This window comes from Candoia aspera, chromosome 4, assembly GCF_035149785.1.
Source record: "Candoia aspera isolate rCanAsp1 chromosome 4, rCanAsp1.hap2, whole genome shotgun sequence".
NCBI classification, from domain to species: Eukaryota; Metazoa; Chordata; class Lepidosauria; order Squamata; family Boidae; genus Candoia; species Candoia aspera.
The window spans coordinates 101,241,457-101,302,404 of NC_086156.1; the positions used below are offsets into that span (position 1 = coordinate 101,241,457).

Genomic DNA, 60,948 nt, shown 5'->3' on the forward strand with positions numbered 1-60,948 from the left:
GCTTCAGGCCAGAGCTATCTGAGAGCTTGTCACCACGCTGATGGCAATGCTGGGATGGGTCTCCACAGGGGGCTCTCTGGCGTATCTCAAAGGCACAGCTTTCATTGTGGCTCCTCTGATGGGCTGCAAAGTCAGAACTCTGGCTGAAGATCCCAGAACACTCAGCACATGGGTACCTTTCCTCTTCCATCCCACCCACCCAATCACTGGTCTGCCCAGAGACTTCTGAGACCGCGCGAGATGTCTCTTCAACTGGCCGAGTGCTCTGATCTGCAGCCAGAAGTGGAAGAACAGGGTGCTCTTCGGCAGCAAGATTTTTCCCATTGCCGCTCCCATGAGAATGATGATCGTGGACGTGCTTGGCCAGGTCAGAACTGACCCCGAAACAGCGGCCACACTCCCTGCAGAGATAGGGTTTTTCACCAGTGTGAGTTCGTCTGTGAGTGACAAGGGTGGACTTGCGCCCAAAGCACTTTCCACAGTCAGGACAGATGTGCGGACGTTCGCCTGAGTGCGTACGCAAGTGGTGGGCCAGGGTGGAGCTCTGTGAGAAGCGTGCTCCGCACTGATGGCACCGAAAGGGCTTCTCCCCTGTGTGCACCCGCTGGTGCTCAGCCAGCGTGGAGCCACGGGCAAAACGCTTCCCGCACTCACCACACGCATGAGGGCGGCACCCCCCATGAGCCTTGAGGTGCTCTGCCAATGAGGAGCTCCAGCTGAAGCCCCGGCCACATTCTGGGCATCGGAAAGGGCGCTCTCCTGTGTGGATCCGCTGATGCTTCACCAGGTTTGAACTCTGTGCAAATCCCTTTCCACACTCTGGACAGTGGAATGGACGAGGGTCTGCCGTGGCAGATGCCTTGATAGCTTTTCCTTCTGAGATCACCTGGGGCCAAGCAAAACTCTCTGGGCAAGATTCCGTCCCTTTCTCCTCAGTGTCCTCCACCATCTCCTCCTCTTGATCTTCCTCGCTTGGAGTGTCAGAAGCTGGTGTGAAGAAGGAACTTTATTTTATCATGATGCCATCTGTTCAAGTGACTCTACAACTTACAATAAAAATGAAAGTGGTGATAAACATAAATCAATTAATAGGATAAAATTAAATAACCCATTTTTATCTGATTAAAACTTCTGAACCAAAAGCTTTCTGAAAAAGAAGTATCCTCACCAGTTTCCTAAAAATAAAAGGGAGGGGCCTGAACTGGCCTGAGTGGGCAAGCTGTCCCAGCCAGAGAGAGCTATCGCTGAGATAGTCGTTTTCCAAATCCCAACCCCTCTGAATTTTCACTGGGTGGCCACCCAAAGCATCCTTTCCCTATTCGAATGTGTGGGGCAGGCAGAATCCCATTAGCAGGGCCATCCTTAACAGTTGCTTCAGGTGGCAGACCAAGAGCAGCAACAAATTTATGCCAGTCCTAAACCCACTGGCTCTCTGACTGTCTTTCTAGCTACTATATCATCACAACTAATATAAAGCTGTTGAAAGATAAGCTGGCCTTCCTGTCTTGCTTAAGTGTTCCTTGGAGTGGGGCATCAGGGCATCCAACTATCCTGAAGAACCACCTCTGCTATAATATGTCATCCTGAGAAGTGAGGCACCAAGGCTAGCGTGCACTGAAGACTAGCAGGTGCTCAGTATAGTTTGGCTGGGAGTTGCAGTTCCATATATCTGGAGAGACTTGATGGAAGAATCCTGCTCTGCATCACACTGGCTCTCACCAGAAATAATAAATGGATCCTTACCTGCTTGGAGAATGGTCAGCTCTTGCCTGTCGCTTCTGTCTGGAAACTCCTCCTCTTGTTCCATCCAGAAGTGTGGTTCAGCCACTGAAAACCTAAATGAGAAGCCATGGACACAGAGGACATTATACAGCACCGTCATCACACGAATCTGTCATGCCCCTAGAACAAAAACAGAAGCAGAGAGGGCCGGATGGCCCAAAGGTCTAATAATGGCCCTTTCCACAAATATCTTTAGAGTCCACAATCATGCTTACTAGTCTTTAAATCAAATGAAAAATAAATCTCTATCATGGGTGACAATCTTTTAGTGAATGTCTTAACATCTGGTCAAGGAAAAGGATGCACGGCATGCCATGGGCACAGCAATAATGCCAAGTGAGTAGAGCTCTGCCACAACATATAAGGGAACCTGGGATTTTCCACTTTCTCCAGTTTTGGCAAGGGGTAAGGTCTTATGTTTTAGACTGTACTAAGCTTATTTTAGGATTTAGATTAGCATAGCCCTAAAAGAGGCTTTTAGGTGCTCCCTGACTCAGAATTATGGGAAACTACACCAATGATTTTGGGGAGATCATGACAAAAGAGGGCTTTTCAGGGATTATAGAATTGTATTTCAAAGGACCTGGAGAGTATCCTGTCGCCTACTCCTGAACTAGAATCTCCAAATAAGTTTCGAGAGACCTACCTCCACTTACATTGCATGGAGAACTTCAAGGATAACACGTTCTGCTTTAGAAGAAGCAGACTACAGTTGCAAATGCTTATGCCGCAGTAAAATTATCAGCCTTTGAGACGCCCCAAGACTAGTACATTTAGACCAGGGTTTTTCAAACTTGGCAACTTTAAGATGTGTGGACTTCAACTCCCAGAATTCTCCAGCCAGCAAACACTGATTTAGACTAGCCTTGCTACGATATACATTCTCAAGAAGTTCCCCCTGCTTTGCTCAGTAATCCTGCAACACTGTTCTCTGTTGGAGTAACAATGCCAGGAGGGTAAAATTTCTATCCTGCAAACACCTGTACTCTCTCTTGGCCATCATTTTGCTTTTTCAAGGTCCCATCACAATGCTGCCTCTACTTTGCCTTAATGATGTGATTTGCTCTCTCCTGCTCTAACTACAAAGCAGATAAAAGACATCTTAAATAAGATAAAAGGCATCTTAAACAAAAATGCCTCCATACATTTTTTCCCATTTTGCAAATTGACTTAAGACTCACTTCTTCTCCTCTGTCCACCTATGGCTTTCTCTGTTTTGGGCTTCAGCTGAGATAATGCTGTTCACTGCCATCAATACATTCAGTTCAGGAGAAATGGTGCATGCTACCTGCATTATCTTCCAAGCCAGGGCCGCAACTAGGGTCTGCGTCACTCGGGGCAAACATGGATTCCACACCCATTTTGGCGCCCCCCCAGCACTCATTTTGGTGCCCCCCCGCGTGGCGCCCAGGGCACATGCCCCACTTGACCCCCCACTAGTTGCGGCCCTGTTCCAAGCTCCTTCAGTATCATGCCATTTTATCTTATGCAGCTCTGCATAGATTGAAGACCTAACAGTTTTCATGGGATTCATTAATCAGGTTAAACCAGGGTTTCTCAACCAGGGTTCCGTGGATTCCTAGGGTTCCACGAGAGGTCACTAGGGGTTCCCTGGGAGATCATAATTTATTTAAAACATTATTTCAAATTCGGGCAACTTCACATTAAAGAGGTAAGTTTCATTCTTTATTTTTAGTTTAAGAATACACTTAATGCATCTATACAGGCCTACCCATGAAACGAATATAATAATTTTGTAACTTCTGGCCTATATTTGAGCCTGAATGTACAGGGGTTCCCCAAGGCCTGAAAAATATTTCAATGGTTCCTCCGGGGTCAAAAGGTAGAGAACAGTTGAGTAAGGCTGGGTTACAGCCTAACTTGATTATAAAGAGGAAGGGAGGGAGGGAGGGAAGGAAGGAAGGAAGGAGCATTTTACCTTGGCAGACTGGGATCTTGCTCCAAAGAGAAGGAACCATTGTTTTCAGCTTTTACAGGGAAGTCTAGGTAAGAGAAGGGTTCTACCTGCATGGGAGAAGATGAGAATCAATGTGTGAAGACAGAGTAGAATGACTGGGCTCAGACTGGGATAAAGAAAAATTGCCAGGCTTCTCCTGTGCAAGATATAGGTATTGGTCTATACAAGCAGGCTTCAGTTCTTTTCAACACAGTCCTGCCATACACACACACCTACCTGAGAGGAAACAGAATATGAGGAGGCATAGACCAGCCTTCCTCAGTCTGCTGTTCTCCAAATGGAAAACATATGTCTGATGTTCTCTGGAATTATCAACTTATGGAGCATTCTAGGACTTTACATCCAGCACACATGAAGGGAAGCAGATGAGCAAAGGGCTGCACAGACTCCAAAGAAGTAGACCCACATATCTAGGGGTCCTAAGGTGGAGAGAATGGCCTTCTAGGGAAGTGAACATTGGAACTTTTAAGAGCTTCCCCCAGTCTTAGGTTCTCCAAGTGTGAACTCTGCCACCATCCCTAGACCACACAAGCAGTACTTGGCTGCAGATGTTAGGGGCCAGCGACAGACCACCATCTCCCATGCACCAGATCAGGAAGACTTTGCCCATTTTAAAGGGAGCAGCCGTGTTAGAATCAGGGTGATACATCCCTCGCATGCCCTGACACAAAGACTCGATGGGAAAGAAAACAGAACTCCCGGCGGTCTGCAACGCCTCCTGTGTGCCCTACGGACACCCTCCACCACCACACACACAGTTCGGTTTAAGGCCCAAAGGGGAAACTCTTCTCCACCAAGGGGCCGTGCCTGTTTAAGAACATCTCGCTCGCCTTCCTTCAAATCCTCCTATTCCTTCTTGATCACACCTCAGCTCAAAACCGACCTTCCCTCCGAAGCCTCCTGCCAGGACTGCTTATCTCCCTCGACCTGGTTCTGCCTGGCAGGACAGTGCCCGCTCCAAACGCCACCGTCCCCAATCCCAGCCAGGGCGCAGCTTCTTCAAGCCGCCTCGAGGCGCGCCTTCTCGCCTCCCTGCTCCTTTTTGATCCTGGGCCGCCGCCTCCTCCCCACCCCTGGGCCGGGACCTCGGTTCCCCATCTCCCTGCCCCGCCCCCGGGGAGAGTATGGCCTGGTCATCTCCAGATTCCGCTGGGCTGCACAGGCAAGCCGTAGCGCTATGTGGGGTCAACCAGGTATGCCCTCCGATGCCTTTTCCAAGTTTCTCCCCTTTCCCCCCAGCTGGGATCCCCTTACCGTCTCCATAGCCCGCCCCGCTGGCTCTGCCCCTCGCGCTGCCCGCAGCAGGCGAGGGGTTAAGCCCCGTAGACAATATACCGCCAGGCCCAGCTCCGCCTTCACCACTTGCTGCCCGCCTGGCCCTGCTGCTCTGCTCCGCTCCCCCTCGCCGTGAGCCCCGGGCGGGCTGGGCGTCCGCGGAGTCCAGATTTCCAGCCTAGGCCACCGGCAGCTCCGTCCGTCCCCCTTCCGGTGAAACAGGAGCAAGAGTTTGAGGGGGAAGTCGGGGTTACGGGGGCGGGGGGAAAGATCACAGACACACAGCAAAATTGAAGAGGGTCCCTGGTTCTTATTAGAGCACCCGCACCCGCATAAATCTTCTTTTTTTAATAAGCACTTTATTCAATTTCAATATAAGTTGAAATACAATATAACAAATATAGAGAAACAAGAAAAGATAGCTAACAAAGAAGAGACTATAAAATTGAAAAAACAAAAGATGATTTCCACTTTCTCCAATACAGATATAAATACAATTTGAGATATAATCTCTTACCCGTAATTAAACCATATTAATCTTGTTTCTTTCAAAGCAAACCATTTAGTCACTAAACCCCATAATTATGGCGAAGTTAACAGCTCTAATAAGAGAGAATACTGTCTCCGGATTCAGCACCCACACAAGTCTTCTCAGCGTCGGAATGACCGTGGATAATTCGTTGTCTGCAACACCCAAGCGGAGTCAACTTGCAGTCCTTTTACAAGGATAGAAAAATCGGTTGACATGGTTAGAACTCCACTTGTGGTTGTGTGTGCGCCTTAGAAAGAAGATAGAAAACATTGTGTTGAAAGGGGGCGGGGAGCTCAATGGCCAAATCTGTTAAGTTTTTCGGATATAGGTATACGCATTGTAGCCTCCCCCAAGGAAATATATTTTTAGTGAGACTGAAGCAAAGTATTAAACTAGAGCTGCGTTTCTCAACCTTGACCACTTTCAGATGTGTGGACTTCAACTCCCAGAATTCCACAGCCAGCATGGGAATTCTGGGAGTTGAAGTCCACACATCTGAAAGTGGCCAAAGTTGAGAAAAACACCCCCTTAGATGGAAACCTGTACTGTTAAAAATCAGCCACTACATAATTATTCTGAATGATGGTGAACCAGAATCAAGAGAAGAGGCAGTAGGCCTTTTTCATTAGGCATAACCCTGCAGATACACAGATCTGATTTACTCATATGCCCCAGTCACTCCATGTTCCCAACCTCTTTTCCAACAAAAATTCTGGTTTGTCCTCCACTCCTTCAGAAGATGAAGTTGCCAAATGATTCCTGTGCATTTATCAGGTCCAGACACAAGCAGCTAAGAGAGGCTTTGCCAGGGATGAGGCTTAGGGAGTTTTTATGTTGAATTCCTGCCCTGCCCCTTTAAAGGCAGAGGAGCGCTGCCAGCGACGAGAAGGTGACAACCCAGCCTCTCCCGAAGCCTTGCTCAGGAAGGAAAGGGTTACGCAAGAGGAGCAAGGCAGCGGCGGGGATCACGCAGCGCCCGCTCTTTCCGCTTCCTGCTACGGCGTCGGGGAAGACGAGCTGCTGCGATCTCGCGGTGAGAACTTGGTGGGGAGGGCTCTGCGATGATAGTATCGATTAGGGGAGGAGGGACGGGCAGATGATATCCTTTGCGAATCATTGCCTAATTGCAAATGCTTATTTCGAATAATTCTGCGCTTAAAGCAGAACAGCGGGAAATTCTCCTTGCGAGAACACGCGAAGGACCGCGACTGAATTGCATCCAGTCCCGCTACTATCCTAGTCACCCGCAATGGCCAAACACCGGACATGAATAACCATAGCTTTCCATTTCCATCTAGAAGGTGATAGATCGGTGTTTCTCAAACTTGGCCACTTTAAGACATGTGGACTTCAATTCCCAGAATTCCCTAGCCAGCATGCTGGCTGGGGAATATTGGGAGTTGAAGTCCACTTGTCTTAAAGTGGCCAAGTTTGAGAAACATTGTGACAGATTGTTTCTAACTGGAGTGGGGGTTATTTAAATACAGCAGTAATTGGAGGGGGTCCACCCTGAGTTTGTCAAATCTTGCTTTGGAAGCCATGGAAGGGGATGCCTGTAGTATTATCTCTTTCTATAGCAAATTCCATTAAAAACCCTCCCCTAACTTAGGGTCTCCTCGCAGTACTGGGACTACTGATCCTAGTATCCTTATCCAGCACACTGACCAAGAGATTCAAGGAATTATGGGCCCTTCACCCCCAACTTGGACTGCTGGCATGCTTCATTTTAGATTGTACAAAGTCAGTTCTCCCTTATCTACTTGTGCGTTGTAAGTTTCTCATTGCTGTGTTTATCTTCTTTTATTCTAGTTTCCTCCTTGCCATAAACTCCCTATTTTTAGCCCTTTGGATATGTGAATGTGGGGGAAAAAATCTTGCCAGGAACATTGTTGTACTGGACTGGGAAGTTGAAAAGGGGTTCTGTTTAAATGGAACAGCCCTGCAACTGGAATGTGGCTACTCCGTGTGAGACTCAGGGCTGTGCTAGATTAGACCCAGGGTGTATCCCACAATCTGGTTCAATAGCAGTCACCCAGGTGCTAATACAGGGAGTCCTCACTTAGCAACTGCCTCATATAGCAACCATTTGCAGTTACGACAGTGATGAAAAAGTAACTTTGCAACCAATCCTCACATTTACGACCTTCGCTGGTCTGTAAAGCAAAGGAAAGCTGAAGTACTGAAGCACAATTATGGTTTCACTTAGTGACTGCTTTGCCTAACGACTGAGTTACGGGTCCCAATAGCGGTAGGTAAACGAGGACTGCCTGTGCCAAGCTTCTTCTTCCTTGTCAGATAGCCAAGAGATGCTTTGGGTTCCATGAATTCTTGGAGTTGAATGAGCAGCCACAATATTTAGTACTACTTTTTAAAAATGTTTAAATTCCAAAATGTAATTTTTCCTTGTGGTGGAATTGCGCCAGCTTTTGATAATCTGGCTTGCCCTTTTCTGCATTTTTTTCTGCTCATGGGCAAGCAAAGACTTGCTCTTAGGCATACTGAATCTCATTTTAGGAAACCCCAAGGTTACACTTTGTATGTTACCGTATGCTTGTGTGTGGTTGGAAGTAGCCAGGCTTGTCACATTCATGGTTACGTTTTTGTGCACAGGTGACTGATTTCCTAGGACAAGATGGAGCTGGAAATATCTGCATAATTACTGAAAGGCCTTTTGGACCTTTCTTCCTTCCCAGCATTCTTCTGCGTGCACCCTTCCATCTTGGCTGCTGCCCACGATGAAGAAAAATCTACGGAAAAACCAGGACGAACGTTACCGCCTGAAGTTCCAGCGTCTTGGCCGTGTGGCCAAGGTGCTCGTTTACGAGAATGCGGCCTTGTGCGACGAGATCGCCCGGCTGGAGGCCAAGTACCTGCGGGTACGGGAAGAGCGCCGCTTCCTGCTTACTCGCCTCTTGCAGGCCCAAGCCCTGGCCGAGGATGACTCCCCCGCGCCTGCTATGGTGGCCAGCCTGCAGCCTTCCCCGGATGAGCCGGCCACTCGCAAACCCCGCCGGGAGCGCAAAGGCAAAGAAAACGGCCGAGCCTCCAAGCGCAGGGCACCCCCAGAGCTGGGCATCCGCCGGCTGGTCCCCCCGCTTCCCCTGGATCCTTCCGGACGGCCAATTTTTCCTATCGTTTTGGGTCCACTGACCGTCTACAGCCTGGGCGAGATTGTCTCGGACCGCCCCAGTTTCCACACGGAGAACGCCATCTACCCTGTGGGGTACTGCAGTACCAGGGTCTTTGCCAGTACCCGCAGGCCCATTCACCGCTGCCTCTACACCTGCCAGATCAAGGACGGGGGCACCGGGCCGCTCTTTGAAATCGCCCCCGAAGATGAACTGGGGGGCGTGATCACCGGCTCCACCCCGGATGGCTGCCACGCTCAGCTGCTGGAGGCAGTGGGGGCTGCCCAGCTTCAGCCAGCAGGGGCCGAATTCTTTGGGCTGTCACATCCCGTGATCCAGCACCTCATCCAGAGCTGCCCGGGGGCACACAAGTGTGCTGGGTACCACTGGTGCCGCTTTGAAGTCTGTCGCCCAAACGACGGGCCCCCTCCGGAGGGGCTATCTCCAGAAAACCCTGGCACTGATTTTGAGGCGTTCCAGAGTCAAGGCTTGGCCGGGCCTATGAACCTGGACTTCCCAGCCACTTCTCCTTCTCCACCCAGCGGAAACGGCTACGCTGAACTTTTCCTGCCTTGTGCTCCTTCGGCTGGGTCCCCCCTCCCTCCAAGTCCCGAGACTGACCCTGATTGAGCGCAGCGGGGGTGGCAGCTTTCAGTGGGGTTCACACTTCCTTTCTAGCTCCTCTGCAGGGAGGGTGAGGGGAGAGCAGCGGTGCCTGATACCACTAGAATGGGCTTGGTTGAAACGTTCAGGGGGGCTTTTCTTCGTCTTTAGGCTTGCAGCGGGTCCAAGCACCTGCTTTATCTGTAGTTGTGGAGACTGTATGACCACGCATGTTCTGATCCTTGAAAGTGAATGTTCATTTTGATCCCAGAAGATCCCAAACAGCCAAAGGACTACTTGGGGACCACATATGAGATGGGAAGGAGCACATGTGGCTTACCAACCCCTGGAGTACAGCATTGCATGCCTGGGGGAAAAAAAAAAAAACTCTTGCCTTTAAGTGAACATCTACTCTCAGAGTTTTCCTGTAGCTGGGATAGCAATTGATGTCAAAATGTTCCCACTGTAGCCTAATTGAAAAAGTGGTGTTAGATCATGTGTTCAGTTTAGACATCAGTTAACATTAACAAGGGTGATTTTCTGCTTTCACCCAGAATCTTCAAAGGGGTTTATCGAAGAAAAGTCAGTTCATATACTGTATATATATTAAATTATGCTCATTAGGCAATGATACTGTCAACCACACGCTAGTATGCTGTTAAGATACCTTCTCATTGTAAATGATTGTGTAAACTTCCCTTCCTATGCCATTTTGTAATGTGTGAATGCTAATAGACTAGCAATTAAATTACAAATGTTACTACGCTTTCTCAATTTTATATTAAGGGAAAAAGTTATCTGGTGGTTTCTAACATTTGAGAACAAAGCAGGAGCAGGCCTATGCCAATACTGAGGAACAGTGTTGGATACAGAGGGTCCAAAGAGAGATTCACACACAGTATCAAGCATGCAATGACTGGCATGTTTTATCATGATTGATTTTTGTCCCATTATTGATTTTCTTGGTAGATTAAGAAGTTCGTCCATAAGCCTTGTCTTTGCAACCTGTTTCATAACAAAGATTTAAAATTTGTCTATGAAGAAAATTTGATGGTGCACAAGGAATTAGGAGAGAGAATATAAAAAACAAAAATAATGTCACTTATCTGATAAGAAATTTTCCTTTAGGAAGAACACTTTTTCCCCCAAACTCCGAAGTGATAACTCTGCAATGCATAGGCTCATAATCCTATCTGTGCTAATCAGTTGTGACATACACAGATGTTTGTTTACAGACACATTCATCAGCATTCATATATACCCATCTGAAACGTGCCAGCCACACAACTATAAACGTCCTTTTTCTCAGTTTGATACAACCATACACAATGGCCTATTTAAATGTATATGCGCATACCCTTATCAAGGTAAACAGACATTGTTTGCACACCACCTTTCTCTTATTTCTAATATTTCTGAACAAACCAAGCTAAGGGGAAAAACAAAGTGATAATGTGCCTAGAAACACAAGTGTTAATCTTGCTGAATGATTCTCAGGGACAATCCCTTTAGTATGATCAGCATGGCTATTTGGGTACATTCACTATCCATCACAGAGGATACATCTCAACAGAGCACGGTGTGTATCCAAACTGGGTCCGTCACACTTAAAATCTGCATTTTCCTTCAGCTGGGTTTGCGTATAAGAGCTTTTCGCAAGCTTGCACGCTTGAAGTAAGAACTACCGCCCAACAGCTCAGGGAACAGGGACCACGGAGGTCTCAAGTTATATCAAGGTTATTGAAATTTCAGTCAACATATCACTGTTGGCTTGAAAATGTCTTCAATTAGTTGGCTGTGCTGAGTTGTTACTGAGAGAGCATCACTGCACAGCTGCTGCTCCAATGGAAGCCTGTAACCAATCTCAGATATTTTTAGCAGAAGATGTCGGAGCTATGTTCTTGCTCACAAACTTTTCTAGCATCCACATTTTGTACATGCTGAGGGGCCGCCTTTGGAAAAGGAACTTGGAAGGGGGGGGGGCAAGAGGACACACCGGCATGTTAGAAACAGCAAACTTCATCTACCATGTCAACATTAATAGTCCGGGCTTGGATCACGGAGAAATAATACCAGACTTTAGCTTAAGGCTTCGGTAGCTCCTGGAGGTGGACTGGTAAAGCTACGCAATGTTGTTGTATACCCGAAGAACATCCATGTGGTCCTCAAGGGCCTCTATCAACTTCAAGGCCCCGTCCATCTCGGCATCTGATAGCTGGGCATGGACAAGCGGGATGAATTCAAGGCCAGCAGACAACGAACAAAGACCCAGGGACTCCAGTTTTTCACGTACTTGGTGCAAGGTGGACACCGCAGAAATAAACTAAGCAGTGGAGAAGACGACAAAAGAAGGAAAAGAGATATTTTTGTTAGCAACCTAAGACACCTGGCCAAATCTAAAAAGTCCAAACAGCAATACCGTGCATCGGGGGTTCTCAAACAGTGGTTTGTGACCCTTTGGGAGACTGTAAGAAAATCTGTGGGAGGTCAAAAAGTTGGGGGAGTTTGCTTATTTAGATCAAGGCTGCTGTTACACCTTGCTGTCACTCTGCCTAGACAGGCAGCACTCTACCTAGACAGGTAGTCTTGTTCGGACAGAGTGGGAGTGGATTCTGGCAGAGGTCCGGTATGCACTTGGCAGAGATCCAAGCTCAGCTACCTGTTGAGTGCACATCCTGAATCCCTGTCCAGGTGGGAGATTCCAGAGTGCAACCTTGCAGGGATCCAGTCCTGCACTCCTCTGGCATGCATGTTTGCTATCCAGATGGGATGGGGATGGGCAAGACCCACAATGTAGTCTTGCGTTGGGAACCTTATCTGAGCCAGAATGAGACTTTTATCATGCTGGCAACTGTACAAAAGCAACCTTAACGCCAACCAATAATTCAGGGCAAGGTGACCAGTGGCCTGCAGGTTGCATTGCCCCCCCGCACGCTCATTTTTGTAGCCCACTGTTTCCTCCAAATAGGGCCACTGCAACTCAGTGTCAAGCCAGTGATTTTGTTATAGATAAAGACTCCCCAATTTGAGCTCAACTCCTAGTGATTACAGACATTATAGGCAATTTTCTTGGAAATAATATGGTAATGATTTGCCCCCCTTTTTTTTCACTTAGAGTTTTTTCCTCCCCAGTCTACTCTACAGCCTTGGGATTTTCTGGTGATCTCCCATTCGAGTACTAACCCAGCCCAAGCCACATTAGCTTTTTGAGATCACTCAAAGTTGGCTAGTGGCTGGGTGCACATTTGGGGTGCATTGTCTTTTAATCTCTTTTTAAAAGGGTGAAAATAAGTGTGTTGCTTGCTTTGCTAAATTTAAACCCACCGTTCCAACTTACCTTGAGCACCACCTTCTCATCCTCCTCTTCCTCTTCCTGGACATCTTCAGCTCCGGCTTCAATTGCCAACTCGAGGGCCTGATCCAAGCTGAGAGCCCTGCCAGATTTGTCTTCCTTGCTCACAGTCACAATCCCCTTTTTTTCAAAATGATTGTGAATCCCATCAGCAATGCTCCCCCTGCAAGGAACCAAGTGGAGGCTTTTAGCCTAAGACTTAAGAAGTGGCCTACTGGAGCTTCTACAGCAGTGTTTCTCAACCTTGGCCACTTTAAGATGTGTGGACTTCAACTCCCAGAATTCCCCAGCCAGCAAGGATGAGAAACACTGTTCTACAGCCTGTGGTGTGAAAGGACTACAGGAAACGCCACTTCCTCCCAAGGCAAGGACAAAGCATCCATATCTTCTTCAGCAAATCCCTGTTAAACTTGCATGCCTGCCCACTCCTTACAAACCAGCCAGCCAATGCTTCTCAAGTTGCACTAACCCATTTTTGTTTAAAAGATATCGGATTTCATTGGAACATCTCTTCAGGTTGTCTGTCAGTATTTCAACATATAGAGAAGAGCCGCCTGGACCTCGGATGCCACAGAGGTGATAAATCGATTTCATTTTCTCCTGCCAAAGAAGTTAATACTGGTAACCACCAGTAAATCGCATCATCTGTCCCATCACTTCAGTTTCAAGCATCTATTTTTTTTTTAAAAAGCACATTATCCTCAGCTGCCCCTTTAAAGCAATTTAACAAAAGAGGGAACAAATGCATTTATTTATTTCTCCATTTATTTAAAAGATTTGTATGGTCACCCATCTTAAACACAACAATAAAACCAATAACTATAAAATCATAGACCGTAAAACCATAAAAAAAAACAACCCAGCACTTCAATCATCCCCTGGGGATGCTCCACAGCCAGCTCCAGATGTCCTCATTCTATCCCAGCACCTGAGTAAAAAGCCAGGTTTGATGGCCCTCCAAAAGGCTAAAAGGGTGGGGGCCTGCCAGATCACCAGGGGGGGGGAGGGTGTTCCATAAGGTTGGGGCAGCCACAAAAAAGGCACACTTCCATGATCCCACTAGATGGCAAGATTTCAGGGAAGGGACCTGGAGCGTGCCTACCCTATCTGACCTGATAGGATGGGCAGATACTCTCAGGGGGAGGCAGTCCTGCAAATAACCAGGCCCCGTGCCATGTAGGGCTTTAAAGGTGATAACCAGAACCTTGAATTGCACCCGGAAGGAAACTGGGAGCCAGTGCAGCTGCCATCTAGACCAGTTGTGGCTTCCAAGGTATCTTCAAGTGTTTGTCAATTTATTCCTTAAAGACATTTCTAAGTTGCTTTTCCTCTCTACAAGACCCACAAAGGAATGGATACTTTAAAACCGAACAGCAACAAAAATCACAACTGAATAAAAGCAGAGACCAAAACTGGCTGGTCCTAATAAACGTTTTGCCCCACAGTAGATGTAACTTTCGTTTTGCAAATATTTTTGGCCCACAAAGGAGTCAGCAGGGACATTCACAGGGAAAGGTGGGGGGGAGGCACATAATGATATATGTGGCATGATATCATGGAGCAAATAACACAAACAATGTCTTTGTATTGTGACCTAAGTATGTAATTCTTGTCTTGGCAATGATGTCATGTTGCTGATGCCATAAGTTGATGACACCACCATCGTTCTGGCATTATCCATAGCTATGGCCACCCCTCACACAGACCCCCAATCTTTCAGAAACCTACCGCACCAGAGATGGCTGTTTCAATGGAGGCTTTGGGCATATTCTTCCTTCGACACACCTCAATAAGATTGGCTAAATTACTGTTAAGATTTGGGTTGGGTCCTCCTTCTGAAAAATCAATGCAGAAAAGGATGGTAGATAATTATTATTTGTTTATGAAGCCCCACACTACAGTTTATAGAACAACCAGAAATAGAGAGGTTTTTGTTCGAGGCACTTACATTTAGTACAAGAAAAATAACAATGCAGATAGATGGAAGTAAAGCTATACAGAAAAATGTATGTGCCGAGTTCAGCTATATATAATTATGGATGTGCACCCCACAGTTTCTTCAAAAAGTCGTCATTAAGGAAAAAAGAGAACATTCAGTATACAGCCTAGTTTTAAATGCAGAAAATCTTGGCAAGGGTTCATTCAGTGTAAATAGGGAGCAACATGGATTAATGCTCTGCTTTAGTGCAATATCCTATTAATTTATGAAACTCACTGCCACAGAATGTGGGGGCAGTGGCAGCCACTGGCTTAAATACAGCAGATTGGGTAGATTCATGAAAGTTAAAATGAATGCAAGCATTCAAAGACAGTATATCTGAACACAGCTGCTGGGACAAAAAACTGTTGTGATGTCTGGCCCATAAATTGCCTGAAAAGAGGTTAACTTGTTAGAAGAACACTGTTGCTAAGGTGATAGACTGGCACCAAGAGACTAGGCCAACCTACATCACAAGTTTGTTGTGCAGAAAAATGGGAAGAAGATGTTATGCGCACTGTCTCAAGCTTCTGGAGAAAAGTCAGAATATAAATCTAATAATTAAACACAGATATGAAATGAGGCAAGCTCTTGGCTTCATCCCCTCTGGGCTTTCTTACATTCTTATGACATTGGGTACATGTTTCACAACTCCATCGTTCCATCATAACAATCTTGACAGGAAAAGATTGTTCTGCTCACCAGAAAACAGTGTGACATGCCACAACTGTGTCTTTTCTGCAAGTCCCTCACCACTCAGACAAGAACCAAGTTCGCACACTGAGCTGAGTTTGTCCAACAGCTATTGGTTGGAATAGCACTCAGTATGGTGTATCACATAACATAGTTACAAACCACACAGTGGCTGGGCTCACATAACACGCTGAGCTAAAACCAAACCAGCTACAATTACGGTTTCATGTCACATTATGGCTTAGCCACCGTAGTCAAACTCCTTCAGAGTCTCTACTTCCAGTATAAAAAAGCCAGTGAAACGTTGCGGCCATACCTTTTACAGCAAAGCGGATCATCATGGCAAGTTTTTGGAAGACCAAGGAACGTGCATTATCTTTAGGACCCTTAACATTTTTTACTTTGGACCACTTGTTATGTCCAGCAAGTGTGGCACTGGAAGCGTGGATGGCGCAACTGGGATGGTGGAAGAGCATCAAGCGGGGTGGCCGGAGGAGAAGATTCAGCCGTGCATAAATGCAGCCCAAGGACATGGCTTTGGACGGGATGGTTCTGACAAGATGCTTGACCTTAGAACAAAAGAGAACATGAAGGACAATTACGATTGAGACATTTCAAAGAAAATATAACCTATGTACAAACGCTGTGGTGGTGGTCCATTCAGTCAATCCTAATTCCTGGTGACCGCAGGAGCAAATCCATACAGTTTTCTTGATAACGTTTTCAGAAGCAGCTTGCCGCTACCTTTCTCCTAGGGCTGAGAGTGAATCTGGCCCAAAGTCACCCAACTGGCTTGGTAGCTTGGGCAGGACTAGAACGCGAGTCTCCCGGCTTCGAATCCAGCCCCTTTAACCCCTTTACCAAAAAGGTGTACAAAAAACAGACCCAAATCACAAAAATGGCTCAGTTGGTATGGGATAATTAAAACTCCCCTCCCCAAAAGGTGTACCTAGCTGTATAGTTTATCTGAACATTTCAGAAATGCTACTGTAAATTCTGGAGTTCCCCCCTCCCACGCCAAAGAGTAGAATAGCAAAACATAAAATAACCAAACCTAATAGTACATTTATTATGCCCAAAATTTTAGGAGCAGGACAGCTATCAAAAAAAACCCCACCAAGGCCTGGCTCTCCATTTTTCTTAAAATTGCATTACACTTCCAAGGATCCTCCTCCTGCTATTGACATATTATTTTGCTCTTTATTTCACACGTACAGGATAACTTCCAGAGAACAAGCCACGCTCCCTGTTTCGGCATGTATCCTTCTTATGGCATAAACCTGCCTGCCCTAACCTTGGTTTCAGAATGTCCGAAGGGTCCTTGGTCGGGGAAGACAGTTTGCACTGGCGATTCTAAATATATGCGGAAAGCCTTAAGTGTAAGAGCGGACGAGGGCAGAGAACGTCGGAATGCCGCCTTCCATCGTTTGCTGCAATTAACCCGTTACTCCCGCCCTCCCCCTCTCAAGCAGCTCCCCCTTACCTACCCACGAGTAACAAAATCCCAGAATTCTGCAGAATTTTTCCACTAAGAGTTCCGCCCCTTTGGGAGGAGGAGCCTGAAATTAACTCTTTCTTCTCGGCAAGTCAATTTTTCCAATACCAATTTTTCCCCCTTTTATTTTTTCAGTGAAAACTTACTCCCCGGCCCTTCGCTCAGAGAGGTTCCCTGAGCCGCTTTGCAATGACCAGTTCTTCCTGCCCTGAAGGTTAAGATACGAGACACAAGGAAAAGGATCGGGACGGAGGATGAAAACTTCGTTGGGTGAAGTCACTTCCGGACTTGTGCCGCGTGCGCAAGTGAAACGTCAGCGCATGCTCAGAGTCCTACACGGCATAAGTGTTTCACCGCTAGATAGTAGTGGAAATACCGGCAATGATGACGATCGGAGTTTGCTCAGTTGCGCCAATGAATACAAATATATATTCCTTGGAAAGAGAAGGCTAGTCCTGGACGGGAGAGTTTTTTATAATCGCGATCTTGTATATAGGATTGGCAATCAGCTGTCCTCGGAGGATTTTGACTACCATTCCCATAGCATCTGACTATCGGGAATGCTGGATGGGGATTATTGAAATAATAAAGTAATTGGTGGACACCAGGTTCTCTGTGTTACGTGTGCAGTTAATGATATAACATAAATGAGTAAATTTCCAGGTGGGGTTGCTCATGACAACGCTGGGCAGGATGGTGATGTACAAAGTGTAAGGCTAAGATTTTCTCCCCCTCCTTCCAGGGATACTGGCTGTTTTTGCCTCTGCTTTTTTTCCTCATTTAATAATACTTCTTTAAGTTAAAACTTTTGGCTTCCCAGGACATTTTTCATACTTTTTCTGCCTCAAAATGGCATGAAACGCCACACTACTAATTTGTGGAGAGGTTTTTAAGGGGCACAAAAAAGATGTTCAGAAGCCACAGAGGCTGTACAAGAATGCAGCCTTTAAAGGCAGGCTGAGCATCACTTTTTAGGATCACAAATGAAAGCATTAAAAACCACTCTTTGCTTACAAGATGCACTTGTGCTCACTCTCTTTGAAGTCTGCTTTAATTGAAATATGGTGAATCAATAAGATTGCAAGGATTTTCTTCAGTTTCCACCAAAGCATTGCGTGCAACCCTGTGGTATAATTTTCACTCCCCATTTTTTAAAAAAGAGGAATGGGGAAGCCCCTTAATTATTTCATAGATTATCTCTGATTATAGGCAATGGAAACTTGTTTGGGATGTGACTGATATTTATGCTGGTGACTTTTTTCCATTAAATTAATCATCTTGCAACAAATACTCAACTGGTATTTGTGTATAGCCACTGGTACGCTGGTATCTGTGCTTAGGAATTCTTTCATTCTTCATCTCTAACTTTCAGATCAGAGATGTCAGTGGCTTAATATATATTTTTCTTTGGGTTAGCTAATTCGCGGTACAGGTAGTCCTCACGTAATGACCATTTGTTTAGTGATGGTTCAGACTTAGGATGGTGCTGAAAAAAACCAACTTACAAACCAACTTACAACCAGTGCTCACAGTTATGACCATCACAGCATCCCCACGGTCATGTGATCACAATTTGGGCACTTGGCAACTGGTTTGCATTTATGACCATTGTACCATTCCGTGGTCACATTGTCCTGTGTCGACTGCCCAAGTTGTATTTTTTGAATTTTTTAACTTTTTACCTTCCCAAATTTCCCCCCTTGCAGAAGGGAAAGATTGCTTAAACAAGCGATCTCTTCCCAAGCTGCTCTTCAGCACAGCACTTCCCTAAAAGGTGCCAGCCACAGGTTAATTAGCACCCTTGGCCAGCTTGTGCTGCTATCTGAAATTGACAAAGACCCTAATCAGTTTCACCCCAAAGACTTTCTTAAGTGGCTCTGGCCTCACAGCCGCCAGCATGCTAAGCAAGCAGCTGGCGCCAAGGCATTCCTTTCAGTGGGTGTTCCCCTCATTGTATACTCTTTCTGAAAAAAGCCTGGGCCCATAACCTGATGAAGCCATTTAGTGGCCAGCTAGGACCACATAATGGAGCAGAGGTTAACATAGCAGAGGAAGCTGAGCACAAAGAATATTATCTTAAATAGCTTCCATGAGCATGACAGAGAAATACAGGTTATTGATCTTACACACTTAGCCCTTCCAAGCATAAAGAACCACATGTTTACAGTAGGTTCAAAGTAAAGTAAAAAAAGAGTTTTACTGACTTTATATATGGTCCAGTTACATTCATCTTTGGTGGAAAAATGATGTTCCTTGTTTCTTCTGCCCTTTAACTATACTTAGTGATCTCTTAGCCCTATAGCTGCTAAGAGCTGGATGTAGAATAGGGGCAGAAGTTTCTTTTCTTAGGCTGACCGCATGGCCCTAGATGGAGCGGGAGGCAAAGCATGCTGCATGCTTTGTTCCCGGTGGAAGGAGAAAGAGTGAGAGAGAGGAAGTGGGAGTGGCAACAAACAGCTTCCTCAATAGCACAGAGAATTTGCATCCTAGAGCAACCATCCATATGCTAATGAGGCATGCTGGATTTGCCAGGACATCCAACAAGTTTCACCCCAAAGACTTTCTTAAGTGGCTCTGGGCTTGCAGCTGCCAGCATGTTAAGCAAGCAGCCAGTGCCAAGGCATTCCTTTCAATGGGTGTTCCCCTCATTGTGTACTCAAAGGCATTCCCTTCAGTGTGTACTCTCCCATTGTGTACTTGCTACTTTCTTGTAATCTCTTCCTCTTCAATGAATTTAAATACAAACATTAATTTCCCCTTGCTAATTATCCCAGAACTGAGGTGAGGATTCCAAAGGTGGGGAAGTGGGGAAAAAGGGCTGTAATATTTACCCGTTTTTCCCAGCTTCCCTGTGAGTTGAGTTCTGGAACATGAACCTTCCCTGCCATTTGGGCTCACCCGGCTTTTTGGGGTCGTATCCTCCTGATGCTGTAAGTGTTTCGGTGCATGTCTTAATAAATCTTTATTAAGATCTGCCACCAACCTGGTGTCTCCTTTGGTATTCTCTTTCTTGGTATCTGACCTGCAAATTCTAAATTAAGTGTCAACATGCAGATTAACGGAGACACAAGTGATTGCCATTTTCAATCTTCCCGGCTGGCTTCTGGCAAGCAAAATAAATGGGGAAACTGCATGATTCGCTTAACAACCACGTGGTTCACTTAACAACCACAGTGATTTGCTTAATGACCACCACAAAAAAGGTCATAAAATTGGGTCAGATTCGTTAATGACTGCTTCATTTAGCAACTAAAATTCCAGTCTCAGTTGTGATTGTTAAGCAAAGACTACCTCTAGCTTTTCTGCAGTCTGGGCAATGTGTCCATTCAGTTCAAATTAATCAAATATCACTGAAAAAGCTAGCTAAGCAATTGTCCTAAGCAACATAGCTACTGAGAATCAGCTCGTAAGAACTATTAAGCAACACTGCTCTAGTCTAGGAATACTCCACTAAACAACACACAGTTGTAGAAATCACAGTAACTGTAAGCTTCATGTTCTACTTACAACTTGAGTTTTTTTCCTATGTGTAAAGCAATGGGGGTTTGTAGGAATACTTTGTAGTATTCCAGAAAGTGAGATTGCCTGGGAATGAAATTTCATGCAAAGTACACAGAAGTAAGTGTATTTGCAAAAATGATGGTGAACGAAAAAAGGATAACTGAATTTTACTTTGCCAGATTTGCAGCATGAATTGCAACAGGCTAATCCATGGCCCTAGAATATTAGAGTTATTAATATTAATCATATTAATATTAAATATTAATATGAATCTAGAAGATTAGAATATGGCTAATCCATAGCCCTAGAAGACTTAGGGCTGCCAACACATCAAGTTGGTACAGTTGCTACACACAAATCAGGAAGCCACTGTGCAAACACCGTATGGAGACACTGATGGGTTCAAGATAGAGAAAGGAGTACGAGAAGGTTGCATTCTTTCACCTTTCTTATTCAGCCTATGTGCCAAAGTGATCATGAGGAAGCTGGAACTTGAAGAATCAAAAATCGGAGTAAAGATTGGAGGAAGGAACATCAACAATTTTTGATATGCTGACAACACAACTCTCCCCTCAGGAACCAAAAAAGGCCTGAAACATCTGATCAAAAGGATTAAAGAAGAAGAAAGTGAGGAATTTGGCCTCTTCCTGAACATTAAAACAACTAAGCTCATGACCACTGCAAAGAATGGAAATGTCAAAACAACAACTGATGGTGAACAGATTGAATGCATGCAAGAATTCACTTTCCTAGGATCCCAGATTGATCAATGAAGTGAATGCAGTCCAGAAATAAACTGAGTCTCACAGCAATGATGAATATGAATTGAGTATGGAAAAGCAAGGACATAAGCCTGGCAACTAAATGCAGATTAGTCTGCACCACCATGTTTCCCATAGCTACCTGTGGTTGCGAAAGTTGGACCATGAAAAAACTAGGCAGGAGGAAAATCAACTCATTCAAGCTATGGTGTTGGAGAAGGCTCCTGTGCATTCCTTGGTCAGCAAAGGTGACAAACAAGTACCAGTGTATAAAACCAGACATGTTGCTGGTGGGCAAAATCTCAAAATTCCACCTTATTTCCGCCATGTCATGTGATCAAACTCACTGGAAAAGGCAGTTATGCTTGGAATAGTCAGCAGTAAGAAGGAAATGAGGGCACCAAAAAACACAGTGGCTAGACACCATCAAACTTGACACCAGCCAGAGCATAAAACAACTAAAAGAAGCCGTATAAGATCGGAAAATGTGGAGAGAGCTGGTCCATAGAATCACTGAGAATCAAATATGATGGAACAGATAGCATCATCATCATCATCATTATCATCAATCCATGGCTAGCTGAACCATGGGTTCACTGAACTGAGTTCTTTCAACTGCCTGGGTTCACACAGCACATTGAACTATAAAGCACTGTAACCATTATAGGCTAGATGTATACAACACACTGAGCCACAAAGTAGCCTACCACATTTTAGAAATCTGTCTTTTAAGAGGCGGGGGGGAAAGCAGTGTTACATTTGCACCACCCTGAATTCATCTTATTCCTAAAGTAATCCTGCTCCCTAAACTTGGTTACTGGCCTATTTTCTTGGATTTGGGGGTAATAAACTTTGTTTTGCTACCTTCAACAATAGAACATTCCATAAGAGAAGCAAGAAATGTCTATCTTAAGGGTTTGTATACCCAAGGATGCATTTCCCCACTCTTGCCAGACGCTTCTTCAGTTGGCTGGGAAGCTTGATCCTGCAGATAGGTGAAGGAGACATCCCAACAACCAGATGCAACACAAAAACCCACAAATGAAAGGGAGGTTCGAAACAGAAATCCCACACTCCATTCACAAATTATTCTGCTTTATTCCTTGTTTTTGTTGTTTATTCGTTTAGTCGTTTCCGACTCTTCGTGACTTCATGGACCAGCCCACGCCAGAGCTTCCTGTCGGTCGTCAACACCCCCAGCTCCCCCAGGGACGAGTCCGTCACCTCTAGAATATCATCCATCCATCTTGCCCTTGGTCGGCCCCTCTTCCTTTTGCCTTCCACTCTCCCTAGCATCAGCATCTTCTCCAGGGTGTCCTGTCTTCTCATGATGTGGCCAAAGTATTTCAGTTTTGCCTTTAATATCATTCCCTCAAGTGAGCAGTCTGGCTTTATTTCCTGGAGGATGGACTGGTTTGATCTTCTTGCAGTCCAAGGCACTCTCAGAATTTTCCTCCAACACCACAGTTCAAAAGCATCGATCTTCCTTCGCTCAGCTTTCCTTATGGTCCAGCTCTCGCAGCCATATGTTACTACGGGGAACACCATTGCTTTAACTATGCGGGCCTTTGTTGTCAGTGTGATGTCTCTGCTCTTAACTATTTTATCGAGATTTGTCATTGCTCTTCTTCCAAGGATTAAGCGTCTTCTGATTTCCTGACTGCAGTCAGCATCTGCAGTAATCTTTGCACCTAGGAATACAAAGTCTTTCACTGCTTCTACATTTTCTCCCTCTATTTGCCAGTTATCAATCAAGCTGGTTGCCATAATCTTGGTTTTTTTGAGGTTTAGCTGCAAACCAGCTTTTGCACTTTCTTCTTTCACCTTCATCATAAGGCTCCTCAGTTCCTCTTCACTTTCAGCCATCAAAGTGGTATCATCTGCATATCTGAGATTGTTAATGTTTCTTCCAGAGATTTTAACTCCAGCCTTGGATTCCTCAAGGCCAGCTTGTCGCATGATGTGTTCTGCATACAAGTTGAATAGGTAGGGTGAGAGGATACAGCCCTGCCGTACTCCTTTCCCAATCTTAAACCAGTCTGTTGTTCCATGGTCTGTTCTTACTGTTGCTACTTGGTCGTTATACAGATTCTTCAGGAGGCATACAAGATGACTTGGTATCCCCATACCACTAAGAACTTGCCACAATTTGTTATGGTCCACACAGTCAAAGGCTTTAGAATAGTCAATAAAACAGAAATAGATGTTTTTCTGAAACTCCCTGGCTTTTTCCATTATCCAGCGGATATTGGCAATTTGGTCTCTAGTTCCTCTGCCTTTTCTAAACCCAGCTTGTACGTCTGGCAATTCTCGCTCCATGAACTGCTGAAGTCTACCTTGCAGGATCTTGAGCATTACCTTACTGGCATGTGAAATGAGTGCCACTGTTCGATAGTTTGAACATTCTTTAGTGTTTCCCTTTTTTGGTATGGGGATATAAGTTGATTTTTTCCAGTCTGATGGCCATTCTTGTGTTTTCCAAATTTGCTGGCATATAGCATGCATTACCTTGACAGCATCATCTTGCAAGGTTTTGAACAGTTCAGCTGGGATGCCGTCGTCTCCTGTTGCCTTGTTATTAGCAATGCTTCTTAAGGCCCACTCAACCTCACTCTTCAGGATGTCTGGCTCTAGCTCACCGACCACACTGTCAAAGCTATCCCCGATATTGTTATCCTTCCTATACAGGTTTTCTGTATATTCTTGCCACCTTTTCTTGATCTCTTCTTCTTCTGTTAGGTCCTTGCCATCTTTGTTTTTGATCATACCCATTTTTGCCTGGAATTTACCTCCAATGTTTCTAATTTTCTGGAAGAGGTCTCTTGTCCTTCCTATTCTATTGTCTTCTTCCACTTCCGCGCATTGCTTGTTTAAAAATAATTCCTTATCTCTTCTGGCTAACCTCTGGAATTTTGCATTTAATTGGGCATATCTCTCCCTATCACTGTTGCCTTTTGCTTTCCTTCTTTCTTGGGCTACTTCTAGTGTCTCAGCAGACAGCCATTTTGCCTTCTTGGTTTTCTCTTTCTTTGGGATGTATTTTGTTGCCGCCTCCTGAACAATGCTGCCAACTTCTGTCCAGAGTTCTTCCGGGACCCTATCTACTAAGTCCAGTCCCTTAAATCTATTCTTCACCTCCACTGCATATTCCTTAGGAATATTAGTGAGCTCATATCTAGCTGATCTGTGGGTCTTCCCTAATCTCTTTAGTCTGATCCTAAATTGTGCAAGAAGAAGTTCGTGATCTGAACTACAGTCAGCTCCAGGCCTTGTTTTTACCGACTGTACAGATGTCCGCCACCTTTGGCTGCAAAGGATGTAATCAATCTGATTTCGGTGTTGTCCATCTGGTGAAGTCCATGTATAAAGCCGTCTCTTAGGTTGTTGGAAGAGAGTGTTTGTTATGCAGAGTGAATTGTCTTGGCAAAATTCTATCAGCCTGTGTCCTGCTTCGTTTTGTTCTCCCAGGCCATACTTACCTGTAATTCGAGGTGTCATTTGACTGCCCACCTTAGCATTCCAGTCTCCCGTGATGAAAATAACATCTCTTTTAGGCGTGTTGTCCAGTAGGTGCTGCAGATCCTCATAGAACTGCTCTACTTCAGCTTCTTCAGCATTTGTGGTTGGGGCGTATATTTGGATCACTGTGATGTTAGATGGCTTGCCCTGAATTCGAATTGAGATCATTCTATCATTTTTTGGGTTGTATCCAAGCACTGCTTTAGCCACTTTACTATTAATTATGAAGGCTACTCCATTTCTTCTGTGGTCCTCTTGTCCGCAGTAGTAGATCTGGTGGTCATTTGATGTGAAGTGGCCCATTCCAGTCCATTTCAGTTCACTGACGCCCAGAATGTCTATCTTTAATCTTGACATCTCACCAATAACCACATCCAATTTGCCCTGGCTCATAGATCTTACATTCCAGGTTCCGATGGTGTGTTGATCCTTAGAACATCGGATTCGCCGTTCACCACCAGCACCGTCGGCCGCTAGCCGTCCTTTCGGCTTTGAGCTAGCTGCGTCATCACGTCTGGGGCTAGTTGAGCTCATCCTCTGTTCCTCCCCAGTAGCATTTTGACCATCTTCCGACCTGGGGGTCTCATCTTCCGATGGTATACCGACATATCTCTGGTTGTACTGATCCATTTAGTTTTCACGGCAAGAATACTGAGGTGGGTTGCCATTACCTTCCCCAGGGATCGCATTTAGTCTGACCTCTCTGTCATGACCTTCCCGTCTTGGGTGGCCCTTCACGGTTTAGCTCATGGCATCATTGAGGTGCTCAAGCTCCAGCACCACGACAAGGTAACGATCCTTTGCTGAAGGCTTTATTCCTTACTCCTATATTAACCATTCATCTTTTTCCGGGGCAGGGGGGCAGTGTTATTCTGTCATGGAGAACAAAGAAAGAGACACGGGTGAGGTGGTATAAACTGTATTTGGGCCTGTTATATCGGACGTAGAAGGTGTTATCCGGAATTACAGGTGCATGCACATATCTCGGAGAGGAATGCAGAAAATATAGGTAATGTCAGTTAGATTATTAACTGTAGCACAGACTTGTGGCATTGGTAACCTTATTAACACATGCAAACTTTCCTATTCCAGATATTCCAGTCCTCATAATTATTAGCGACTACAATTTTCTCCTGCATAGACAAGATTCTACTTGAAAGCCAGATGCCTTTCAGGAGTATGATGTTCACATCGCCTTTCTGAAACTCCCAATCTGAACGAGCCTGCAGCTCCAAGTCTTGCTTGTAGAAATGAAGCTTCAGAAAGCATTTGCTTTGCCATGATGGAAAAACTTGCTACATATCTATAGTAGGTTATTTAAAGGCCTGGGAAAACTATCTCTCTATCTATCCATCCATCCATCCATCCATCCCCATCCATCTATCCATAAACACACACACACACTCTTAAACACTGGAAGTTGCATAAAAAACTAACTAATGGGGTGTACTTATGTGACAAAAATTATTGTTATATGGGTTATTCTGCAAAGAGCTTTATCTGATTAAGAGATGCGCAAAAGCATGCATATATACTATCCCAGTGTTTCTCTATGTTCGGACAAGTCTGCGGGATAATTGGATTATTGATGTGGTTAAGATGGAAAGTATTTACAGTATAGAAGGGGAAGAAAGATTTCTCCGTAGTGTCTGCACCCATTCTGAAATAAATACTCTTCAAAGGCCTTGAGATAGGGAGCAGCTTTGCTTGCAGATAGGCAGTAAGTTTACAGCAGAAATGAGCTTTCATAACTCATCTCAAAAGTCACTTTGGTGGCTATAATAGATGTAACTGATTTTTTAAAATGTATTTTGCTTAGTGCTCCACACCTAAGGTGTTTTTTCCATGTGCATATCCAACCAAGTCACTAAGCAGTGTGTGGCAGCAAGAAGAGCCTGGGCACCTTAGGAACAACACAGCACAAACTTTTGCCAACGTTGGTCCAGATTCTCCAATAACATGCAGCATCTTTTTAATCAAAGGAGGAGGAGGAGGGGAGGAGGAGGAGATGAAAGATGGCAATGCATCTTATTGATGCCAGAGTACAAAGTCTGACAATAGATTATGTAAAAAATCTGTGCTTTTCCAAGTCCCTTTCCTGGTTGAGTGTCTCAGTGGCAGGAGAGGTTATAAGCATGTATGTCCTTTGGCAATAATGTTTGCTATCAGCAAAGGATTTGTGGATTGAACGAAGACTGAATGACAGTAAGGCAAAGGCAGAGCGAGAGATTGGCTATGGCAGAAGTGGTGGTGGAGACAGAGGAAAAACAAACGAACAGCAGAACTGTGGCGAAGCATGTGTCTTGCGTCTTTGGAGTGGCAGGCTTCCCTGCCTATCCCACACTTAATTCAGAGGTTTAAAAATAGCCTCTAGATGTCTATGATTGGACAGCCACAGAGCAGGAACTGCCTGTCTGAGCAAATAAGACTGTGGGAAAAGAGACAGCAAGATCAAAGGGGCAGATGCCAAAAGACAGGAACGGCAGAAGACGGTCCAGACAACTGGTGGGGAACAGAAAACCCAGAAGGGTGCGTGTTGGATGAAGAAATAGCTGTGTCTGTGGGGTCATTAGGGGAAAGTTGCACCAGATGTAGGTGTGACCTGAAACGTGTGAAGAGTTGCAAGGGAAAGTCAAGAGAGAATACTTGTGGATCGATGGGATGCAGGAAGAAGATTTCATAGGAGCGTGGAGAGAGAGGTACTGGCAAGAAAATCTGGGAAAGCACCAGGCTGAGTCAAGGAATCCCTTCGGTGGAACAGTGGAAGCTGGAGAAGGTATGTTGTTTGGTCTACAACATACCAGCCTCTGCATCATGAGTATATTATGTCATAGATCGCTTGTTTCAGGCAGATCTTAGGACAAGGTGGGTGTTGGATGTGGTGGCTTGCTGACCCCAAGAAGCAGGGGGCCTGTGGGCTGAAAGGCAAGGTGGGGAGGAGTTAGGCTGTGGCTTGGGTGTTTGAGCTGATCTCTCAGTGAAAAGATGGACCTTGATCCAGAGCACGTATATCAAGAAAAGCACATGACCGTGAACAGCTAGAGGACAGATCTCACTAGGTTTGGCCCATGCTTCTACACCTCAGAAGGACTGAAAGTTATTGCGAAGGATGGAATCTGAGCCAGTCTTTTGGTTCTGGACTGGAGATGGTGGGGAAGGGATTGGGATTAGCCTTGCTTAGCTGTCTTGGGGAAGAAGAGGCAGGTTTGGCAAAACATTATGCTGCACCATGACCAAGCTGAAGCAACTACCACAAAGGTAAAAGGTAAAGGTTTCCCTTGACATTAAGTCCAGTTGTGTCTGACTCTAGGGGGCGGTGCTCATCTCCGTTTCAAAGCCAAAGAGTCGGCGTTTGTCCACAGACCCTTCCGTGGTCATGTGGCCAGCATGACTACATGGAACGCCGTTACCTGCCTGCCAAAGCGGTACCTATTAATCTACTCACATTGGCATGTTTTCGAACTGCTAGGTTGGCAGGAGCTGGGACTAGCAACGGGAGCTCACCCCGTCACGCAGATTCAAACCACCGACCTTCCAATTGGCAAGCTCAGCAGCTCAGCGGTTTAACCTGCAGCGCCACCGTGTCCCTCAAAAGAGGTAGATAAAAAAATGAGACTGAAACAACTGTAGACCCTTTTAGATGTCTTCTATACATGAATAATAAGGAACAGTATAGGCCACTATGCAGATGATTCTCTGTCTCTGAACTCAGCTGGCCTGCAGCAAAGCTGCAAATGTAAGGCTGTGTGTGGTTCTCCTTAAGCTTCCTGTAATGCAGAAGGTGCTGTCCCTAAAGAGGAACCAATATATGGCCAATTGTTTTGTCCCAACCTGGAATTTGGAATGTTTTAACTCTAGCAGATGTTAGTCTGGCCATTTTTTCCCATGAACCGCCACACAGGCTGGAGAATCCTGGAAGTTGGTTCTGTTGAAGCATCCAGGTTGAGGAAGGTTGCTTTGAATCAGGGGTAGGAAACCTGTGATACCCCCGATATTGCTGAACTCTCAGTATCCCTTGCCATTGGAAGTGCTTCCTGATGGGGCTGGGAATCGTAGAGCAGATGTTGCCTACCTTTGTCCTGAGGCCAGGTATCCTGTCCCTTCTGGTAGAAGACCTGGCTTCTGAGATTGGAACAATGCTGGATTGATCATCCCCAAATATTCACAAGCTTTGCCAGAGGCAGGTTCTGATGCTATAATCCATATTTCACTCTGCTGAAGAGAGTTTTGAAACCTTGATGTATAAATTCCAGGTTGCATCAATAAAGGGAATTTCATATCAGAAGATATTTAACAGCCAATACTTATCTTGGAACTGGAGATGAAAAGACACATCTATTAAGGTCAGCTGCACTTTTTTTTTCCTGTTCAATCTTGTCTGATCCTTGGCAACTGCCTGGACTAGTCCCTGCAGTTTTCTTGGCAGGGTTTCAGAAGTGGTTTGCCATTGCCTCCCTAGGGCTGAGAGAGAGGGACTGGCCCAAGGTCACCTAGCTGGCTTCGTGCCTAAGGCGGGACTAGAACTCTCATACCACGCCTGATTGGCTCTTGGGCTGAGAGAGAGGGACTGGCCCAAGGTCGCCCAGCCGGCTTTCACGCCTAAGGCGGGACCAGAAGTCACGGTCTCCCGGTTTCTAGCCTGGTGCCTTAACCACTAGACCAAACTGGTTCTCCAGTTGCACTTAGTGTCTCGTTTTTTCCAGACTTGTAATCTGTTTCAGCACTAGTTTGCATTGTTGCTGTTGTTGTTTGCATCTGACAACATCCTTAACCCTTTACCATGAGAGTTGAAAAGTTTGTGAGAGTTATAGTTCAGTAACATCTGGAGGGCTCAAGTTTCTTTTCTTATGCCTAATTTATACATTTGTTTACATGTTAAAAATCTGTTAATTACACCACAAAATTTAGAGAAGAATGAACAAGAGCATAGACCCTTGTTCTGGTTCACATATGGATTAGGGGAATTCATATTAAAACGTGAGCTAAACAAATTTCTTCTAAATTTCCAGCACTAATTTTCCAGCACAAAGGGGCAAGTGGATGCCAGTTTGGGTTCCCCTGAAATAGCTTCCCCACCCCAAAATGTTGCACCTAAAACCTCAGTTGGGGAAACACATGCTTGATACTCAATTTTAAATAATCTTTCTTCAATTTGATGTGCCCCCGCAAGCAACACTTTCAAATAACGCCCCCCCGCAAGGTTTATATACTGTACCAATTTTTTACCTGACTTTATTAAAAAAAAAAAAAGCTCACTGTGTTAGGAGAGCCTTAGGAGGATTAGGAGATATCAGTGGTTAGTAATATAAAAACTCAAATAAATTTAAATAAATAAAATTGGCCAATTCACCAGCTTTGCAACATCCTATCCATCCAAACTCTCCATGGAAAGGAGATTATGATGTGTTCTTGCTTTGGGGGGGTGCATTCTGATGCTTAACTGTTTTCTGAAATTAGGAGAAATCTGGATTAGGTAACCACAAGCCTTTGGCTTTTCCCCCCACTCTGTCTGCTTAGGATTCTTTGGAAGCACTGCAATTTCAGACAACAAGGCTGCTACAGTGTATCTCTTGGTCTTTCTGTTGTTGTCAAGATTATTTCACAGCCAACTTAATAGCAAGTTATTTATTGGCCCAGTCTAACTCCTCTGAAAGATTGAACTGACAGTTAAGTGCATCTCAGCAGCTTCTTGAAAGCTGTTTTGATTGCAGGTCACTGGCTTGGAAAGATTAAGACAATGGCTACTACAATGGAGATTGGATTGAACTTTGACAAGGAGAGCCAATCAGAACCAACTTCCAAAGAGGCCGATCATTCTACGTACTCAACTGAGCTATCCAGTTTAGTGCATTGTGGGAACACTGAAGAATTGCTCCATCAGGTGACACCACAAGAAGATCCTCCCAAAGCATCTCAGTGCTGGGAAGAAGCCTGGCAACAGGTACTGGAGTCAGTGAGCAGCCAGTCATGGCCAGATTCCAGGAACCACAAAAAGCTACGACCTAATGAAACTGATAGTCCTTTGGAACACTCAGAGCCAGCAAGTTCATCTGAAGAGGTTGTGGCAAGTGTGGATACTGCTCTTCAGGTTGTACCGCCCTTGTCCCTTCCACTGAAAAACACATGGATGCTTCAACTGCACCTAGAGGATGACATTGAAGATTACCTGGAGGGATTTGAGTCAGCGGCCCGCACCAACCGCTGGCCCAGAGAAGAGTGGGTTGCCAGACTGAAGCCGTATCTGAGCCGCAAAGCTCTTCTAGCCTGCAGCATCTTGGAACCCAGCCTTGCTAATGACTATGATGTGGTAAAGGAGCGCATCCTGCACCAATATGGCATCACTACAGAGATGCAACACCAGTGCTTCAGGCAGTTCCGATACCAGGAAGCCAAGGGCCCCCGAGAAACCTGCCAAATTCTCCAGGCCCTTGGACAGCGCTGGCTGAAGCCAGAAAGGCACACCAAAAAACAGATTTTGGAGTTGTTGATTCTGGAGCAGTTTCTAGCCATCCTGCCCCAGGAAATGCAAGACTGGGTCCGGGGATGCTGCCCAGAGACTTGTGCCCAGGCTGTGGATCTTGCTGAAGGTTTCCAGCTGGGAGATGAGGTGAGAGGGATGTGAGTGGTGGAGACGCTGTTGATATTGGAAGTTGTTGGGTTTGGATATATCCGTATGTTAAGTACCTGAATGAATGGATATAAAACTGGGTTGGAAACTTAAGTTTATCTGGCTGTTAGAACCGTTTTAATCTCCACCAAGCCACATTATTTGATTCTCCTGAAGGCAGTGGCAGGAGTGCTTTGCTCATTTTCAGGCATACCCTACCTGGGCTGTAAAAGTCCAGGCAGCCATTAGATGCCGGTAGTGAGATCCAGAAAAGCCTCGCTGCCATCTAATAGTCGCCTGGAGTTGTGCAGCCCACGTATGGTAAATCTCACTTATGTCAGGTTTCCCTAGTTAATTCAATTAATTATACAGGTGAGGGGGTTGACAATCATGTGACAGGAACCATGTGATGGTTTTGAACCAATAACGATATGTATTTTATTCTTCTCATTTGTTAACAAGTTGTTCAGCTAACATGAACCTGCATCTGGGGCTTTTCCATGTACAAAAAATGTGTAGCTTCTCCAATGAATATTTCTGTTTGCAAAGCCACAGTCACCTCATGGTGTAGGAAATGTCAGGATTCTTACTTGTAAGACCTCCAAGTTGGCTCATCACCTGTGGTGACTCAAGATGCTCGAAGAAAACTCACCTCTTGTCTTGAAGCGTTCAGTACAACAGTGTACAGCATCTTTCCTAAGAGCGTCTTTCAAATGTGTTCAGATATAACTTCCAGAATTCTAGTGACTGATAACTCAACTAGACGGCACGAGGTTGAGGATGGATGGTTTATATGTATGTGCAGGTTCATCATATAGTACGATGCATGCAGGAAGTAAGTTGTTCCCTCCACATTCCTAGTAATGTTTTGAAATGTGTGAAGTGGCTGTGGGAGATGTCAGTGCAGGAGTCAGAGGCTGAGTAAAATAGCTTGAGTCTTTTGGGAACATCATTTCAGTTCCATAGCTATGCTGGGAAAGCTCACTGAAGGGGTTCAAGTGTGCATGAAGGCCTTTCCAATCAGTCTCTTTGGGGATTAGGGTTTTGGAGTTTTGTTTTATTCCTCTTCTGATTTCTAAATGTGCCTCTTTCATCCCCTCTCCCCACAACCCAAAAAGCCACCAGTGCCATTCAAAGACATTGATGTGACGTTCTCCAGTGAAGAGTGGGCCTTGCTAACTGAGGAGCAACGAGCTTTATATCATGACGTCACGCTGGAGAACTTTCAGAATATGTCCACCTTGGGTGAGGATCGGCCAGCTTTCTTGAGCCCCGTTTGTTTCCATGGCAACACAGGAACAATACCTTCCTAGTTCCATTGTGAACCTAGTTTCTAATGCTTGTGATCAGGGCCAAATGGCTGGAGAGGAGATTTATAGTCCAGAACATCTGGAGGGCACCTGGCTGGGAAGGCTAAACTAGCAGGACCCTGGAGGTCTTGGGGAAATGATAGTTGTCTCTTCTGCAGCATAGTGCTCTTGTCTGAACTTTCTGATACTCTGTAAAGGTATTTATTTATTTGGTTCAGATCCTGCCTTTCATTCAGGAGTTCAAGGTGGCATATGTAGCTCGCCCTCCTCCTATTTCTCCCCTCAACAACCCTGGAAGTTAGGTTGGACTGAGGGAGAGGGACTGACCCAAAGTCATCTAGTGAGCTTCTGAGGCTGAGGATGGACTTGCACTGTGTCTCCCGGCCCTTAAGAATACCTTCACTACTTGCTACTCCGCACTGGCTCTGTGGCTTGTACGGGTTAATCAGGGACAGCTGAGGGAAAGAGAATAGGACTGACATTGCAATATCCCTATTTGTCTCTTGCTCTGGTTCAGATCTAGATCAACTGTCCCTTCTCATGCCTGCTCTTAATACTTAAACAAATGTGGTGTCCAATTGCATTTGACCTGACTTTCAGAAGTTTTCACTGAGGAGTTGGGAAGCTACAAATCTCTGGCTATGCTCTGCTCCTTTCTCCTGGGCAGGTATTCCACTGGAGAAACCAGAGATAATCACCCGGATACAGCAAGGGGGAGGACTGTGCTTTCAGGACAATGCCATCAGAGGACATTCTCCAAAAGATCGATTCATAGGTAAGGAAGAAGATTGAATTGGGAGTTTAGTTTTGATCCATCTGACTAGTTCTTTATATCATATATATCTCTGTATGTGTATGTGTGTACACACACACACAAACACACATCTCCATACTAAAGAAGTGCTATTTCTTCTGCTATCAGCAGTAGGAATTAGGATTTTAATTAAAATCGCTTGGGGAGACTGTGTGTGTACATTTCTCCAGGGATGTCTGCAGGGGAGGGTCAAAAAAGTCAAGATGGTGGGCACAACTCCATGATCAAAGCTCCACCCTTTTTATCATGCTTCACAACACATCTGAAAAGGGGTGCGGCTTCAGTAGCACAGTCAAGGGTGCCATCTTGAGTGTTTTGGCCTGCTGTTACTTAGGAAGCTATCCGTGTACTTAGGGGTAAGCAAATCACTGGGTGCAGCCCCCAGGCCCAATTTGCAGTCTCAAGAACAGACCCAGATTTCACTCCCAAAGTTTGACAACAAAATCGCTGGTTTTAACCAGTGCAATTTTCTACTTTCTCACCCCCAAAGCGACAGAATAGACATAGTAGGCTTCCCCAGGACTTAACGCACCTTTGACCTTTCAAAATGGCCATTTTTTTCTTCCCATTCTCCATCCAGCCAACCCAGTGCCATCAGCTTTCAGAGAACACCTCCCACAGAAAGAAGAGAAAAAGTACGCCCTGTGTTATTTTTCTAGGAATCAGAAAATGCCTACCACAGTGATAGGCAGTTTTGGAACCAAGAGAAAACTTTCCTTACTTAAGCCTCTTTCCCAGTTAAAGAATGGGGCTGGGGGTGGGGGAGGGGGAGAGATAATCTGGTTTCCTTCAGAACCAACTGCTTTTTCTTCTTTCCATTGCAGGAAACCCACGGTCTCCAGCTGTTACCCAGGGGATGGAAAAACGTTCCTCTTTAAAAAGAGCCACAAAGACAGCTAAGGTACAAGCCACAGCCATGGAGGCACCTCAGGATGGTTTGGGTCTAGCGGGAGCACTGGGCAAGGAGTCACCTCCTAAATCTCTCAAAGAGGGCCCTGCATCAGTGCCCCCCACTAGTACCCACCCCCTAAAAAAGCCAGTGACTGTCCCAAAGGATAAATCTTCCAAAAGAAGGAAGCATCAGCCACACACTACGGGAGAGCTGGCTTCCACAGAAGTTGGGCCTCAACTGCCACTGCTGGGGGAAACATCTGGAGGACAGGAATCAGGTAGCCAAATTTTGACTGCCAAGGCCTGCAAACAAAAGAGGAACCTGGTGCCTCAAGATGCTAGGCCATCAAAGCTGAAGAAGCAAACTGCATCAGTAGGGGAGCACCCCAAACGGAAGAAGAAATCTGAGGTTCTGAGCAAACCACCCATGCTGAAGAAGGAAGCCCTGTTGTGCGAAAAGACTGCCCAGGAGAAAGAGCACCAGCTGGCATTTCTGGAAGTAAAGCTCCATGAAGCCCCTCTCCCGGTCATCACGTGGCATCCTCCATTCAGTGCCACCGTGGTCTCAGACCTCACATGCCTGGATTGCGGGCGGTCCTTCAAGCAGAGGGCTGACCTGCGCCTACACCGGTATGTCCATACCCGGGAAAAGCCATACGCCTGCACGCTGTGTGAAAAGCGTTTCAGGCATCCAAGCAACTTGCATATCCATTTGCGGACGCATAGTGGGGAACGGCCCTACCAGTGTCCCGAGTGCGGGAAGGCTTTTTCCCAAAGCTGCAACCTTCGGACTCACCGCAAGATCCACACCGGTACCAAGCCATACAAGTGCTGTGTCTGTGGAAAGTCTTTCTGCCACAGCTCCAATCTCACCATCCATCAGCGAGTCCACACGGGAGAACGCCCTTACCCCTGCTCTGCCTGCTCCAAGCGTTTTGGCGACAGGTCCTCCCTGGTGCAGCACGAGCGGACGCACACGGGTGAGAGGCCCTACGCTTGTGCTGTCTGTGGACAGAGGTTCAGCCAGGTCTCTCACCTCGTGAAGCATGGCCGCATGCATCCAGGTGCCGGGGACCCAGCACAGCCCACCGAAGGCCCGTCTCCCAACCCTTCACAGAGCGTCTTTGTGCCACCCAGCGAAAAGGAATCTTTCCGAATGATGGTACCCACGCAGGATGAGAGTCTTGCCTGGATTTCAAAAACGTGGGTTCCTTCTTCCAAGGCGAACGGTCAGCAGAATTGCACCACCGCATAGAGGTGGCTGGGCCCGCTGGAAAGCAAAAAGGGGAAACTGAGGCTTGCGATAGGGAAAAGAAATGGCTGGCAGAGAAGCAGTAACAGAAAACCTAGGAAGTGATGAGAGAACGACTAAGGCTGCAATGCCCATTATGCGCCGCTCTCTTGCTATCAATCCACCACTAGACTTTTTTATAACATGCAGAGGAACATGCTGGAAATAATACTCCAGCTGCCCCATGGGTGTGCTGAGGAGTCTATAAGAAAAATCCAAATATTTTGCAAATTTCTCCTTTCCTAGCATTTTTTCCTTTTTAAATATTTGTTTTCTCATTCCTCAATGCTTGGCCAGCCTTTTGTGCTGCCATCATCTCCCGCAACTAACAACGCATATGGAAAACTGACAATGGGTAGAAAATCCAAGGCATCATTGCTGCTTCCTCAGTCGTCATCACAGAAAGGGCAGGAAGAAGCCTACGGGGCTCTTGTAAGCTTTAAGGGAGGTGTATTGTGCCTGCAAACAGCAGGCCTGCAACTAGGGTCCGTGTCACCCGGGGCAAACATGGATTCCATGCCCATTTTGGCGCCCCCCCCCAGTGCTCATTTTGGCGTCCCCCCAGCGTGGCGCCCGGGGCACATGCCCCGCTTGCTCCCCACCCCCAGTTGCGGCCCTGGCAACCAGTAATATTCAGTGGTTGCTCCTGAGTTTGAGCAAATGGGGAAAGGAAATGAGGAGAGAGAGAGAGATGTACATATTAAATACATGGGGTCAAAGAAGGGCTACCTGAAGGCAGGGCCAAGAGATCTCTGACACTTGATAGGAGCTTTGTAAAGCCAGCATATTTTTAGTTTTTCCTGCCTGTGGAGTTGCAGGGCGTCTTCTACACCATGCAATGTTGCTCATCAATACCAACAGGAAGAGCATGATGGGGTGTAGTAGGCCTGAACCTCAAGCTCAGACTTCAGTGGCCTGTGGTATAGCCCCTCCAAATGACAGAGGCTGTCTCCTTTCTTAATTGGCATCATCTCCTTTCTTAATTTAAAAAGTTCTGTGGTCCAGATGAGTGTAGCTGGACATGTATGTTGTTGCAGGAGGCAATTTTAATATTGTTATTTAAAATATACGTTCTTATTCTCATATAGTAAAATAGGAGGAGGAAGGAGTATTAGGTGTGTTCGCCGCCTTGAGTTATTTATAAAAATAATAAAGGCGGGATAGAAAATAAATAAAATAAATAAAATAAAAATTATTTGCAACACAGTGGTGCTTATTCCAGAGCAATAAACATGGCTGTGAAAAGGCATACAGCTGCTAAATCCAGAGTCTAAAATTACCCAGCTGCAGTACAGAAGGGATGTAGTTCAGCTTTCCATTAACTATGTTCCTCTTCTTATACCGCCCATAGCAAAATTCTTTCTTAGGCTGCTGGGCCCATCCTATCTGCAGATATCCTTTTGCTGCCATCTAGTGGACATTGAGATTTTTGCAGCCCAAATACAACATACCTAGAGTCCACGTACAGTATGTCCGATATTTCTTTTTAAAAGCAGCATAAACAAACAACAGGGAAATATTTAAATACAACTCCTGTAATTTCCAGCAGTGTTCAGTGCCCAATATAGACTCCTGCATTTAAATAGAATTTCTATCTGCAGTAAACAGTCATGATATTAATAATAGTTAGAAACTGTTAGGTATGAACTGAATAACACCTAAATGCCAAGGCTGGTTCCTGGAATTTTAGTTCCGGTTAGACCAATGATCACTTTTTCTTCAGGCACTGGGTGATCACTCTTGTTTCTTAAATCCCAAAAACATTTTAGCACAAGTGAAGCTTCCACCACAATAGAAAAACTTTGGAAGATATCTCATCAGAAAACTTTTTCACAGCTAAATGGGGGCCAATTTAAAGCACTTCCTAGGCTAGAAACATCCAGGGGCATGATTAGCAGGGCAAATTTATATTTCTCACTCGTCTTTTTCTATCATAATCATCATCATCATCATCATCACCACCACCATCACCACCTCCATACCTGGAATTTACTCTTCTTGCTTCAAAAAAACAAACAAAAAAATTGGTATTGCTCTGCCCACCATATATTTAACATGCCATTATGGGAGGTGTGATTCTGTGGTGGAAAAGATAGTGTGTATGCCCAGAAGAAGTACTGTACTGCTACTGTACTGCTTAGGCCAGTCTTTTCTGATGTGGTACCCTCTAGGTGTGTAACCGTACAATTCCTGTCTCAAACCACTATAGCCACACAGCTATACATAGTACATCTGTACGCCCTGTACATCTAAGCAGGGCTTCTCAGCCAGGGTTCCGTGGAAGCCTAGGCTTCTGCAAGAGGCCACCAGGGGTTCCCTGGGAGATCACAATTTATTTAAAAAATTATTTCAAATTTGAGCAACTTCACATTAAAGAGGTACGTTTCATTCTTTATTTTCAGTTTAAGAATACTGTTAATGCATATATACAGATGAAACGAATATACCGTAATAATTTTGTAACTTGTGGCTGATATTTGAGCCTGAATATGCAGGGGTTCCCCAAGGTCTGAAAAATATTTCAAGAGTTCCTCCAGGGTCAAAAAGTTGAGAAAGGCTGTAAGTATTGCTGACTTCTGTTTAAATCCTCAGAGGGTGTTTTTAAAAATCCCAAATATGGAATACAAACCAAGCAGCATCTTTGTTTTATTGTTGGAGACTATGTACATCTCTAGATATGTGTTGAATGTGTTTGAATGAGAGAAAATTCATGTATCTTTTCCAGTGCAATCTTCTTTAAATTTATTCAGAAACAGAACTGCTGAATTCAAGTATTTCTAGCTAATTGTGTATACAAATGCAGGATACTGAGATACAACATTTTTTTAAAAATCCATCCAAATACTAGTTAAATGTAAAGATTAAAACTAACAGCTTGGCTGTTCTTTATGGTCAAAGAAATATTTATTTGGGAAATGTGCCTATAGGAAGAAATCTCCCATTGCATAGTACACTATAAAGACCACTCCCTCTTCATTTGGAATGGGATGGGGGGGCATTCAAAGCCCCTCTCCATTGCACAGACTATGGCTCTAATCTACCTTTTCCCTTGCACTACTTATTTATTGCAGAATTAAATACGCAATGGCTAAATCCTTTACTTAAAGTTAAGTCCAACCCAACCTTGAAGTACATGGAGTTTGGAAAAAGCAAATGGATAAAACAAACTGTAAAGCCATAGGTATAAAGTATAATGCTAAAATAAACTATTTGGTACACTAAGTAGATTTCTGTTACTCTTGTTTCATTTATGACTGTTATTGACAATTATTATGTCTCAAACATGGACTGGAATGTTAAGAGCTGTTCAGAGGGAAGCCTTAATAATGATTTATATTAGTTGCATAAAAATTATCTGCATGTTTAGAAGTCCATCTTATCCAGCGCTGACTATATAACTTCATCCTAAACCAAAGCAACATACTGAACAAATCACACTACTGTATGACTTTATGTGGATGTGAACCAACTGGATTTACTCAACCTGATTGTCTAGATTCACACAAAATATGGAACCCTGACCTAACCACATAAGATAGTTTAATTTTGTAATTCAGTACATTGTCCAAACACAATGAGTGTTTCTTCATGTGAGGAAAGAATATATGCCACAGAGTGCATTCAGTACTTCATACAATTAGAAACCACAAAGGGCCTCTTAAGCTACTGAGCAGGAATCCACATTAAAAACAAAAATCTCAGAGAGACAGCTGTCCAGCCTCTGGAATATTAAGTCCACTATCACAGGTTTTCCTTACAGTAGGAACCAGTAGGGTCTGTTCAAATGGAGACCAGAAACAGCCATGGGATTCCTGCCCTGAGTAGGAAGCTGGAGTCAGTGATGTAAATGACATTTTCCAACTCAGCAATTTTAACATTTGATTAGAATCTGCTTCTGGTACCAAGTTTATTATTCCGCATCTTGCCCTCACAAAAATGAAGCTGTTTTCTGTAAGACTGGTAGATGTCTCTCCCCAAATAGCTATATACAATGGTGGACCCAAGTATGCTTTGGGTGGATAAGTAGACCAGTGCAACCAGCCATGGATTAGCCATTAAGCAAAATAAGTATGGGTTTAGGGTACCAATGGAAGGGGGGCACCACAGCTTTTCCCCCTAGCTATCATGCCCATAACCCTTTCACTGCCACACTTGACTTTAGTCAATTTTTTCGTAATTGTCCTTATCTGCCATGTTCAACTTTGATCTGCATTGTGAAGAAAACATTTTTTTTAGCACGGTGAGTGACTAAAGTTTAAAAGTTTGGTTTGGAGGTAGTGTCAGATACCACATATTTTTCTGTCTCATGGCATGAGACTCGCACTTCTGTCGAGGGGCACCCAGTTTGGGCTGTGCCTAGGGCATCTGTTTGCCTTAATCCAACCCTGTGTGCAAAGTCTTCCCAGTGCACCAGTGGAATGTCATCTTGGATGCACCGGGTAAGAGACCAGTTCAAAAGTTTAAGCACTGGGGGCATCATGGAAGCCCCATGGCCTTAAACATCCACCCAAAGGGACACAAAGGGCACTTGCTCTTCCAGCAAGGGGCAGTGGGAGAGAAGAAGCAAAGGGATCCACCAGTAGGACCCCCTGATAAATGCCATATGGAAAGAGGACCTGGCTAGCATTGTTGCCTCTGTGGAAGAACAGATCAAAATCCGAACAGAAGTTTCTTAAGTTGCTTCATTCCCAGCTAGTCTAGCACTGCAGACAAGCAGCTCAAGGCTGCCATGAGGAAGAGCCCTAAGAAACATATGATGGCATAAATCTGCATCTGATCAAGAAGATGCTCGCCCATTAATGGTGATCTTCCCCCAGCCCATTGGAACTCCCTCCCACCAGGGCTTCCGGTGAAGATTCATGGCGAACTAGATGTCCCTGAAGGAGTGAGGATGGCATTGCGGAGGGAATTGATGGCCAGATGGTGAATTCTGGCGGGCAAAATCTTTTCGGAAAAAGGAGAGATCGTAAGATCACTTACATGTACTCTGGACAGTTGCTTCTTGTGAGTAAATTGCAGGAACTAGAGTGGCTGGGAGTCGAGGGATTCCATCTAAACTCACAGCCCTAATGGAGCCTATATGGACATAAAGTTCGCCAAGCCTCATTTCTTAATCACTTTTGGCAATTGCTTCTTAACTGCTTTTTAGTTATTAGGAACCTTAACAATGGCACGGGGAGAATTTCCTTCAATCCTTAGCGAAAGAAGTTTTAAATACAGGTTTAATGATTAAAAAAAATTCTTTTGGAATAAACAGCAAAAGAGTGATTAAAACACTGATTTTGGAAAGTTACAAATGGACTAAGGTTCCAGATGGATATGAAATAAGATTTTGAAATTAATTATAAGAATCTTTCCTGTGGGAAAATGCTGTTGTTTTGAACTCTAAAAAAAAAAATAGGATGGGACTTTGAAGGTTGGACACTAGAGGGAACCAAAAGGAACTAAAGATTACAATTAAAGGAGAAGAACACTTAAATTTGACTTATTAGTACAGAATGGAGCAAAATACTTTAATACTGGATGTATTGAAGGATATTTGTGAACAATGGATCCAGAAGATAATTTTAAAAATCTCTGCCATTATAGATAGACTGTGTTTAAAAGATATTATGGAAGAGGAACAAGTTTTACTGGACAAGACTGAGATTGTTTTGAAAGTGGACTTAAAAATGACAGACTACAAGAATGATATGGAAAAAGATGCTATACTGGATATACAAATGATACTGGCTGATGTCTTAATTATTATTTGTATATCCTTTTTAATTATTTAACCAAATAATTAACCAAAAGAGTTGAGTCTTGTTAAAGTTTTGAAGGATTTTGTGAGAAAGAACAAAGAAAAGAAAAAGAAAAGAAATCAAGTTCTAGGACAGTATTTGAAGTATTTGATTAAGATTGTTAAAAGTAAAGGGAAGGAATATAAAGTTGGTTTATCTGATCAAGGTTAAAATAGATATGTTGTTATCTCTGGTAACCCTTAATGGACTTTTCCTGACCAGGACTGAACAACAAGGCTTTAAAAAGAGATCATTTGTTGTATTTTAAAAGAAGGTGATAAGTTTCTAAAAATGTTTACACTTGTTGTTATGAAGGGAGAAGTCATTTCTTTATATATTTCTTTTTCTTTACTATATTATTTTTCTTTCTTTTCTATTTTTCTTTCTATTCTTTTATTAAATTCTAATTTAAAAATTAAAAAAAGGAACTCCCTCCCACCATCCCGATACCATAGCAAGTCCTCCAGGCTGAGCATTACAGTCCAGCACATCTTGAAGGTGCCGGGCAGGGAACACCTCGCTTGCACTGTCCTAAGTTACTCAAGTCATTAAGGTACTGAGTCATGAAAACCTTGGTTGCTTGGGCCATGTTCTTCTAGAAGGTTTACACCAGTGTCGTTCAAAACTTGGCCCCTTTAAGATGTGTGGACTTCAACTCCATGCTGGCCAGGGATTTCTGGGAGTTGAAGTCCACACATCTTAAAGGGGCCAAGTTTGAAAAACCCTGGTTTACACAGTCTATCGCAATCCCGAAAGAGTTAAAAAAATAAACGCCACAGACAGGCTCCTAGAGTGGCTCGGCGAGCGCCATCCACAGGGAGGGGATGCAAGATGCTACCACGTTTTCCCGTTCCGTCCAAAGATGGAAAGAAACGGAACGTGGCTGTCGATTTGATCCCCTTTTTTCTCTCGAGGGGAGCTTCGCGCGGTGAGTTCCGGGCGGGGAGGAAGGGGAACGACGGCCAAGGGCGAAGTGGGCTGGAGGAAGCAGGAAGACGCCCCTCTTTGCCTCCCTCCAACAGCCACGTGGTCCTTGGGCTCGAGAGGCTTTTTTGGATCGCGGGAGGGTCACCTTTTTTGGGCAGAGCGGGCCCGCGTGAAGTTGGCTCGTGGCTTGCCCTGATACATGCACGCATTTCCTTCCATCCCTCGGAAGGACGTGCACGAAGATTCCGGTCCCCCTGGGCTGGTTCAGGTTAGCTTTCAGGCGGCCGAAACAACCGCGCTGTACAAGCATGCAGGTGGAGGATGCTGAGTTGCAGTTGCTTTGAAAATCAACCCAAAGGAGCTCCTTGCAGGTCGAGCACCGCCACGACCGGAAATAAAGGGTCCCCCCTCGCTTCCTCTCCTTGTCAGGTTAGTCTTCTGCTTGCAGGGAGGCTGGCGGCTTGTCTTGGTATAGAGAGCGTTAAAAAGTGTGCGCGTCCCCATTCATGTCCTGAAGTGGTGCAGTCCGTTCTTCCGCTGCATTCGGCGGCGAGAGGGAAGCGCGAGGCAGACTGCATGAAAGCGAAAGGTGAGCCAACAGGGCCCTTCCACTGCCTATGGAGGGGGGGGGCGTTATTCGCTATTTAACCCCTCTCCTCCCAGGACCCCCTTGCTGAAAGGGTCGCGGCTGCATCAGAAGGGAGATACGGGACCATGATCTTGGCCCGCTTCGTTGGCCAGCCTGGGGCTAATGGTAGCTGGCGATTCCAGTTGGTCGTGATATATTGATACCTTCAGGAGCCCCAAATTTATTTTGTTTTCAGCTTTCCTTGTGTAATTTGTTGCCCTGAAAAATCGTGTTACAGTCTTTTCCATAATTTGTTAAGTGCTGCATGGAAAAGACAGTGAGGTTTATTGTTGTTGTTGTTATTATAATCGGTTGTCAGTATCATTCTTTTCATCTCTTTCAAGACTGCCTGCGTGGGTCATTCCTCTCAACCGTTTCAGATGCTTTCACCCTTTTTGCCTTGTGATTGGATTGGCATCCCAGAATACTTATCTTTCTTCAGCTCTTTCTCAAAAGCTTTGGGATGGGGTCCTAATCCCCTGTCTCCTGTAACTACGATCAGTTATATGCATTTGAAATAACTTTATATTATGTTCTTGTGTTCTCTTGTTCCGTTTCTTTTCCTAGTTCTTTCCCTCCTTTCTATTTTGGCAGGGAATTGACCTCATTCTTTACCAATAACCTCTACATGGATTGTTGACCAACCCTCCCCCCAAAGATAAAAAGAATAGGGAGCAGAATAAGGTGATTGAAGAGATGTGCCCCTGCAAATAGAAAACCAGCAGCATCTTCCCTGGTGCCCTAGATCTTTATTTGCATTTTTAAGAATGAGACCTATCTACAGTAATGCTGTTTGTTCTCCTCTCTCATTGCAGCTCATTCTTCTGCATGTTTTGGCCCAGTTCTAAGCCTCATTTGTATCTTTGTGCTGCTAAGAAGGTAACAGATAAAAGCTTTCTTCCACCTAGCTGCAGTTTTATTTAAATGTTCTTACTGTGTGGTCAGAGCATCTAAGGGACTGTATCTGATTAGAAGCTTAGGTGGATGGCTACCATATTGGGAATAATTAAAAGGCTGTATAGATTTGTCAGTGTTTATGATTATCCCCCAGCAAAGTCTTTTCTAAACAACACGGCCAGTATGGTAGGGATGGTGGCTGAAAAATTCCGCCTTAGAGGTGATTGGGAATAAACCTTACCAAATACAATCTAATGACATTAAAAAAGAAGAAGTTATGAACAGAATGTTGAAGGCATAGCATTGCATAAAATCTATAATGCAAACTTTAAGAAAAAGTAAACAAGGAAATTTGGTGGCATAAACTGAACATAATGTTACTTTAAAAGACTGCCTTTAGGAAAACTGTCCGTTTTTCTGACAGGAGTATGCCCACGCTGCCTTACTACAGATTTCACTAGCCCCTGCCGAAGTCTGGCTCCAGAGTACTTTGAGAGAGGCTGCAACAGAGAGACAGCTGCTCCCTTGGCAGCTCCTCAGGCTGTAAAATGGCTGCAGAGCAACACACAAACAACATGGCTGCTCCTTTAAAAGAGATAGAGGATGTGAGATGCCCGTTGCAGGTTCCAGTGAAAATGGAAGCTCCCTGCCAAGCAGGTGGCAGTGCAGAAGACAGAGAGGGGAAATTCCCTGCCACTGTTCCGTCGGCGGCCAGTGAGGATTTCACGAGAGTGGCATCTCGGGTAAAGCAGGAGTTGGCAGAGGAGCCACCACAGAGCTGGGAGTGCCAGTGGCAAAGGGTGTTAGAAGTGATGCCTGCTCCCTTCACCACTCCAGTCTGGGACAGCCTGCAGTTGCCTCCTTTGACTCAAGGGGGCAGCACCGAGGCCTACCTGGCCACCTTTGAGCGTGTAGCTGATGCTTCCCAATGGCCACGGGAAGAGTGGGTGACTCGCCTTGTGCCGGTCCTTAGTGGACAAGCTCAACAAGCCTATTTCAGCCTGGATGCAAAGGACAAAGCTGATTACGGGAAGGTGAAGGTGGCTATTCTGAGGCTGGATGACTACCTCGCCATGGAGGCGCACCGCCAGCGTTTTAGGCATTTCTGCTACCGGGATACCGAGGGGCCCCGGGTGGCATGCCAGCAACTGCAGGAGCTTTGCCACCACTGGCTGAGGCCCGAAAGCCAGAGCAAGGAGCAAATCCTGGATCTGCTCATCTTGGAGCAGTTCCTTGTCATCCTTCCACAGGAAATGCAAGACTGGATTAGGGAGCGTGGTCCAGAGACATGTGATCGAGCAGTGGCATTGGCTGAGGAGTACCTGCAGGAGCAGCAGGAGACTGAGAAATGGGCCCAACAGGTGAGGAATGGCTGATTTTTCTGGGGAGGGGGAAGGGCCCTCCAAGATATGCAAACAGGAAAGCACGTTTTGCTGACATGGGGGATCAGGAAAGCTCAGGGCTGTAAGTCAGAAAAACAGCCCGGAAAAAGGCAGTGACAGACCACTCCCATTCTCTTGCCAAGAAAACTTCATGAAGTCACCAAGAGTCAAGCTCAACTCATAGGAGACATTTTTTTCCTTATATAAAGAAGTGCTGATATGAAGAATTTCATAGTCAGCCTTCGTAAGCTGCTGAAGAATTAGGCAATAAAGTACATCCCAAACCCATCAGTAATGCAAAAGGTGCATAATAAATTATTGTATTTTATAAGACTGTTCTGAAAAACACTATACATACCCTCACACATACACATGTACATACCTATATGCATACAGGTAACGAAGAGAATTGCCTACCCATCTCAGAAAGGAGCAGGTTATCAAGCAAGTGGGAAGATCAAACCAAAATTTTAAAATTAACTGCTATCCTGTTTGTAATCTGTTATGATTGGCTGGGAAATACTGAACAAACCAGCGTGGAAATACATGCTGATGACTCTCTGTACTAAAGTTGTAGGTATGTGCACCATCGCTGTGTGTAAATGAGCCAAGTTGGGCAGGCAGTGGGAGGAACTGATCAGCAAACACTATCTGCATTGTTTGGTGTGATTGCAGTGCTCTTTACTGCCATTGGAATCACAGCAATCACTATTAATTTGTTTATTTTGACTATCAAGAAGCCTCCTGTTAATCATATACAATGCTGCATATCCTCTCTCCTCTATCTAGAATTAAGATTTTTATTGTTGTATGAACAAGACTTCTCTTTGTGTACCCATAAGGACTAGAAACTTGACTTTTAAAAACATGACGTCAGAATGCTGTATGACAAGTTCTGCACTCAGCATCAGTTTCAAAACCCTACCCGTTGCACCCAGCACAGAGGCCCACACTTCTAACATATATCCTATCCTTGGATTAGCTATTCTAACCATGTCTAACCTTTGTTTCAGGTAACAGTACCAATTGAGATGGTGATAGTTAATTCTTCCACTGTAGATCAGGCCCAGTCCGAAGCAAAACATCTCCACAAAGAGAACAAACAGGTTGACAGTGAAAATAGTATTTCTCAAGGTAATTATTTTATTTTATCAAACTGTATATCGATAGATAGATAGATAGATAGATAGATAGATAGATAGATAGATAGATAGATAGATAGATAGATAGATAGATAGATTCAACAGTGTTAACCACGTAATGTAATCTTGGTGATGATCATTAAAAAAAAAAAAGCAGGGGAAGCCCTGGAAAATTAAGTTATGAACAGAACAATTTTTAAAAGTATTGCTCAAAATTCTTCATTGCCCCTTTGTTGAAAAATAAAAAAATCAAAGGCTGACAACACATTTCAGCGGCCCATTGTCAGGTAGTGTTCTGTGATTCCCCATGCCTCCAAAATCCACAATTCTTGATGTCTTTACAGCTTCCCAATATTGGAGACATTACCAAAAAAAACCGCCTATGCATTTTAACACATACTTTTAAGATAATAGGAAATGGATTTCATGTTACTTAAAGCAGCCTTCCACTTAAAGTCAAAACACTCAATCTGATTATTCAGAGAATTTGTAAATATCTGACATAAATATAATTAGCTTCCTTCGACGTCCTATAAAAAAGGGGATTGTTTGCAAAATCATAACCTCTAACTAGGATCCCGGATGAATTTCAGCTCTTAAACCTTCTGAGAAAAGGAATGTACCCAGAAATATGACCCACTATATGTATGTGACTCTACCCTACAAAAAATTTAAAATGTAACCTTGCTTTTAAGGCATAAAGTGGGTGACTATTAGTATTAAGCAAGAAGGAAGAGCAATTAAAGGAAGAAATTACATGAGAATATTAAGGGAAAGTCTTCTCTTAATTTCTTCCTTTAATAAACTTGTTCCACCTGGTCTTCTCTAATCCAAAACATCCAAGATAGGGGAACTTTACTATGCCCTTAAGATTTCCAGATACGTTTTGGGACATTCAGCCCCAGAAAGAAAGAAACAATCTCGAGACAGCCCCTTCACCCATTTCCCATTCTCTCCAGATTAGCAGGCTGAATGGCAGCGAAAACATTGAAGGTAAGACAGTGGAATGGAAGCGATGAACATTAAGCATAAGCATTATACCAGAGATGAAGAAAATATTTCTTGCTTTTGAAAGAGGACAAATTTGATACAAAAAATTGGGTGAGGAATGTAGACCTTCTGACCATTTTTACGTTTGACATCCCAGTGTAGAATGTGAAGCAGCTTAAACTGATAACCGCTGCCCTTACCTTTTGAAATTATTTTATAAGCACAATTAAGCTGAGCTCCCCAGTATGCTGAATTTAATACTGTGGCCACAACTTACTTATTTTAGAAACTTTATCTTCTGCCAGGGTACTGTACATAATTTGATTAACTAAATATTATAGAGATATAATAAAATTATAATCATAATTTTTGTAAGTGAAGATCTGCAATCTGTTTGTACAGAAACAGCTAAGAAAGCACTCTTGCAATTTCTCAGGGACGGTAATGGCACGGAGTTCTGAGCAGTCCATATTTGAACTCAGTAGTATAAATGAAGTATAAATACAAGGCTTCCAGAAAAATCATTCTTCAACATTCAAAACTACAGGCAGTCCTCAACTTACGACCATTTGTTTAACGATGGTTCAAAGTTACAATGGCCACGGGAAAAGTGCTTTACAACCTGTACTCGCACTTACAACCGTCGTACCACCCCCATGGTCGTGTGATTGCAATTCGGGCGCTTGGCAGCTGGCTTGCACTTACCACTGGTTGCAGCATCCTGTGGTCATGTGATCACAATTTGTGACCTTTTTTGCCAGTTTCTGGCAAAGAGCATTCATTGGGGAAGCAGGATTTGCTTAACAACCACAGTGATTTGCTTAATGACCCATGATTCACTTAATGACTGCAGTGATTCGCTTAATGACCATCATAAAATGATCATAAAATCAGGTCCGATCACATGGTGAGTTGAAATTCTGGTCCCAGTTGTGGTCGTAAGTTTATTTTATTTATTTGTCAAATTTCTCTGCCGCCCATCTCCTATACAACAACTCTGGGTGGCTTACAGATAATAAAATGACAATAAAAACAATACAATAGAAAATCGATACAAATATAAATATACATAAATACCAATAAAAATATAAAAATACAAAAGTATAAAGTATAAAATTCAAGATGGGGACTACCTTTACTTACAGTTGGCTGTGAGAAAGCATTCAACAAATAAGAGATGATCAGAATACAGTTGTTTTTTTTTAAGGGATCAGAAAATACAGAGATAACCTTGCTTACTCTCTGAGCAAGAAAAAGAAAACTATTATATTGGGCCGTATTGTGGCCAATTTTGTAAAGTGTGCTAAGACTTGTCCTGTCTTAACCATTTTTTAAATAAACTGTCTGGATTCACATCTTATGCTAAGCCACAACCCATATTTGCAAACCACAATCACCAAACATGCTAAGCCAAAACCAAATAACCATGTTACGCCTTAGTTCAATGTGTGAACCACAGGGGTGAGTTCATACATCGTAATAAGCCACTTCACCGGCCATACAAACATCGGTCTCGCATTATCCTAATCCAGATGAATGACGTTATGTCTTAGCATAGCATGCGTGTGCCATCTACCTGTCCATTTAGCTCTGCAGCTTAAGTCTGGCTGGTGGCAGTTCTCCACATCTCAGCCAGAGAGCTTTTTTTCCTCTGCCTACCTCTCTTTTTAAACGGAACATAACAGAGCCATAACAATTTGGCCTTTCCTGTCACTTGTCTTTCTCCAATCAGAAGGTGGCTTTGCCAGGATGGGGTCTAAGGATGTGCACCAAGGAGAGCTGGAGACAGAGGAACGAGGATGGAGGCCTCCCGGCGAATTTGGAGAGGTTCTTTTCCCAAAGAGCAGCCCCAGAAGATCACACATGAGCAAGTGCGATTCCGAAAGGCAACAGAAAGGCAGCCTTTCCTCACGGATGATTAAGGACGAAGCGTTTGGGGGAGTCCCTCCCGACCCTGAAACAAAACGGCATCTGTGTAAGGAATGCGGGAAAAGGTTTCGGAAAAAGTGGGATCTCATCAGGCATGAAAGGATCCACACGGGTGAGAAACCGTATCAGTGCCCAGAATGTGGGAATAGCTTCAACCGGAACACAACCCTCACAAAACATCTCCTCATTCATTCAGGAGAGAAGCCTCACCAGTGCACGTACTGCGGGAAGAGGTTCACGCGGCGTTCACACGTTGTGAATCACCAGAGGCGCCACTCGTGGTAGGTACCCCTCTGCTTTTCTTCGTTGTGTGGTTGGGAGACTCACAATTCGTTACATTAAAAGGAAGGGAGATCCCTGTGTAAGCCCCCTGGAGCTCCTGGGGGGGGGGGAAGGAGTAGCTAAAACTAAGAAGGGAATAACAGATAACGTGAGTTGAAAGGAATCGTGGGCAGGAGGAGCACGGCCTGGTAAATCCGCATTGACACTTGCTTGCTCAGGGGGTCATTATAAAGGTCCAGACTGCAGAAGAAAGGAAGTTGGCTGCACTCATCAGGTTGGAGAAAAACGTTTTCATTGGAGCTACCAAGTTCCCGTTGGTGTGAGATTGAAACGGGTGCCTGGTGACATTGTGGGACAGGTGGGGAATATGGGGCTCTTGGGAACTCCCCAAACTACAGTTCCAGCACAGACTAGCTCACATTGTGAATGGTGAGGGGTGCTGGCGGTTGAAATCAGCGGCATCTGGAGGGCTACAGGATTCCTGCTCCTGTTTTAAGAAGCCAAGAGAGAGGAGGGCTGTTGTCTGATTAAAGAAGGCGGAGGTCATATCTTCTCTAGCCAGTAAGTCTTATTTGTGTGTCTTTTTGCATGCTTATCCAGAGATGAGCATCATTGGTCACAGGGGCTGTGGTTGTATTAACACACTTATCTGGGTCCTTTTTAGGTACGTGTTAGATAAGCTCCAGAAATTCAACCAGTTCAGGTTCAGGAGACAAACCATTCGAACTCCAAAATACCCTAAGCCAGTTGTTAGGCAAAATACATTCCCCAGCTCTGGCCGGAAAGTCAGCCAACGCAGAACACCAGCCGCTTCTGGGCTGATAGCCCCCCATTGTCCAGTTAATCCTCCAAGGAAGCAAGTTGTGATGAAGGGCAGATGGAAATAGAAGGCAGCTCACTGCAAAATTTCCTGCTGGAGTCTGGCAGCCAAAGCACATGTCTCCCCCCAAAACAGGGACTGGCTGCTGTGCCCAAGCCACCACATCCACCTGCTGCCTGGTTAGCTAATGGAGAAGGGGCCACTGACGAAATGCAGCCTTACAAGTCCTTTCTACGTGTAAGGACCCATAGATGCTAAGCAGAACCAGAAGAGGATAGGGGTTCCACATTCCCCCAGATGGTGGCATCAGACCCAATTAGCATGATCGTATACCGCCAGATCCATCTGTAAATAACTTAAATTGGGTTAATAGTCTATGTTAAATGTATTGTGAAAGCACAGCAAGTGGGTTCTACTTTTCCTTCTGAACAGACTTCGGTGTCCTAGCTTCAACCTCTGGCATCTCTAGTTTAAAAAAAAAATCAGAGAACAAATGCAGAGCTTCTGCTTATCAAAGCAGACTGGGTTCTGTGACCTACAATGGTAGTTTGGTGTGTAAGGGTGAATGACATGCAGGCAGATCTTTCCGTTTCATTCTAGGAGATGGTTTTTTTTTTTCTGAACATCTTCTTCAATCCACTTCTAAAAGTGGAAGGCTGCTCAATTTCAGCCTAAATTAGGGCCCAATTGAAAGAGGGCAGGTCTTGATTCTCTCCTTATTCTGATCATCTGTCCTCTGCTTTGTTTGCAGCCAAGGAAGATCTTGACGAAAGAGTCTGCTGCTTCCGGTTTGTGTAACAGAGTGAGAATGGGGAAACCCTGTGTGAAGGGGGAAAAAAGGTAGCGCTGTTTGTGTCCTGCAAGGCTTGGAATCCAGGCAAATTTGTAGGAGTGGTATGGATTGGTGACTATTTGCTGTTTGTCCACATCTTGAATATGATCAAAATGTGTCTGAGGACACACAGCTCTCAGGGGCATCCACTCTGTTAGGGGTGCAGAAGAAAATCTGTACATATCTATGCCATTCAGTGAAGATAATAAAGCTAAGAGACCATCCAAGTCAGAAGAGTATTCATCCACATTTTACTTGATCCAGAGTGGGAGTGAGGAGACTGAATTCCTGTTCACTTATTTTGTATTATTTGGACTGCTTGTTGGATAGAAGTGAATATTTCATCATGGCACTGGTACAGCCCTGACTACAGACGAGTGGATGCTCCTGGGAAATTTGCTAATTTTGATCGGGGGATTCAGTATTTTTGTATCAGCCGAAGCCCTGTGAAATCAGAAAAATCCTCTCCCTGCTCTGCTGTATCCGTGCCTGAAGCAAATGATACTCGTTAAGGAAGTAGGATTTAAAGGGCAAAACATCTTCCAGTAAGGAAGCAGGCCGGCAAAATGACACCTGCCAACTGTCTTGCGAGGCAGCCCGCAGATTTAACTGTGAAGTGATGGAGCTCAGTGGAAAAGGGATACTACCATTAACTCAGGAGAAAAGAAATTCCAGGTTTTAAGGTGGAGGCAAGACTGAACATTGACCAAGAAGCACTGACCTGGTGTGCTTTTAAATGCAAATTTATACCCAGAATGTGTTCTCATTGTGGACACTTAAATCCTTTTGCACGTCAAGCTGCTCAGACATAGGTATAGTAATAGCTGAACATTCGGCAATGCAATTTTGGGAGTGAAGGCCAGATGGGAAAATGGGAAGCAAAGTGGTCTCATTGTAGGTTGTGCTTCCTGTGATGGATGCTATATTGCTCCGTGGCAAGTCCTTGGCGGTGATCGCGTTTTTACTGCAGGCTTGGAGAAGCTGTGGCCCTCCAGTGGCTGCTGAACTACAGCTCCCAGCATTCCTCGCAACTGGCCATGCTGGAATAACCTGAAGTGAAACTGACTCGGCTATTTAATGTTTCATTTTTAATTCTGTACAGTGGAAAACCAGTGCAGCATTTGTTTACATAATAATTTATTTCCCTTTTTTTCCAAAAAGTCTGAAAACTGCTTATAGGCTTTTGACTACAGAATTCATAAATTGATTTTCACAAAGACAGACATCTGTTTTAATACATTGTCAACAGTCATCATTTTGGCTTTTCAAGCCCCTCATAATCCTGTTCTAGCAAAAGTACATATATTTCACACAAGAGGAGGAATTTGACCTTTCTTCAAAGCTGGATCTTTTTTTAAAAAACAGTACACAACAGATAAAATCTGGAGTAACTTCAAATCTGATGGCTTGATCGTGTGGCCATTATGTGGGGAATGTTTATTTTCTAGGAATGGTCTTTTATATACTCTTCAGTTTCTACGGCTGCCTTTTTTAGCATATATGAGATAACAACTGCTGTCTTTATAATACAGACTTTCAAGCTTATTTATTTTGTACACCATCATAATCAACAAAGACTCCTGTCAGTTGACTTCATTAAAAACAATTCTACCTTGATTTTCATCTGAAGGACTTTTAATCCCATTCATGAATTTACTTAGAGGCTTTAGGCAAGCTACTATGCACTCAATCCTCTCATCTGCAATATTTGGTTAATGCAACCTAAAAACAAGTTGTAAGAAGTACTGAAAGTGTATGTTAAGTGCTTTGCGTAAGTGAGAAAAAGGCCATATAAAGTCGGAAATATGTTATCTCAAGAATTTTATCTTTCTCTGCACTATAAAGTGTCTTTTTACAATCCATTTAAGCATTCAACTTGCTATAGATATAGTATAAAACAATAGCTGTACTGTTCACATACTCATTTTAACTTCACTGACTCTTTTATCTTTTGTGTTTCCACCTGAGAAATTACACCACAGTAGCACACACTGAAACATCAATTTTATGTAATTTGCAGCCAGAAATTTCAGAAATGGAAACTGGAACTACTTCTGCTCACTTAATACTCATTCTGTGCACTTCCAAAGCACGATTCCTGTCTATGAATGCATAAATATCCAGCATGACTTGGGGCCTTCAATTTAATTATTCCACTTTAGAACATTAAACATTATTTTGTTACATGATTCTGGGGTGGGAGACATGAGCGGAGGGCCCAGCCCTACTTATCTGTTTTCTAGACTTTGGGACATCAGAGAAGCTGAACCATGCATCGTGCTGAGATCCTCTGATCCCCTTCCACTCTCAGCAACAAAATAGGTCTTGGTCGCTTTTGAAAAAGTCCCCTCCTTCACAGTTGCAGTTCATCAGTCCAGTGTTTCTGCAGCATAAAAATAATTATATTGGGTGAAAACGTAAGTGGAGCAGATATAATGTACATGGGAAGAAATCAAGAAGGTATCAGCTTGCCTAGGCTATAACCAAAATTATTACTAGTAGTCATGAGGGGGAAAAAGGTTGATCCAGAGGAGAAAAGATTAATGCAGAATTCCAAGTTTCAGTTAAAACAGGATATAAAACTCTTGGTTTAGCATAATTCAGGAAATACAAATTTCAAGATAAAATACACAAATCTAAGAATAACAGCAAGAGCTTTACCTGAGAGGAGGTGGGATCAGCCTCTAAGTTATCATAGCAACCTTTATGGTGACGAATCAGATCTCCCCAAAGGATAAGATTCTTGCAGCTGAGGAAAAGTGGGGATAAGGAACTAATAATTGGGAACAGTGTAGGGACCGAATGCCAGCATCTACACCCCTTCCACATTCCCCCAATGCACAGGAGAAATGGCTTACCCTGGGCACTGCCCTTCAATGGGCAGAATATGATTAGGCTCTTTTTCCAGGAAGACACGAGACAGGCACATAATATGAGCAGCCATGGTACAAGTTGGGTGAAAACAACTCAAGGGAATGTTGTCATCCCCATCCTGCAGAGAGGAATTTTAGAAAGAGTGCAGTTCAGTCCAGGGGAACCCACTGCTCCCAAAACAAGTACAGGATTAACTCCCACCATGTTTTGGTCCTACCAAGTCCAACTCTTCCCCACCCCCCTTGGTTGCAACTATTTCTTCAGGTTCAAATCCAGCTCCTGCCTTAGAGTATCGTAGAAGCTCAGCTCCTGTTTTGTCAGACATAGCAAATACTTCTCTTAGAAACCTTGGTTCTCTGACCACCCAACTTTGGCCTTTCTCCTCGTTGAAAGAACACCGCGTCCGAGATGGTTACCTGGAACATCTTCAGACAGACACTGCAATGTTTTGTGGCAGCCCCTTGGCCCTCTGGAGATAATGATTTGGCACGCTTGGCATCTTTGACAGCTCGAACTGGCCCAAAGGCTACTGGCATGTGTAAGGGGGGTTCGAGGCCTGTGGGAAAATCTCGGCAGTACTCCTGCTTAAGCCATCGTATGGTGAGGGGCAGGCGGCACCATGGGGCAGTCTGCAGCATGTGGGCTAAGACACGCAAGTGGAAGTCAAACTGTCTCTCCCGTGTTGTGCGGCGGGTGACGTGGGTGAGACGGCGGGAGGAGTGAGGGTGCTGCCAGGCCCATTCAAACTGGAAATTAAAAAGTAAGATTAAATTAACGAGAGAGAGAGAGAGTAAATCAAAGGGGGTTGCTGAAATTTAGGAGGGAATGAACAAGTGGGAAGATCTCTACACCTATCCTCATGTTTAACTGTGGCTTATTCAGTTACCCAACTGGCTGGGTTCCCACAACACACTGAAGCCCAAACTAGCTACACTGGCTAGGTTTGGTCAGCACATAGAATCTCAAGCTAGCTAACCATATTTTTGCTTGCCATGTTCTGTGAACCCTGAGAAAGAGAAAAGAGAACAATAAGTGACCACTGCGAAGTGCCTTACCCGCAAGGCAGCCACATCAGAGGGGAAACCATGAACAGTCAACACCATGTCCCTGCAAGGAGAGAGAGATGCATGAAGCCCAACAGGACAACACATTTGTCCCTGAAGACTCCATTTTCAGCCTTCAAGGAGCTCCTCAATCAGATCTAATCATAAAGGAGAAAAACCAGATGGTGAAAAAGAGGTTTCCTGCAGAGCAGTTTCTCAACCTTCACAACCTTAAGGTGTGTGGACATCAACTCCCAGAATTCCCCAGCCATCAAGGGAAACACTGCTGTAGAGCTTCCAAGTTCTGTACCCTGCATCTTCCCATTGGGGCTGGGAAGGAGCTGTATCAGCTTCAGAAAGGTGGAACCAACAGTCTATTTGAGAGCAGGGAGTCTTTTACACATGCGCAAATTACCATGGCCCGCGTCCGCTTGTCTTCCAAGCCCCTCCGCGCCGCTTCCCAGCATTGTGTTGATCTACGCGTCGTTCAGGATTGACAGTGAAGCCGATGTAGATCCGGCCGTGGTAACGGGGGTTGGTGCAGTATAGTAGGTAGACCCCAAAGAAGCCACATACTTCCACCACCATTTCTCCCACCAAGGGATGAACAGGTTCAAGAAATCTACATGAAAGAAGAAATCATGTGTTAGAAAAGCTGTACACTCCCTCAGGTCAAGTTCACTCCTGGGGATTATATCCAGCCATCGTCAGAATCCAACAAACAGTCAATACCTGTCAGGGAATCGGTAACCTACAGTCCAAATGTTTCTGAACTACAACTCCCAGCATCCCTTGCCATCGGTCATCTGGCTGGGGCTGCTGGGATTGTAGTTCAGCTGTCCGTTAGGCTGTTTTCTCTACTTCTCTGGGATATCCTAGTAGGATTTTGACACATGAGCCACAAATTCGACTCCTTTGTACCTCCATGGCAGGAAGGAGGCATGTGAATTCTTGCCAACCAACAGGGGATTCCCCACCCGAACTTGAAATTCCTGCATTCCCAAGTGGAGAAAAGAACAGTACCTGCTGAATTTCTGCCTGCTGTGGAACACAACACCCCTGAATGCAAACCTAATACTGCATATAGCCTAAGTAGTGCACCCTACTACTTAGCAGAAACCCCTTCCTTTCAGATGCGACTTGTGCGGCCGCGGCCGCTACGCAGACATTTGCCACTGCGCCCTGCGCCTCTCCAGCCACGGCCTCCCCAAGTTCTCGTCGCCACGCCCCTTTCGAACCTTCCTCCCCTCGCGACCACTGGAGCCGGTCGACAGTTGCCTAGCAATATTCTTCTCCATTCTCCTGACCGTTTCTTCAAACGAAACCTTATTTACATTCTATTGGCGAAGGAGGCGAGTTGTCCCGCCCACATAGGGAGAACCTATGCTGTACCAAAACCGGATGACGTAAGAAGAGCCAATTACAGAAATCAACTTAGAGATGCCTCAAAGGTGGCATAAAAAAAGAGTGGCCTGAAGACACTATAAACCATTTTTAAAACAATTAACCTCTTATTCCAAAATATAAGAATGTGTTCTGCATACTAGGCTGACCTCAAGTATATAAGTTACATAGAATTTCAGTAGGTTAGGTAATTTTTAGGGCGGGCTGAGCTGCAGTATCACTCTTCATTTGGTTGCTCAGGGAAACAGAAAACCGGAGTGACGTATTACAATTGGATTGGCCAATTAAGATACGGGCCTAAACGGAGAGGATGTGACGTAACCCAGAGACGGAAATGAGGGAGTTGGTTATTCTCTTTCATTCGGGGTGGCTTTTCTGGGCGTGATGGAGCCGTCTGGAGTTCTCAGTGCGGAGGTCCTGCGCGAGAGGCTGCTTCAGGGACTTGAGGCCGAGCATGTGGTAAATGGGATCGCTTCCCATTCACTGCCCGAAAGCAAGCAGTCCAAAGGGCTCGATTTAATTTAAGCCCCTTTCCGCTCTAAAATTTGGTTTGAAAATTCCTCTTAAGCACGTAGCGACCTTTTGCTGTTCTCTTGCAATGTTATTTTACGTTGCTTTTTAAAGTACACACCTTAGTCACTTTTCAGATAGATTCCGTTTCAGTTACTGATATTCTGCCATTGTTATTTAAAGTTTTGTGTTTTCTGCCTTAAAAATACGTGTTCTATTGAAAAGTGCAAGTATTCCTCTCTTTTTTTGTAAAAATAATTCTTCCACTGTATGGCCGCAGGATACTCCTCCCTCTCTGACAGGATAAGCCAGCTTTCGTGACTTGGTGTTTTCTAGATGTGCTTTCCACAATCCCCAGCCAACATAGCCTTTAGAGTGCACCAGGTTGGGGAAAGATGGCTTAAAAATTTCCATATTTGTTTGGAAGTAAATGGCATTTTGTTTTGTTCCCAGGAAAATATGCATCCAATACCTTGTATTACTTACAAATACAAACTCGTATTACTAAGTTTAAACTCTAAATCTTGCTCTTTGTTGGGGAACGAGTGTGTTTGCTGTTTTAATAGGCTGCCATCATACCAACTAACTTAAAAATGCCTTCCCAAGTAGTCTTTATATGATGCATAAAGTGATAGGAATAACATCACATTTTCAATGCAAGAATGCAAGTAAGGGAAAGAGAAATAACCATAATGGATGCCAAGCAGCCTATAAAACTAGGCCAGACCAAAATGACAGTATCCTGTTTGCAGACCTGTTCTAAATTTTAAATTAAATTCAGTGGAAGTTGGAGGTTGCTTTTAAATAGGCATATCTAGGATTATGATGTTATGGATTTCCCCCCCTAAATTTTAGTTTCTGTTGAGATTATTCTTTCCCTTTATTAAGCCTATTTAGTGCACATTTCATTTTCTAATAGTAGTCTGTTAATCTAATGCACTGTTTTCTGAGATCCCTTGCATTTTTTCTCCCTCCCTGCAACCTCTTGACAATATACTGGCTTTCCATATGCATTTTAACATCTCCTTTCAAAGTTTCCTTCTCCATTTTCTGTCTGGGTATATATAAAATGTATGCAGGTTATTCAATGTATTGTTATGTTCTAAACATGTTTATATAAATATTTTCCCTATCTTACCCACCACACAAGGAGGTGGAAGATACTACCGCTGGTCGCTGTGCTACAAGCTTCAAAGTCCTGGTAGTTTCTCCACGTTTCCGAGGGAAAGCACTGTTACAGCGACACCGGTAAGTAAGCCTAGGAAGAGGTAACTTAGTCAGTGGGAGATGGACCAGACAGTCTTTTATTTTCTTAATGGTTGGAATTATCCTAACAGTTTTTCCAAAAATTTAGAATGTGAGGAAGTGAGGGCTATGAAATCGGGCATTCTTTACACTTCTTTTCCATGCTTCCCTGCCCCCTCAGGCACCTTCATTTCTGTCTTTTGCTTCTCTGTTGGTTCCATCTACCCTTAATTTTTAATCCCACCCTTACAACAATCTTAAGAAGCAGTGATCCTGTGAGGTAATAACTGATCAAGGCTGTGTAGCAAAGTGCACTCATATACACAGGTACAGGTAGTCCTCACTTAACAACCATTCATTTAGTGACAGTTTGGACTTACAACAGTGCTGAAAAAACTGACTTACTACCGGACCTCACACTTAAGACCATCGCAGTGTCTCCACAGTCATGTGATCGAGATTCAGGTGCTTCACAACCGGCAGGCGTTTATGACTGTTCAGCATCCTGTGGTCATGTGATTACCATTTGCGCACTTCACAGCTGGATTCTGACAAGCAGAGTCAATGGAGAAGCTGGCGGTAAATTCACAAGTCATGGTCACATGATGTCTCACTTAACGATCACAGTGGAAATGAGGTGGCAAGTCCATTGTGGTCGTGTGATGTCCCGGTTAATGGCCATGTCGCTTAGCAACAGAGTTGCCAGTCTCATTAGTGATTGTTAAGCAAGGACTACCTGCTTAATGACTCTAACTGGGACCAGAATTTCTGTCACTAAGCAAAGTGTTGATTAGGCAAACATTACATGACCGCATTGCTTAGCAACAGCAGCTAGTTGCTGTCATTAGGCAAGGACCTCATGCTTCTCTTGCCCTGCCACACTTGCCTCTTCTTCAGCTCCTCCCACCCGCCTCTCTCCCCCCATTTTTGCCCTTTTGGCCACTCTGCTGCCCTGCCCTCTGCCCTGCAGTGGGGGTGCAGGGTGGAGTGCAGGGAAGCAGGAGCAGTGAAGGGCAGGGCAGCAGCGTGCAGGGTGGCCCAAAGGGCAGAGATTGGGGGGAGGTAGGCAGGTGGGGGTTGTTGAAACAGACCCTGCAATCATAAATGCAGGCAGGCTGCCAAGCACCTGAATTTTGATCATGTGACCACAGCACTGCAGCGGCCATTAACTTCGAGGACCAGTCATAAATACCATTCATTCAGCATTTTCGCAACTTCAAATGGTCACTGAATGAATGGTCATTAAGCAAGGACTACCTGTTCCTGTAATGAGAATAGTGTTGTATCAATTCTGTTTGTTACTAATGCAAAAAGGAAGTGTGTATGATTTATTTATTTATTTAGTGAATTTATGTCTGCCGCGATCTACTGGACTCTTAGCAGTGACTGAGTGGGCGAAGGGTGCTTAACAATATTGCTTCTTTTTAAATATCACCTCTATTGAAACAAGTGGAAATGGCTATCACAGCTTCAGTCTCCGTTAACTGAGAATTCCTGTTTGGGTCTTCCTTCTAGTGGCAACGTTTGGTAAGCCAGGGCTTTCTAGAAAAGAAACTCTGGATGAACTTGCCAAGCAGTCAGCTGAGCTCCTCGTGAAGGATAGTGCTTCCATTTCCATCTTCTTCTTTCTGGCTTCAGAGGCAATTGGGATCCCTCTTAGTTTTATGAACAAATTTATTCTTAGAAATCTTTCTGGAAATGGGGTTCCCATATATTAAGCCATAAAGTGGTTTATTTGGGGGTTTGGCATATGAACTCAACCAATTACTGCTCTTTAAGCAAGCTGTGGCTTAGTAAAATATGTGAAGTTGTTTTTTAGCATTCACCTGTTTTATTATGCATATTAGAAGTTGAATATGAAAAAAATAAGTTTGGAACTTAGAGAAATGCATTGTTGGCCAAGGGGCACCCCCAAAGGAGGCAGAAGATAAGGCTGGGATAGCACAACATGCTAGGCCAAAATATGCCTTGTCTATTTGGCTTGGCATCTTGTGTGAACCAAGATAATTGCAATTTATTCTTGAAACAACAACAATTAATGATTCAAGTCTAAATATATTATGGGAGTAAAATGCATTTATGGTCTCCCCACTTCCAACCTTCTATTCTCTCTCTCCTCCACTTTGCCTTCCATAAGACTAGTCAATGAAATCTTATCTGAAGAGCTGAAACTCATCCATGCCTTCGAGCAGAGGACACTGACCCCTGAACAGTGGGCAAAAGAACAAGAAGCTAAGTGAGACAGTCTTCCTCCTTTTCTTCGCTCACAAAAGCAGCAAACAGTCCAGAGACCAAAAACTCCAAGATGCTAAAGAGAAGCAGCTGTGAACTGAACTGAACAATGCAGGAATCACTTCAGTGGGAGCACTATGACAGTGTGAAAGAGCGTGAAGCAGAAAATAAAACCGGAAGTTTGAGAGAGAACTCTTGGTGTTACCTGTTTATTCCTGCACCAAGTATCTTGGAAACCCACTTTAATATTTAAGTTCATATTGGGAGTGAAAATGCTAGCATTGTCCTACTAAGGGAGTGTTCTTTTTCTTGAACTTCTAAATCTGGAAAATGAACATTTTTGGAGTTCTTGGCGGTCTCTGAGCTTGGTTGTTTGCTTGCAGACGTTTCATTACCCAACTAGGTAACATCATCAATGCGAGTGAGTGTGGAGTTTGCTGCCTGTTTATATGCAGTAGCTTGCCTCCCAGTTTTGGTGGGAATGTAGTTTCCTCCTTGGTGGTTCCTTGATTAGAGTA

General features: G+C 44.4%; 7 protein-coding genes across 17 annotated transcripts in view; 4 read left to right on the top strand and 3 right to left on the bottom strand.

Moving 5' to 3' along the window:
- Nucleotides 1-4,041, bottom strand: part of LOC134495685 (zinc finger protein 850-like) — a 5,796-nt gene extending 1,755 nt beyond the window's left edge. Inside the window, exons 1-2 of the mRNA XM_063301272.1 lie at nucleotides 3,722-4,041; nucleotides 1-987 (exon numbers count right to left, since the gene is read on the bottom strand). The exon at nucleotides 1-987 is cut by the window's left edge and continues 1,755 nt beyond it. Of these exons, the coding sequence (XP_063157342.1) occupies nucleotides 1-987; nucleotides 3,722-3,761 (1,027 nt within the window). The 5' untranslated portion in view covers nucleotides 3,762-4,041. The remainder of the gene's footprint in view (nucleotides 988-3,721) is intronic.
- A 2,057-nt stretch (nucleotides 4,042-6,098) lies between these two features.
- TBRG1 (transforming growth factor beta regulator 1) lies at nucleotides 6,099-10,058 on the top strand. The gene is made up of 2 exons (XM_063301284.1): nucleotides 6,099-6,600; nucleotides 8,178-10,058. The coding sequence occupies exon 2, from the start codon at nucleotides 8,303-8,305 to the stop codon at nucleotides 9,323-9,325; it is 1,023 nt and encodes a 340-aa protein (XP_063157354.1). The 5' UTR covers nucleotides 6,099-6,600; nucleotides 8,178-8,302; the 3' UTR covers nucleotides 9,326-10,058.
- A 713-nt stretch (nucleotides 10,059-10,771) lies between these two features.
- Nucleotides 10,772-16,823, bottom strand: LOC134495697 (translational activator of cytochrome c oxidase 1). 2 transcript variants are annotated; one of them, XM_063301286.1, is made up of 6 exons: nucleotides 16,809-16,823; nucleotides 15,638-15,890; nucleotides 14,379-14,485; nucleotides 13,120-13,250; nucleotides 12,636-12,813; nucleotides 10,772-11,621 (listed from the first exon to the last, which is right to left on the bottom strand). In XM_063301286.1, the coding sequence occupies exons 2-6, from the start codon at nucleotides 15,852-15,854 to the stop codon at nucleotides 11,421-11,423; spliced, it is 834 nt and encodes a 277-aa protein (XP_063157356.1). In that variant the 5' UTR covers nucleotides 15,855-15,890; nucleotides 16,809-16,823; the 3' UTR covers nucleotides 10,772-11,420. The 2 variants fall into 2 exon arrangements, with proteins under 2 accessions (XP_063157356.1, XP_063157355.1); XM_063301285.1 differs by lacking the exon at nucleotides 16,809-16,823 and adding an exon at nucleotides 16,616-16,781.
- An 11,758-nt stretch (nucleotides 16,824-28,581) lies between these two features.
- Nucleotides 28,582-36,008, top strand: LOC134495698 (zinc finger protein 34-like). The gene is made up of 5 exons (XM_063301287.1): nucleotides 28,582-28,940; nucleotides 30,115-31,204; nucleotides 32,323-32,449; nucleotides 33,182-33,289; nucleotides 34,153-36,008. The coding sequence occupies exons 2-5, from the start codon at nucleotides 30,335-30,337 to the stop codon at nucleotides 35,472-35,474; spliced, it is 2,427 nt and encodes an 808-aa protein (XP_063157357.1). The 5' UTR covers nucleotides 28,582-28,940; nucleotides 30,115-30,334; the 3' UTR covers nucleotides 35,475-36,008.
- A 6,085-nt stretch (nucleotides 36,009-42,093) lies between these two features.
- On the top strand, nucleotides 42,094-52,928 carry LOC134495699 (zinc finger protein 24-like). Of its 8 annotated transcripts, XR_010067839.1 has the most exons (7): nucleotides 42,094-42,221; nucleotides 44,170-45,106; nucleotides 46,141-46,261; nucleotides 48,992-49,300; nucleotides 49,385-49,469; nucleotides 51,042-51,934; nucleotides 52,284-52,928. XR_010067839.1 is itself a non-coding variant. In XM_063301295.1 (6 exons), exons 2-6 carry the CDS (start codon nucleotides 44,294-44,296, stop codon nucleotides 51,055-51,057), a joined length of 1,344 nt encoding a protein of 447 aa, XP_063157365.1. In that variant the 5' UTR covers nucleotides 42,094-42,221; nucleotides 44,170-44,293; the 3' UTR covers nucleotides 51,058-52,928. The 8 variants fall into 8 exon arrangements, 7 of the variants coding, with proteins under 7 accessions (XP_063157365.1, XP_063157358.1, XP_063157364.1 ...); XM_063301295.1 differs by having other exon boundaries at nucleotides 51,042-52,928; XM_063301288.1 differs by lacking the exon at nucleotides 51,042-51,934.
- On the bottom strand, nucleotides 52,243-56,423 carry SLX1A (SLX1 homolog A, structure-specific endonuclease subunit). 3 transcript variants are annotated; one of them, XM_063301297.1, is made up of 7 exons: nucleotides 56,347-56,423; nucleotides 55,455-55,661; nucleotides 55,052-55,103; nucleotides 54,413-54,742; nucleotides 53,981-54,114; nucleotides 53,784-53,871; nucleotides 52,243-53,505 (listed from the first exon to the last, which is right to left on the bottom strand). In XM_063301297.1, the coding sequence occupies exons 2-7, from the start codon at nucleotides 55,625-55,627 to the stop codon at nucleotides 53,476-53,478; spliced, it is 807 nt and encodes a 268-aa protein (XP_063157367.1). In that variant the 5' UTR covers nucleotides 55,628-55,661; nucleotides 56,347-56,423; the 3' UTR covers nucleotides 52,243-53,475. The 3 variants fall into 3 exon arrangements, with proteins under 3 accessions (XP_063157367.1, XP_063157368.1, XP_063157366.1); XM_063301298.1 differs by having other exon boundaries at nucleotides 56,278-56,361; XM_063301296.1 differs by lacking the exon at nucleotides 56,347-56,423 and adding an exon at nucleotides 56,063-56,254.
- A 337-nt stretch (nucleotides 56,424-56,760) lies between these two features.
- On the top strand, nucleotides 56,761-60,609 carry BOLA2B (bolA family member 2B). The gene is made up of 3 exons (XM_063301355.1): nucleotides 56,761-56,902; nucleotides 58,104-58,201; nucleotides 60,336-60,609. The coding sequence occupies exons 1-3, from the start codon at nucleotides 56,828-56,830 to the stop codon at nucleotides 60,436-60,438; spliced, it is 276 nt and encodes a 91-aa protein (XP_063157425.1). The 5' UTR covers nucleotides 56,761-56,827; the 3' UTR covers nucleotides 60,439-60,609.
- The last annotated feature ends 339 nt before the right edge of the window (nucleotides 60,610-60,948 follow it).

Bases quoted from the DNA above. Each gene is read 5' to 3' on its own strand.
- SLX1A (XM_063301297.1), bottom strand. From the start codon at position 55,627: ATGGTGGTGGAAGTATGTGGCTTCTTTGGGGTCTACCTACTATACTGC. The intron at 55,104-55,454 runs GTAATTTGCGCA...CTCTCCTTGCAG, and splicing joins ACAAGCGGACGCGGGCCATG to GGACATGGTGTTGACTGTTC. The intron at 54,743-55,051 runs GTAAGGCACTTC...TTTAATTTCCAG, and splicing joins CTGATGTGGCTGCCTTGCGG to TTTGAATGGGCCTGGCAGCA.
- TBRG1 (XM_063301284.1), top strand. From the start codon at position 8,303: ATGAAGAAAAATCTACGGAAAAACCAGGACGAACGTTACCGCCTGAAG.
- BOLA2B (XM_063301355.1), top strand. From the start codon at position 56,828: ATGGAGCCGTCTGGAGTTCTCAGTGCGGAGGTCCTGCGCGAGAGGCTG. The intron at 56,903-58,103 runs GTAAATGGGATC...CCACCACACAAG, and splicing joins GACTTGAGGCCGAGCATGTG to GAGGTGGAAGATACTACCGC. The intron at 58,202-60,335 runs GTAAGTAAGCCT...GCCTTCCATAAG, and splicing joins GCACTGTTACAGCGACACCG to ACTAGTCAATGAAATCTTAT.
- LOC134495697 (XM_063301286.1), bottom strand. From the start codon at position 15,854: ATGTCCTTGGGCTGCATTTATGCACGGCTGAATCTTCTCCTCCGGCCA. The intron at 12,814-13,119 runs GTTAGTGCAACT...GGTTCCTTGCAG, and splicing joins TATCTTTTAAACAAAAATGG to GGGGAGCATTGCTGATGGGA. The intron at 11,622-12,635 runs GTAAGTTGGAAC...TCCACTGCTTAG, and splicing joins ATGAGAAGGTGGTGCTCAAG to TTTATTTCTGCGGTGTCCAC.
- LOC134495698 (XM_063301287.1), top strand. From the start codon at position 30,335: ATGGCTACTACAATGGAGATTGGATTGAACTTTGACAAGGAGAGCCAA. The intron at 31,205-32,322 runs GTGAGAGGGATG...CAACCCAAAAAG, and splicing joins GTTTCCAGCTGGGAGATGAG to CCACCAGTGCCATTCAAAGA. The intron at 33,290-34,152 runs GTAAGGAAGAAG...TTTCCATTGCAG, and splicing joins TCCAAAAGATCGATTCATAG to GAAACCCACGGTCTCCAGCT.
- LOC134495699 (XM_063301288.1), top strand. From the start codon at position 44,294: ATGGCTGCAGAGCAACACACAAACAACATGGCTGCTCCTTTAAAAGAG. The intron at 45,107-46,140 runs GTGAGGAATGGC...CCTTTGTTTCAG, and splicing joins CTGAGAAATGGGCCCAACAG to GTAACAGTACCAATTGAGAT. The intron at 49,301-49,384 runs GTGAGAAACCGT...TCATTCATTCAG, and splicing joins GCATGAAAGGATCCACACGG to GAGAGAAGCCTCACCAGTGC.